Genomic DNA, 57,746 nt, shown 5'->3' on the forward strand with positions numbered 1-57,746 from the left:
GGGGAGGTGAGGATATAGAACTTTAAAGGGCTTTTTAGAATAGCATTGGTCGAGTATAAAAGTTAGGCTTTTATACAGCAGCATTCTAACAAGAAGCTAAATCTTTCTGCACGAACAGTTTGAAAAACGGATCAAAGGGTGAAAGTAAAAAGTTATCCTGGAAAAGCTTTTTCAACTCCCCTTAGGGCGGGAAAAAATTATTTTTCAACTAGCTTAAAGATCGAAATTTTACTTCGGTTTTACGTCCTAAAAAGCATGATCCTGGGTTTTAAACTAACTCGTAACTCTACGTTGCCTACAAAACATTCTGTCTACAAGCATCTTGAACCAGAAACAGAAAAACTTAAAAAGTCTACCATCAGAAGCATGCACCACGAGAAATTAGAAGCATGGGGTTTCGAAAACTTACCAAGAATAGTGATCGTGGAGGTGGAAGAAAGCTCTTCGGAGATAGAGGAGCTCACGGTCTGAGTCTTGGAAGCGCGAGAAAATGGTCTCCGGAGAAGTTTAAAGCTATGGTTTTTAGGGTTTTCTGCAAAGACAATGGCGTGCGTAAAAAGAAAGAAGAGGCTTCGACAGTCTTATATAAGTTTGTTTCTGATATTAAAAAAGTGTAATCATTTGTCTTCCTTTTTCGAAGTATGGGGAAACGGGATGGCCGTCGAAATTGTTTCTGGGGAACCAAAAAGACATGATTAGATAGGAGTGGTTTGCTTTTTTCAAGAACACACGAGGGATTCTGACACGTTAGGTGGGGTTACCGAAGAGTCGTTCGTCCAAAAGTTTATTTACTGTTCGTAGTAAATAAACTTTGGGGGGCAAATGTTATCCAATAAATTATCATTGGTGACGTGGGCAGTAATCTCTGGACACGTGGCTGACATCAGGAAGCGTCTGCTAGAGCATCGACCAGAAGACACCGTAGAAGCAGGGTAACCCCGTCTTACCCGCGATCAGTCTGGTCGATGGTTCCGTATACAAGGCAACATTTATGGTAAGATCTTTATGAATCCCGAATTTATCTCATACAATCTTCTGGGTATCCAGTTATTCAGGATAAAATATCTATAACAATCTTTTGTAACCCTCCTTGAGCCTATAAATAGCAAGAGATAGCTCAAAGGAAAGGACTTTTGGCTTTTGAATCATTCGAAACTATAGTAATTCTCCAAGTAAACTTGTATTGTACTTCAGAGATTAGTGAAACTCATTGAACCCTGGTTCTTTGATCACCCTTCTGATTTTTATATCAATATCAGTCTAAGTGGACGTAGGTCATTACCAAATCTTGGGGCCAAACCACTATAAATTGCTGTGTTTTCTTTACTTTTGTCATTACGTTCTTCTCTATACATTCGTTCATATCAATCACGTTTCGAATCCGTGTCAGTTGGCCAAATCTTGGGTCAACACATACTAATCTGATTGTATCCTGAGTAAGCATCCATGAAGAAGAGGATCTCATGTCCTGCAGTTGCATCGACCAGCTGGTTGATCATTGGGAGTGGGAAGCAATCCTTTGGGCATGCTTTATTGAGGTCTGTGAAATTCACATATGTTCGCCATTTGCCGTTAGGCTTGGGAACCAGTACTGGATTAGAGACCCACAATGGATATAACGCCACCCTGATGAACCCATTCGCCTTCAATCTTGCAACTTCTTCTTTTAAGGCTTTCGATCTATCCCTATCAAGCAGCCTTCTTTTCTGTTGCACGGGTGGAAATCTTTTGTCAATGTTCAGGACATGGCTGATAACTATAGGATCTATCCCAGTGCATGCTTCGCGGTTGGCTCTAAGTTTTTCCCGACCTTCACAACTCTGGTCGGGTCTTTTTTGTCAAGTTGGACCTCTTCCAGATCCTCGATGGGTCCAGCATTTTCCTCAAAATCCCCAAAGCGAGGATCTAAATCTTTATCCTCACTTTGGGCAACACCCTATTTGGTGACTTCATCACCGGATTGGGCTTGTGTATCAATAGCCATCTGGAATCTATCTGGGGGAGTGCTCTTTGACGTTCCCTTCTTCGCCTTTGTGACTGAGGCATTGTAGCACTCCCTGGCTTCCCTCTGATTTCCCAACACGCGTCCTACCCCTGCGTTTGTCAGGAATTTCATGGCTAAGTGCAATGCTGAGCTGACGGCTTGAAGATCAACCAGTATAGGCCTTCCAATGACAGCATTGTACGCCGAGGGACAATTGACTACTATGAAAGTAGCGAGTAATGTCTTGGTAGCAGGCACTGTACCTGCTGTCACTGGAAGTCTGATTGACCCCGCTGGGGCGAGTCCCTCACCAGAGAAGCCGTATATTGTTTGGTTGCAGGGCTCCAAGTCCTTAACGGACAACTTCATGCATTCTAGGGAAGATTTATACAGGATGTTCACTGAACTTCCTGTGTCAACTAGCACTCTTTTCACCATCATATTGGCCATTTGGATATCCATGACCAGCGGATCGGAATGTGGGAACCGGGCATGTTGAGCGTCGCTGTCAGAGAAGGTTATTTCACCCTCTTCTTACCGAGCCTTTTTTGGTGCGCGGTCCCCCACAGTCATCATCTCGATGTCCTGGTCGTGGCGTAGGGTCCGAGCATATCGTTCCCTCGCCTTTACACTGCTCGCCGCGAGGTGCGGGCCCCCACAGATGGTGAGTAAAGTGCCAGCAACGGGATCAGGCTGCAAAGGTGGCGAGCATTGGCATGTGGGCGCTTGCTCGTTGCCACCTGGAGCTTCTCATTGGGAACTTCCCGAGGCCCGTATATATCTTCTCAAGTGTCCTTGTCTAATAAGGAACTCGATCTCATCCTTCAGCTGGTTGCATTCATTGGTATCATGTCCGTAGTCGTTATGATAACGACAGAACTTGGTGGTGTCTCTTCTCGAAATATCCTTTCGAATGGGGGCAGGTTTCTTATAAGGCACACTAGAACTCATGGCCTGATAAACCTCTCCCCGAGACTGAATAAGGGCAGTATAGTTAGTGAACCAAGGTTCATAACGATTACCTTTGGCTCATTTATTGTCAGAGGTGGAAGGCTCAATGTGCGGCCGTTTCCACCCATTCTTGCCATTGCCATTGCCATTCCCGTTGCCTTTGCCGTTGCCGTTGGGTTTCGACCCATTGGCAGCTTTGGCGGGCTCGGCTGTCCCCTTGTCTTTGCCTAGGGGCTTTACTTCATTGGTGATGGCCTCCTCGAGCTTGATATATCGGTCAGCTCGATCCAAAAATTCCTGGGTAGTCCTAACCCCATGCTTTCTGAGGCTGTCTCAGAGAGGCGTGCGTCGCTTAACCCCTGCAATTATGGCCATCATCTTGCCTTCGTCTCCCATTGTTTTCGCCCCTACAGCTGCTAGCATAAAACGCTGGATGTAGTCCTTCAGTGGTTCTCCATCTTGCTGGCGTATTTCGACCAACTTATTTGGCTCAGTCGGTTGCACACGACCTGCATAGAACTGTCCGTAAAATTCCTTCACGAAAATTTGCCAGGAAACTATACTTGCAGGAGGGAATTTAAAAAACCACTCCTGAGCGGCATTTGAAAGTATTGCAGGGAAGATCCTGCACCGAGCGTCTTTGGACACTTTTTGAATGTCCATTTGTATCACAAACTTGTTGACGTGAGATATCGGGTCACCATACCCATCAAAGTTCGGAAGCGTAGGCATATTGAACTTGCTAGGAGTTTCTGCCATAGCTATCCTATGGAGGAAAGGAGTACCCTTTCTCCTATCATGGTCGATATAAGATGTTCTTACCTCGACCAGCTGCTACACTGCCTGGTTGAGGGCATCTATCTGGGCCTGCACGGCGCCAGGAATCGACGGGGCCTCTGGTGCTGGGGGAACGTACTCATCGTGCCGTTCCCATCGATCGTTGAGTACGTCTCTTAAATCCTCGTCTCCCCTCCGCTGCTCACTAGCTCCGAGCTGGTTAAAGATGTTATTTTGTCGGGGCTGCCCCCCAGCGTCCCGTCTTTCGGGTTGGTCATCCCTAGGTGGTAGGCTTCTGCCCCCACCTCTTTCTTTATTCCTCCGACTGGCGTTTCCTCTACCTGAGTCGGCCTCGTTATAACCATGGCCATCTCTGAATCTTGATTGGCTATGATGGGATCGACTGTTCCCTCGGTTGTCTTCCCGGGCTGGAACCTCCCGAGCGTTATTAAAAAATATGATTTAAATTGTTTCTTTTGTGTTTTATTTGATACTTTTCAAAATTAATAGAAACAAAAACACACCAGATTCTCAGCACCGGGAAGATTTCCTCATTTAGATAACTTAGATGCATGAGATCATCTACACCATCAAGGATATCAGGATTTGTTGGGACCAAAATTTCAGTTTGTACCTTTAAAACCTACAAAGTGAACATTAAAATAAATCAAACATCTAATGGAAAAAGACAATCAAATCTCAACTCAAGTTTCCATAGCTCTTGCTGCAAAAATAAAAGTTTCAATAGCTCTCTTACTTTCTCATCAGGCAATGCAATGACAGATTCAGTCCCTGAGATTGACAATATTTTTGCAAGCTCCCATTTACCATTTGGGCATTGAAACCAAGATTGAAGCTTCTGAAACAATAAACTTAAGAAGTAGGTAACAGAAATTAATAAAAACTAAATACTATGTTCACAAACTAAGCTCCAGGAATCATCAGTTACTTTATGAAACCAGTTTATAAAATTAAGGCTGAATTGCAACAAGTCTGTAACAAGACTAGAGTAAATTTGCTAAAAGTGAGACAACATTCGTAAAACACCAACCTACTAAACACGTGGCTAAGAGCGGTTACATGTTATTAATAAAGATACAATTGGAGGGAAAGAAGTCTATAGCAGAAAGACTCTGAGATTCACTAAACAGTGAAGTTAAATGCTTAGGCAACAACAAGTTGATATCATGTACTAAATTCTAAAATAAAATTGTCAAAATAAACAGTTAGAGTTATAATTTCACCACTAGAAGTCGGCTTAGGCACACCATGGCCATTATAATGAAATAGGACCCTCTCAGACTTGGCATATCGGCCACATGTATTACAAAGTTTCTTCACTTCATCCACAGTAGGATCAGGCCGGACCTTATATCGTGCCTGCTCAAAGATCTTCAAAGGTAAATGAAATTCAATCTAAGACAATATTATATGAACTCTGTACAAGCAAATAATATCCTCACCCTTGGTTGCCACCTTTCATACTGAGCACTCAAAATTTTCCCAATTGTTTTAAGAGCTTTCTACGGTGCCATTGAAAAAGGATCTGCAAGCAAAGGATCACAAAAACTAGTAGTTATTCTACTCACAATTTGGAAATGTTATATATCAACTGAATTTCAAATTGATGAAGGTACATCACAGAACCCCATTTCAACAAACAATTAAGAGAAATAAATGAAATTAGTTGAAAAGATAAGAGTAAACTCATCTTTAGGTCGCCATTTCGAGACTAACCCACTATCTGATGGACCGATGGGAAGACAAGCCTCAAAAGCCTCATGCCGAAATTCACACAAAACCACTGTTTGAGGCAAATAAGCCATACTCGTGCACTACTACAAAAATTGGATTTCATGACAGTTTTTAAATGTCGCTATTGAGCAACGATGACAGTCGACTAACTGTCGTATTTGCTTATGCCGGCATAAGGTAGCTACGCCGACAGTTATTAGAGGTCGCCGTTATTGGCTACGCCGACAGTTATTAGGTATCGCCGTTACTGGCAACGCCGACAGTTATTAGGTGTCGCCGTTGCTGGCTATGCCGACAGTTATTAGGTGTCGCCGTTGTTGGCTACGCCGACAGTTATTAGGTGTCACCGTTGCTGGCTACACCGATAGTTATTAGGTGTCGCCGTTGCTGGCAACGTCGACAGTTATTAGGTGTCGTCGCTGCTGACAACGCCGACAGTTATTAGGTGTCGTGATTGACTGTCTATGGTGACCGTTTTTAACTGTTTCAAAGTTTCCACACCAGAGGACATTGCAAATATGTTGTCAATGCCCCCTAGTTTCAAAATCAACGCAAAAATTGCAGTAAAAGAATACACATAAAAAATTAAATTAAATTAACATTTCTAGGATTAACTTTATATTTGATTAGTTCTAACACTTTCTAAATAAAAGAAATACATAGTTCCAAAAAAGTTTGTCATAAAATGAATCTTTTGCACAGTATGCACCTCAAAAAGCTAAATTAATTCAACGTATAATTTGTTAGATTGATTCTGTATTTGATTAGTTCTAACAATTTCTAATAAAAGAAATAGAAAGTTCAAAAAATGACTAAATCCCCTCACATAGGTACTAAGCATGCATGTCATCATTTAACGAGATGCGGCAGAATATATTTTGCCCACTCTTCTTGAACTTCATTAAGTTCAGCGTCAGTATATGGTAAATCTGAATTGAACTGCAAATAATTTAAATTATAAGTTACATGTCAAATATTTATGAAATTAAAATATAACATTATTAAAGTTAAAAGGCAAACACATTTAGTTATTACATTATTCGATAGATATGATCTGGTTCTTTGTTGTGAAATGAGATCCCTAGCATACTTAATGCAGTAGATACCGCACTCTGTGGTTTTTGGTTGTTGTCGGCACTGTTAACATGGACAAATGTAAAAGTATATTACATATACTTGTTAGTATACTTATAATGTAAATCTTATGTTTTATAAAGTTGAATGTTACTTACTTTTAGACTATAATACTTTAGACTCACAACTCTTTTTCCTTTTTCCGTATCATATAGCGTGAAAGCACTATACATAATAAAAGTATTTTAATTAGCAAACAAGTACTATTAAAAAGATAATATACTTTAAGGAATGAAACTTATATAAACTTACAGCCTAACTATATTTTTAATCTCAATGTGTAATTGATGGTTAATGGGATCCAAGAACGCCACTGAATGTGAGTGAGGTTGAAATAGCAATAACATCCAATGTTCACTAGAAAACAAGCAATCAAATATTTAGAAGATGACTATATGAACTAAACATTTCAAAACTCAATATAAACTTACTTGTTATTTCAAGGACAAATAAGGAACTGCTTCTCGCCCATTTGAATGAATCGATCTTTAAGTGCTTGGGCACGCTTATTCTCATGACCTACACTAACTTCACCTGGATGCTGAAATGTGTACAAATGATCCAACCCATTGGTATGTAGTATATCATCCAACAACCTATAAATTAATCATATTTAATTATAAAAGGCATGCATATAATTTAAACATTAAATTATAAAAGACATGAATATATACCTCAAATACAGTATCATTGGAGTTTGCCCAATCTTGCCCATGTTGCAAAATTGTGTCACATCATCCTCGAAAAGCGTAGCAATTGTGTTGTATCCAAAAACATGTGATGGGATATAGGATGCAATCGTTAGGACAAGCATGAATTTTTTCGTATTGCATGCCTAACGAACGCAATATCTTCTTTGCCTCATAAAACGACAATGACATTTCATTATTTTCGGGTAAGAACTCTCCTAGAAAGGAAAGTATATCCGTAAAGATCTTATCACTCAAGCCATGTTTAGCTTTTATATTATACAACCAAAGAAGTGTTGACAGTTTGGTGAACTTATTACAACCAGGGTAAATGGGTTTCTCAGCATCCTCTAACATAGATTGAAATTTCACTGGATCAAAATCTGATTCAAATTGTGCGTCACCTATCATTTCTGCAATGTCATCTCTCTCATCATCATTCACATAATCAAAATTACTCTTCTTAGATGGAGATTCTCTACTACATGTGATTTTTTCTCCATGCATAAACCACATCTTATAACTTTGATCTATTCCATACTTAAATAAGTGACCCTTTGTCTCAGTAATTTTCATTCTTTGAACATTACCACACTTAATACAAGGGCAACAAATTTTATTAGGATCTTTAGCATTTCTTGTGCAAAACTCCAAGAAATGCTCAACACCATCCTTATATTTCACTGATAATCTATCCGCTGACATCCATTCTTTATCGATTGCCATTATTTTGTCTAAAAATGTACACACAAAAAAAAATCTATTTTCATAATTATGTTCAATTAAATAATCTAAAAAAAATTCAAAATATAAGAAACTTATTTTCTTCCAAATAAAGAGATTCAAAAGTAAGTTCAACAATAAAAAATTTGAAAAGAAGAGCCACCATTAGTAAAATTCATGAATAATGTTTATGAAGGCCTCTTATTTGTTGTAATCCCTGAAATTGACATAAGCAATTAGTTCTGTCTCTTCAATGCCCATTTATTTTTGTGTTGAAAAATTGTACTTATGGGTCAGATGTACTGGTATTTATTTGTAGTTTAAAGTAGATATTTAGTTATTTGGAGTTTAAAGTAGATGTTTAGATAGTGGTTATGTAGTGAGATTTTAGATCTGAACGTTTCTGTAGGTAATTAAAAGTCTAGGCGGAGAGAAAATCTAAAGCTGCTTCATTGTTGTTGCTAAATAGAATAAATTTGCCTTAGTATGGTTTGTTGCTGCCATTTTTAATTTTAAGTTTTACAATTTAACTTGTTGCTATGCTTCATATTTTTCTTGTCTTAATTTGGAATTTTATATGTTCAGTTGTAAAATGGAGCTATGTAAAATGCTTGTGTCTACAAGGTGCTATATGATAGATGATAAAAAGGCCTGAGCTGGCTTAAGACCAATAGCAGGAATTATAAAAAATGTAGTACTTTGGTACTAGGGATTATTTTTAAAGACATTATTGTGCATTCTGATGAAAACTACCTTAGCCACTAAAAGCACTGAACAATCAGAAACTTCTCAAGGGAGAAAGCCTTAAATTAGCCTCGTTAAAGTCTAACTCAACCTCGTTGTGTATATTGTATGCGGCTACCATGCTAGCTGTAACCTTGAGATTCTGCTTCAGTTCTTGTTAAATCAATGAAAAATGTGTGTTTACGTCTCTGTTGAAGTAGTATCAAGACTGAAATGATGAAATGGAACTTCGGTAAACAACAAAAGCATATGTTAATTTTTTCAATACTTGAAATCTTAGTTGTATCTATTTTTTCTGTGTTTTGATTGTATTCATTCTGTCCATACATAAAGCTGATTGTTATGTTTCTTTTCTTTGTATCTCCTCTCTTTTTGAGACTTCCAGCAGAACCTATTTCTTGTTTATGTTTTTTTACTTATTTCTCATGCATTTAAATGTCTTTTCTATATCTTTTCCATACACATAAAATGTTTTCAAGATATTTAGGTCTTGTGGTGTCTCTGATCTCATTTGGTATTTATAATTATGTGGACAGTATTGTATGGCTGAGTACATGAGTTCTATTATGGTGACAGGGGTTTCGAAAGATTGACCCTGAGAAATGGGAATTTCATATTTCATATGTGAAACTTCCTATTGGCATTAAACTTCCCACAACTCAATTTTCTTGAAACAAAAAGAGTACTATAACCAAACTCCAAATGATCGATACAAACTTAATTAGGAAATAATTGGGAAACCGTCTAGCTACATTTAATCATATACGTGGATCCTCAACTAGTTTTCTCCAAGTCATATCAATTAAACCAGTTTATTATTAGTTATGTGTATATAAATAATATTATATATATGTACTTATAAACCTGAAATTATTGAATCAATATGTGTTTTTAAGATCTCAAATTGTGAAGGGCTGCTACATATATAATTATATTAATCAAGCTGGATCATCAAAACTTGAAGTCATCACGCTAATAATCTTGTTTTCTTCTATACGTACATATATATATATATATATATATCCCTTTTCTAGACATAAATAGAAATTGAGCCTATAAATAATTTAAATTGCATCATCAACTTCTGATCGTTATATTATGGCATTTGGAGACACGTTGTCTTAGCCCTGAGAACCAAATAAATACAATCCAAATAAATGTGTACTTAAGCCTACTCCCACCTTAATTATTTGGTGTTTTGGATTTAGATTCTCAACAAGAACTAACAAGTAACATAAAAACATGATATTTTGATACAGAATAATCGAACTAGTTCATGATTTTGAGTAATATTATATTAGTTATGAGTGGTACTTGATAATTGAAACATGCCCCCACACACTACTAATACTCAAAACTCTCTACTATTTCTTTTTCTTTTTTTTTTTAATTTTCCTTGAAGCTTCTTCTTCAGCTACTTTCTCACGAAAATCACCCAATACAAACAAAAAAAAAATCTGCAATTGAGAGATATATATCTCAGGCGGTTGGTGTAATTTCTCCATCTTTCTAGTCTTAGACTATAAAGTTTTTAATTTTTGAGTCTAAAACTATATTATATATACTCAATATATAGTAATTATATATTAAATATTTACTAAAAGAATAATAAAAAGTCTAAAATTGAAAGAAAAAACATTAAAAAAATGTATCCTCAAATAACCTATGAATTATTCTGAGTCAAAGTTCTTGGAGTACAAGACCCTAGTTGTAGTAATATTAGAGCATTTGATTGATGACTATAGTTAAATTATGCCAATTTGAAATAAATAGATAGTATTTGTTTCAGTTATTCAGACGAGGAGTAAGTATGAATTGAAAATGAGGGCGTCAAGTTTTTTAATCAATTGAAATTTTCTGTAAAGGTGATGAATTTGTATTCTTCTTATATAGGCTTTACTAGCATCAGAAATAGAGAAATATGAGGAGGTCATTCAGGTTTATGCTGCTGAGCAAACTTAGAATGAGGAATTGATTAGGACTACTTGAAAGCTTGAAGTAGTCAAAATATATGACTACTTGAGCTCTATTTGAATATAAATGAAAGTGAAACGTTAATATTTCATAATCTAAATCATTCATACTATTTTTTATGATTTAAAACGGACAGCACTTCCCCTATATTTGTAACATAACCATCTATCAATATCAATTCAAATAATTCAATCAATTCAAACAACAAACAATTTTTCTTCCTTATATCTCCACCAGCACGCAATTATATATATATATATATATATATCAGAGAACCTACTTCACTAAGACATGCAAGTTCTCAACCTTCCGTTATCACTGCAGCACACAATTATAATCCCAGAACCTACTTCACTATGAATGAATATTTAAGATATTCAAACTCCTCTAACATACACTTGTATAATTTTAAAAAGAATAAAAGAATATACCTCTAAATATGTTTAAACAATTAGAATCCAAATTAATAAGTTTTAACCATTAAAACATACCTGAGATGATTATTTGAACTTTAGATTGCTTTCTGAAGCAAAAATTTGAGCTCAAGAGTTTTATCCCGAAGAGCCTTTCAAAAACATGAAATAAAATAAATAAAAGAGGAATAAGTTTATGCTTAAATCCCTGTCAACATTTACTTTCTAAAATAATAATACTAATAACATAATTAATTTGTAAGAATTTAAAAAATAGACCCCAAGATATCAAACTCTAGTTTGGCCAAACTTTTGATGATGAATCATAACCATACACACACAACCACTAAAAATGATTGAATGTGAACTCTAGTGTCAAGCATCAGGGGAACCAGAAAATAAAAAATTGCAGAGAATGAATAATTAACACCAGTGCCCCCAACTTTAATTTTTGCAAAGTAAAAAAGAAAGAAAACCCACAAGGCTCCCACCCCCAAAAAAGAAATAAATAAAAAAGATTAAAGAGATTGATGGCTCACGGGTTGTGTTTTTCTACTTTTACCAATTTTTTTTAAGGGGTAAGTCTAGCTATTATAAGCTATATACTATTTTGCACACTCAAATATTTTCCATCATTCTTGAAAACTTTCTCAGCAATCAAACAGCAGCATGCCTTATTACATTTGTCTCAGTCTCTCTCTATGTATCATCATTTTTTTGTATTTGAAAACTCGCTTTCTTCTCCAGTTTCTTCTCTTAGTTGTGTTTGTTTTATGTAACAGTGCTGCTTTAGGGGACTGTTGCTAGATTTCCTAATTATATATATAATACACGTGAGTTTGGGCCAATTATCAAGGATATATATGTATATTTATATATAACAGAGCATTTAAAAAAGGTGTAAATGATCAAGAAACAAGAAGGAAATAGCATGTGTGCAACTCAAATAGGCAACACACTAAGTGTATTTTATCAAACACTTTGTGTGCAACACAAAAGCATAAACCAAAAGCCACGGTTACAATGCAATAGCCTAGATTCTTCTAACTTTTCTCTTGTTTAAAGAGCCATAGACAAAATACAAACCTGTGATAAAAAATCTCAGATAAGAAACAACATTTTATTACTAATAGTTAAGTGAATAAATGGGTACCTTGCAGAGGAGACGAGTGGCTGGTTGTTCAGTGTCGGCGGCGCCGGAGGTGGCTGGTGGTGCGGGTCACACGCGGCTGGCTGGTGGCTGAAGAAGAGGCTGAACGTTGGCTGGAATGTTGGCTGGAAGAAAGATGAGCGTTTGGCTGGAAGAAAGAAAGAGGAAGAGGGGAAAAGAAAGAGAGGGAAAAGAGGGAAAAAGAGATGTGTGGGGGGAAACTAAAATTTTTAGATGGAGAATTTTTTTTTAAGGGGCAATGCCAACACCTATAAGCTGTCGTTATTGCCTCCAATAGCGACATCTTATAGGTGTCGGCATTGCCCCTTAAAAAAAATCACTTTACCAAACGACACATTTTAACTGTCGGCATTGCTCCTATACGTTTTTATAAAAAAATTATTTAAACATATATATATTAATAAAAAAAATCATAACTAATAAATTTATACATTAATTTTTTTACAATATATTTTCAATTAATAAAACAACTCTTTTTTAACTAATACAAATTTTATAAATGTGTTAAAGAATAATATAGTTAATTTAATTTATAAATATGTTAAAGAATAATAAATTTAAATTTTGATATAAAAATTATTATAAATACAAAAGCTAATAATATAAAAAATTTATAAACAAAAAAAATCTAGTTTTAAAAGTTTTTAATAAATACATAAATTTTGTAAATATATATACATAATTTACTTTATTTTTAAAATTATACTTTTCATTAACTTTTTTACAATGTTTGTCCAATTAATAAAAAAATTCTTTTTAACTAATACAAATTTTATAAATGTGTTAAAGAATAATATAGTTAATTTTATAAATATGTTAAAGAATAATAAATTTAAATTTTGATATAAAAATTATTATAAATACAAAAGTTAATAATATGAAAAATTTAGAAAAAAAATATATAGTTTTAAAAGTTTCTAATAAATACATAATTTTTATAAATATATATTTACATAATTTACTTTATTTTTAAAATTATACTATTCATTAAATTTTTTACAATATTTTTCCAATTAATAAAACAACTATTTTTTAACTAATACAAATTTTATAAATGTGTTAAAGAATAATATAGTTAATTTTATAAATATGTTAAAGAATAATAAATTTAAAATTTGATATAAAACTTATTATAAATACAAAAGTTAATATGAAAAATTTAGAAACAAAAAAAAAATCTAGTTTTAAAAATTTCAAATAAATACATATATAATTTTTATAAATATATATTTACATAATGTACTTTATTTTTAAAATTATACTATTCATTAATTTTTTTCCATTTAATAAAACAACTCTATTTTAACTAATATAAATTTTATAAATATGTTAAAGAATAATATTGTTAATAATATAGTTAATTTTATAAATATGTTATAGAATAATAAATTTTATTTTTAATATAAAAATTATTATAAATACAAAAGTCAATAATATGAAAAATTTAGAAACAAAAAAAATATAGTTTTAAATTTTTTTAATAAATACATAATTTTTATAAATATATATTTACATAATTTAGTTTATTTTTAAAATTATACTATTAATTAATTATAATATTTTATTTGAATTTTGGTAACATTTTATGACTGTCGGCATTGAACTTTTATTAAGTGTCATCATTGGGGTCAATAGCGACATCGTTTACCTGTCGGCATTGTTCTTGAATTAACTATCGGCGTTGGGGTCAATAGCGACACATTTTAACTGTCGGCATTGGTCTCGAATTAACTGTTGGCGTTGGGGTCAATAGCGACACATTTTAACTGTCGGCATTGGTCTTGAATTAACTTTCGGTGTTGGGATCAATAGCGACAGTCAAAAGCAACGGTGACAGTTATTAGCTGTCGGCGTTGGTCTCTATGCCTACAGTTTTTAACTGTCGGCGTGAAGTCCCGCTAAGCAATTACGACAGTCAACAGAGTTGACTGTCGTGGTTGGGTGTCGGGAAAGCCTAGTTTTGTAGTAGTGGTGGTAGTGGCAGTAGTGCCATTGCCATAACTACTACTAGCAGTCTCCGAATCCATTCTCTGTGAACTTAAATCAACATCATCATGGCTCGAAACGTACTCTTCTTCCAACTGTTTCGAAACAACCGCCACCGAAGATTGCGAAACCCTGGAGGCCATCAAATCCCCCAATGACATTCAAATCGAAAAAGGCCTCAGTAAACAGAACCAACAGCTCAAGAAGAGATCAATCAACCCTTCCCTAATCGAGAAACCATAACTAAAAACAATTCAACCAATGAACACCAGAGCGCCAGAAAGATTCAAGAAGAAAAAAGAAATGGAATACAAGAACGATTTAGTTGTCAACGAAGCCGCTGAACCAGCGGTGCATGGATCCAGCTCGAGAAACCCTAGAAAACCCAACAGACTTCTCTGAAAATCCTAGGTCGGGAGGAAGAAGATTTGAGCAAAATAGGATTTTGTCAAAGAAGAGGAAACCAAAGAAAGAAAGACACAAAAAAAAGAAGAGAGAGATAGTGTATGCGGGGGATTGACTTCGGAGACGTAGCCGAAGAAGAAAACGGGGATTGAAGAAAACAGAGAAAATAATAAAACAATGTAATTAAAAAATAATTAGCTGTAAAAAAATATAATAGGCGGGCACCCAAAATATTTTACCGCCATTTTTTCCTTTTTTTCCTTTTACCACATATAAGTATACCATAATACTTTTTCAGTACTATTATACTTTTATGTTATGAAAAGGGGTATTTGGTGTAGTGGGCCTTGCCACCGTCACTGTAAGGAGTTCATGATGTTTTCCATGTCTCCATTTTGTGAAAGTATGTTTCAGATACTACGCATGTGCTGAGGTTTGAGGACTTAGAGTTACAGACAGATTTGCCCTATGAAGAGCGGCTAGTCCAGATTTTGGACCGAAAGGACAAAGTCTTACAGAATAAGACAATTCTGTTAGTGAAAGTGTTGTGGAGAAATAGTAAGGTCGAGGAAGCTATCTGGGAGTTAGAGTCAGCAATGCGGTTTCAGTATCCCGAGCTATTCAGGTAAATTTCGAGGACGAAATTCTCAGTAGGAGGGGATAGTTGTAACGACCCAAAATCACTCATATGGCTTAAGGGCCCTGATTAGTGTGCTGGGAAGGCATAATTGACTTATGAGTGAATTTATTGATTCAATGCATGCTTGTATGATTATTTGAATGTAAATGTGGTTAAATGTTATATCTATGGGAACCACATTATTATGTGGGTAGATTTCCAGTGAGCGACTTGAGGCGATCCTAGGGAGCTAGATAACGGGAAAAGTCACAACGGGGCTTAGTATTTGACTTTGGGTGAGTGAGGGGTATTTTAGGTATCGGGTAGTTATTTAGACTATCGTGTTATGGAAATAAATATATGGAGATATATTTGAGGATAGAAAGTTTAGGCGGGAATATTGGGGAAAATTACCGTTTTGCCCTCGGGGACGTTTCCGGTACCCCGAGCCTCGGGATTGACTTAACGGGCTAGGATTAGATTAAGTTAATGAAAAACAGGGGAACAGAATACAAACCGACCTCAGCTCTTCTTCTCTCTTCTCTTCTCTTCCTTCTCTCTTCTCTCTAAAGGAAAATATAGAAGCCCAAGGGGAAATCAGTTGGAATTTAGTGATTTGGGCTAGAACTTGTAGGTTAAATCTAGTGCTCAGTTAAGGGAACTCAACCAAGATTAAGGTAAGGGCTTAATCATGTCTCTGAGCATTTGAATTTTGAGTTTTGACTGGGTATTAAGGGAGTTTATGGTTTTGATGTTTAAGGGTTGAATTAAGCTGAGAAACTTGGATTTTAGCTCAGGAATTCGTCAAGAAGGTGGTTCAGCAAAAGAGGTAAGCTTCAATTCGTATTCAGAGGTTAAAATTTGAGTTTTGCATGATTGGTTTTGGTGTTTAGAGTTGCTGGGTTTTAGAGAATCAAAGTGGAGTTTTAGTAGGTTTCTAGGCTGAATTTCTGTTGGATTATGCTGTTAGAGTCATGATAAAAGTTTTGTGATTAATGGATTTTGAGTTAGGGTGCTTTGGAATGGTTTTGGATGGGGTTAGGATGCTAGAAATGGTGGTTTTTCTGGGCACGAAGGGGAGGGACGCGACTCTGTTCATGAGCGTTGCGGCCCTACGAAGCAAGAGAGCCAAGGAGGCTCGGCCAGGGGAGAGTGCCACGGCGCCCTTGGGCAGGGCCGCGACGCGTGTCTGCTTGTTGGCGGCCTTGGGCTCTGTCTTAGAGGTGGGTCGCGGCTAGGCTTCAAGGGCCGCATCACTTGGGTGCATTCTTGAACATTTGGGATTTTAGTGCTCGGGATCAATTTCCCCACCGTGCTTGGTGGAATTCGATGTCCCGGAAGCTAGTATTGTACCCGAAGACCTTTATTTGAATATTAATGGAATCCAATACCTTGGTTGTGACTAGGTGTTAAAGCTAGGGCTCGAGAACGGATCGTGCTTGAGGAGCGTCGCTCGTAATCAGTGAACGCAGAGACTAAAGGTAAGAAAACTGCACATGGTTGTTTATCTGTAATGAGACTAAGGGTTCCCTAATGTGTATGCTTGAAAGGATGGTATTATGCCATGTAAACAGTGAACCAACGACCTAAGAGTGCCAAGGGCTACACTAGCGCACAAGGCGGAGCTTGGCCACTGGTAGCCGAGGACAACTTATTATGCACTGAGCTCGGTTTAAGCGGGTCGGAGTCAGCGGGGTAAACAGAGGGTGCGGCGTAAGTTGTCGGCCCTGAATATTATGTGACCTGATTATTATGAGATTTGAGTGTCATTTGTGATTAGTTGCATCTTTTATTCTGAGTATGTGCTGAATGGTTAAAGTGGAATATTTTATAGCTAATCATGCTTAAAGAATTGACTTTATGTTATTATTGTTTGTGTTGCATATTATGTTTTCTTGCTAGGCCTTGGCTCACGGGTGCTACGTGGTACAGGTAAAGGCAAGGGCAAGCTTGATCAGCCCTGACTTGGAGAGCTCTGCGAGCTGAATGTACATGACCAACTGCTCAGCCGCCACGATTAGGGTTTAGGCAGGGACGCGAGAACCAGAAATGTCTATTTTGCCTTAGTATGGCTGATGGTTGTCTGTATTTTGGGAATTCAGTAAACCAACTTTTAAACTCTATTTCTTTTTGGGATCCCATGTATAACACTGTTTAATTATATGAAGTGAAACTTTTGAGACCAAAACCTTTTAACCCTAGCTCATACATGTTTAGTGACACGTTTTTAAATTAATGAATTGATTAGCAAGTCTTGCACCTTTATAAGTACACAGTGAAGCGGTCTTGGCTATCCAAGGTGTTACAGTTATTACATCTTCTCCATCATTCGGAGGGGGTCGCTCATCCTCCCGAGCTTGGGAGTTACTGTTCTAGGTAGGTGGTTCAGCTGCTACCCTTTGGCTGGTGGAAGCCTGTTTTGGGTTTCCAATCCTTACGTATTGTTAGAAATATCCCCTCGAGATCAAACCTTCAATCTCATCTTTTAACTGTCGACAATCATCGGTTGTATGTCCGATATCTCGGTGAAGTCTACAGTATTTACTAGAATCTCTTTTTGCTTTTTGGTTCCTCATAGGTCAGGTCGTTTGAATGGAACTTGGTTTTCATTAGCCAAGTAGATGTTCTCTCAAGACTCATTGAGCTCGGTATACACTTTGTATACAAAGAAGTATCTTTCCCATTTCTTCTTCTTTCCCCAATTTGCCTCGGGCTTATTCCATTCATTTTTCTTTCTCTTAGAAAGGTTGTCCCCGGAGGTTTCAAAGTTGAAGGGTCCGTCGAGGTCGAAGCAGAGTTCGTATTCGTCGTTGTAGTTACGGGCCAAGAGGTTATGTTCAACGCTGACCTCACCTCCTCTACATTGACAAACCTCTGGGCTCTTCGATTGAATTCGGTTAAAGACCTGATAGGTTTCCTTTGTAAGTCTTCCCAGAGGGGACTTCCTGACATTACGCTAGCTCGAACTGCCATTAAGTGACCACTATCGTCGACATCTCGAGCTCGAACCACTTCTAAGTTAAACCTTGTGAGGTAACCTTTTAGTGACTCGTTTGGTTGTTTTCGGACATTGGTCAAGGCTGAAGGCTCGGGCCTAATGCCGACCATAGCTGTAAATTGTTTTTTGAAGTCCCTAGAAAATTGATCCCAAGACATGATCAAATGCCTTTTGAACTTCTCAAACCATTTTTTTGCTTGTCTTGTGAGTGTGGCTGGGAACAGCATGCATCTGAACTCGTAGCCCACATTGCTGGCTTGCATGATAGTGTTGAACGTGCTCAGGGTACCATACAAATCTGAGTTTCCGTCAAATGGCGGGACATGAGGAATTCTAAATCCCTGAGGAAATGAGGTGTTGGAGATATGTCGGGCAAATGGCTCGAGTTCTTCATCGAACTCTTCATCCTTCTCCCGATTATGCTCATTCTGCAAGAGCCTGAATGCTCTCTCCAGTTGTTCAATCCTTTCTTAGACTAAATCTATAGGAGGCCTAGCTTGGACCTGAGGGGGCTAGTTATTGTTGATAACAACTCCAGCTCCCTGTCTCAGTGCACGATTGTAAACTAGCTGTTTATGGCCATTTAGATGGTCTCGTAGATCTGGGTTCGGGGCATTGTCACATCCCCAATTATGGTTTAAGTGTTCCCATAGAACAGGGTGGTCTCCTTAGTTCCTGGCATTCCTTGGTTTCGTGTTGTAAATGCTCACGGACCTAGTGTAATTTGAGCTTTCACTTACATATCTCATTGCTCAATTATTACGAGAAGGGTCCCCTTCTGGCCTCCTTGTCCCAACAGTTTGTGATCGTGAAATTTGGCTTCTCGTAGGGTGAGGAGCATTACGATATCGAGTAGCTTCTCTTTCATTTCCACGTCCTTGTCTCGTCCATCGACTCCTATCTTGATCTGCAGGTCGTGGAACTTCCTAGATTGGTGAGGGATGCCTTATTGGTGATGGTGGGTGTCTTATGGGAGACAGTGACTGTCTCCCATTGTTGGGCCTAGACAGTCCTGAATTTGCCAGGCCAGGCTCCGGGGCGTTCTGCGCAGCACTAGGATTTGGGGCCTGAGCCACTGAAGGGGCTCGGTTATTCCCCGTTCCTATTTGTGCTATTGCAATCGAGTTGGCAGTACCCTCAGCCCGGTTACTCCTCCGAGGCCTTGGCTAAACAGGCTAGGACGTTGGTGGTGGCGCCTGCTCCGCCCTCTTGGCGGTCGCGCTCTTACGAGGGCGTCCCCTAGGCCTTCGAGGAGGGGGCGTTAGGAGCTAGTTTGGCTAACTCTTCATTGTGTTTCGCTGCTTCTGCCAATTTTTTACGTAGTTGGCGATTTTCAAGTTCCACAATTGGAATATACCTTTCAGAATTGTAACACATATCATCATCGGGTCTGGGGGCAGGTGGTCCTCCTGAGTTTGATGAGTCGCTCCTTTCTTTGGGATCGAGATCCACCATAGGTTGCTTTCCAAGCCGTCGTGGGCAATCCTCATCATGAGGAACTTCCTCCTCAAGTATATTGGGGTTACTTGCAGCGACCATTGATGATCAGAGAGGCTCTCTAACTAAACAGGCTCATGTCTTGTTTAATAGCTCTCAATGAAAGCACAAAACTGTTGACGCCATTTTTCGTCAACTTAAAGAAGATGAACACTTAAACAAAAACATACCAGAGGAAATAAAAAAAATGTAGACAGGGTCTTTTATGTGGTTCAGCAGTTAAAATCTGTCTAGTCCACGAGTCTATATTATTAACTCTTTAGAATTCCCTGGAGGCATTCAGGAAGCAATTGTCCAGAGTTTTGTCTCCAAATCTCAATATTTCGGTCCCTTACAAATGAAAAATCCCTCTCTATTTATAGAGGGGTTTACTGAATTGCTTCCTACATATTTCGGCAAGATATTCTATAAATCAAATAAAATAATGCCATTAAATGCATTAGTTACTACGTACACGGTAACATCCCATAAAATGTGGGATTTAATAACAAATTACATCAGATCCCTTAAACATAGGGAATTTATAACAATAAATACATTCACACACAGCCAATGAGTTTAGACACTAGATCCATGCGCCTTCAAGACTGTTTTCCTATTAAGAACTCGCCATCTTAGTTCGCCTATGCTCTAACAAGTAACCATTGACGAAGAAATCCCCTTCGAGCTTACAGCTCTCGAACTCGGACCATCTTATCTGAGGGCAGGAAATGAATCAAGAAGTTTATACAAGTGTTGAACCCTTGCCATTGTGAGTTGCGAGCCTAACTTATAAGCTCAGAACACTTCGAGGCCACATAATGCTCAAGCTCGCGAGGTTGTCACTTACAGCGAAACTGTCGCTGACTTGTGGATCACATGATGCATGTGCTTATTTCGAGCTTATACTTTACAAGCCTGAGTTTCGAGATCAAGATTTCCATTCTCGAAATCTAGGTGTAACACCACAAAATTAGAGACACCATACTCACAAAATTTGCAAGAGATATTCCTTCAATTTCTACACAAACATAATATACATAATTACAAAAAAAAAAATTAAATAGATAAAAACTTAAAAATACATATACAAATATATATACACTTGGCACACACACATTACATATATATATATTTATAAAAAAAATAATATATATAAATATATATACAATCGGCACACACATTGTATACATTATTTATAAATATAAATATATACACACAATATGTATATACCTATAAAAAATATAAATAAAATATTTATTTATATATAAAAATATATATACACTGCACACACAATATATATATTTAAAGATAAATAAATAAAATATATATATAACGGGAATAGAAAAAAATTACCTTCTACGATCTCCTCCGGTGGTGGTGGTGGTCTGATTAGCTCCCTGTCCCCGTCGTCGTCGTGGTCCGACGAACCCAATGGTGGTGGTGGTGGTGGTGGTGGTGTGGTGGAGAGAGAGAGGTTTTGATTTGGGGAAAATGGTAGAGATTTGAATATAATAGGTTTAGATTTAGAGATTTGGGGAAAATGGGAGGGGATTAGAGATTTGGGGAAGAGAGTAGCTGCGTTTTTTTTTTTTTTTTCAATTTTAGGTGCGGATGGCGACGAGTTGCCCACGATAATTTTCACTAAAAAAATACACTGCCTATGTAATGCCCTGGATAGCCAAAACTGTTATATTGTGTATTTTAAACAGTGTTAGACTCTCTAAACGAGTCATTTGGTCATAAACGTGTAACCAAACGTGGTTAACAGTTTAAGGTTAAAATTTTTGGTCAAAAGGGATAACCGTTTCATTAAAATGTTTACGTTCATACATGGGATCCCAAAATAACATTTAAACGGCTAATTACATTTCAAAAGTTACAACCAGCCGACCTAAGCGGCAAAATAGGGTTTGACTAGGGTTTGACCCTAGTTCCTCTATGAAACTTCAACCGTGGTGGTCGAGCAGCTGCATATGTACACGTCGCCACTAAAGTTCTCCAACTCATTGCTGGTCCAGCTTCTTTTTCCCCTTACCTACACCACATAGCCCCCATGAGCCAAGACTTAGCAAAATTACTTAAACATGCTCATAAGCAGTTAATGACATATAACAAAATCATAAAAAACATGTCTAGCAGTAATAATTATACTCATGCATGCATTCTATTCAGATAAGTAACTACAACATCACTGGGGCACACTTCCCTATAAATAAATTATTATTAAGTCTAACTGTGTAGGACATGAAAGGGGTGTGGGAGGTAAAAGTCCCTAGAATAAAAAAAAAAAAAGGCATTCATGTCCCACATTACAAAAAAATTCCCACATCTTTTTGAAACAACACACTTCTCATCTCTTCCTTCTATAAACTCAACGCTCTATATTTCTAAACATAATTAATAACATATACATGTTTTATTATTTTATATAAATAATTATTTAATAATATTTATAAATCAATAGTTAATAATATTATTAAATAATTAATTATTAAATTAATAAATAAATAATTAATTACTAATATTAATAATTTTATTTATTAATTAAAATCAGTTATAATAAAAAATGTTTTATAAAATCTATGTGGGACGTGAAATGTTTTTCATGTCCCTTTTCGTAGGACATAAAAAGTGTGGGTGTTTTTCATAACCCCAAATATTATGACCCGTACTTGGAGGATGTGAAAATCCTTTCAGTTTTGTAGTAGTGAAAATTATATCACATCGAACAATTGACATATAATATCAAGTTATACTCAATGTTATACCCATCAAAATTATACAATCAATTATGATCTTCTTTCTCCAATCATTTTTAAATTCATCTCTCTATTACTTTATTCAAATTAAAAAAAAAATAACAAGTAACCCATAATCTTATAAATGTTAATATTCATATATGAGACAAGAATATGATGATTATAGTATACATCAACCATCATTTATGTATATTGGAAGAGCTTGTGAAACGTTCATACTCATAGAAACTTGTGTTGCTCAGGGCATGTTATAATATTTCACAGCAGAAATTATCTAGAGAGAAACATGAGTAAAGCCTCTAAGAATCTTGGCAAAGATTAAGATGCTTTTTATTACAACTTCATTAATATACTAATAAAAACTACATGATTATGATTAATAAACATTGCTGCAAACAATTGACAACGAACAACCAAAACAAACTTTAGTACAACAGTTGCTAGTAAACTTGTCAAAGCATGTTCACTGATACCTCTCCTGACTGAGATTCCTTAACTTTTTTCCTTCTCCTTCGAACCTGTCGCAACATTAGTTGTTGTAGAAAGCCAACTGCAAAAGGCTTCAAGCCCTCAGGCAGAGATGACCAGGAGGGGGAGAACTTGAACCAGCAATTGAAGAGTACATGTTCCAAGTCATTGGCCATAAGAGCAAGGGCTTCAACATTGGTGTGGGATTTAAGATTAGCTACCGAAATAGGAAACTCATCCATGGATGTTGACTTTAATCGCCATTCTATGAGTTCATTTCCATAGAAATCACCTTTTTGAAGTCGACTCATGGGAGTAGTATCATTTCCAAATGCCCACACAACACCTTGTGTGATGAAGAGAATCATATCAAGTGGCTCTCCTTTTCGAATGATATAACTTTTCTCTGAATATGTGACTGGTTTCAGATATTTGCATAATGTTTCGTAAACATGTTCATCCTTATTTTGAAATAATGGAACCTATAATTAATCATATAATCAACCAATCAAATAATAATACTATGTTATAGCTCAAATTAAAGATCAAACTTAATAATGACATATATATGTTGAAAACTAAGATGAATTTGGGAGATATCTTCAAAACTTTGTTGAAAATTAAGATTAATATGGGAGATAATATTATAATAGAAGATGTTATTTTATAGAACTCAATTTGTGTTTTTGGCTTAATACAAAATGGTGGGACTATATCTCTATTTGTGTTTTTCTAAATTCAAGAAAATTCTAGAAACTAACCATAATAAATCAAGTTCAATATTTCAACAATATATACTATAAAAGATAACTTACTTTTTTTAACATAGGGAAACACATGTGTTTCTTAAGTAGCATTGCCTGTGACAAAGGAAGAATATGCAAAATATGGTCGATGTCCACATCTTTTCCATCTTGCAATCTCATTCCAATGTATTTCTTAATAATTCGCTTTAGATCCTCAGGAATTTCATTTTTTGACAGCCACAAGTCTGCCTTTTTTTCACTTGTACTGTTCATCACTTTTTTTTTTTTCACGTCCAATATTTTGGTTACCGAAGCTGCAATTGTCTGATCCAAAATGAATAATAAGTAGTAAAATATGTGATTCATCCTTATTAAATCTAATAAACTGCCATATGTGTTATGAGTAATTAACTATAGCTAGTATTTTTTTTACTTACCTCAATGTGATGAGCATGCTCTCCAAGTAGAGAAAAGAGATGTTTGACATCAAAATCTTTGTCTTCTCTAATTGTTCGGGTTAGGTATCTCTCGATGGCTTTCTTTTTATCCTGTGGAAGGTCATGGTTTGATAGAAAATAATCTATTTCTGGTTGCTTGATACTTAACTTTCTTCTTGTCTCTTCTGATTTTGTGGTTTCCAACTGCATGTATGTCTGTAAATATATACACCACAAGAGTATTATATCATGAAAAATGGTAAAGAATAGCAGTACCTCTAACGCCTTAAACCATAAATAATATATATATATATATTTGTATGTATATAATGTACATGTAACATCAATATATATGTGTCCTATAGCAATATAATAATTATTTGGATGCATATGTGTTCATATATATACTTTCCAAATAGGCTAACATGAGATATTAACAATGAACAGTGGTAGTGTATGTATAAATATATACATATATTATGAAGAAAAAAAACGAGGTACATACCTGCACATTTCCAATAAGATATAAAAATAAAAGTAAACCCAAGGTAGAAATAGTAATGGCGAACATGTTTTCTTGTACATTGCTAGTTGTATCCAGGTTTTGACCAAAAGAACTACAAAAAAAAGGGCAAAGTATAAGATATGAAGATTAGAAGTTTCATATCTTTTTATTATTATTTTAAAAGATTATATAATATAAGTAGGCATATATTTATTTATATGTCCAAACCTCAAATTTCTTAAACCCCACCAAAAACTGCGAAAGAATTTTTTGGGAAAATCAGTTTTGCCGACTATACGAGACTCAATAGCTTCAGAAAATATTCCAAATTTGAAGATTTCTGGATTTGGCGGATCAACTGGGCAGTGCTGATTGAGTTTTGTCAAATTCTTAATGGGAAGAGTGCCAAGACTACAGTCGAAAGGACCAGGTATACATTCTTTTGGTCCATATTCTCTACAGGCATGGTGCCAGCAAGCTGTCTCACGAAAAATTGAATAGAAGTACCAAAAGGCTCCAAACACCTAATGATCGATGATACATGTATATATTAATATTGTATGAAAAGTAATAATTATTTATTTATATAATAAGTTGATACTTACATGACCAAAAATAATGTAGAGGGAAAAAAAGAAGGCGCCTCTGACCCATACACGTTGAGTCAGTGAGTCAAAAACTCTTCCTAACGCTTTGGCTGATAAATACACACGAAGAATTCGAGGCACGTATTGGAGAAGAAGTAGTAAGTTGATGAACTTTCTTGCTCTCAAAGAACTTGATCCTGTAATCTTGGAGAAGTACAATAAAACTACCACCTATATACGTACAATAACTCTTTTATTATTAGTTAATACACACAATAAGTCATCAATTTACACCTAAAAAATATGTTTAGTGTTACGTACCTGAGGGAGTGGAATAATGGCTAAAAGATCTATTAAAAGATAAGACCATGGAAACTTTGTGAAAATGGATTGACCAAGTGCCTTGGACATGGTTCGTGCAGACTGAAGCCGAAAAATCAAGTGTAAAACATAAGAGAAATCGGTAACAGATCGCAAAACAAGAGATATGATCTTTATATTGTGGTCTCTGTCGAGACATTTTCGGTCATCGTTCACAATTGGAATGTAGAGGAACAATGGATCGACGCAGACTCCGATTACACATGAAGCCAAGAATATTTTATTCCATCTTAGACGGTCTGTTACCCATGGATTCAGTATCTGGTTTAGTGAATGTTCTTGTCTTCCATGATCATGATAATCTTCAGAGTTGTTGGAATTATTATACTGCTTCGAATAATCACTCCTATAATTAAAAGTTTACAATAGAAACACATTCAAAAGATCCTTATTGACTTAACTGTGTTTTAATAATTAGCACACTTTGAAGAAAAAAAAAAAATATATATATATATATATATGCTTACCTCAATGCTACCAAAGCCTTGCCTTCAAAATTGTTCATAATTAGAACTCAATATATAAACTGCAATAATAATGGTAAAATTTACGAAAAGAAGAATTTATAAAATTGTATATATTTAAATATAATATAGCGAGAGAATTATCTTGAAGAACACTCACTTCTGTGCCGGTGTGGATCTGAAATATATGCACTCATTTAGGAATCTATAGCTTATATATATAAACGATATACCTTTATTTTTTTTTCTTTCCTTCTTTTTAATTAACTCTCTTTCACTAGCTTAATTATTGGAAGAGAGATAGAATAAAAATAGAAGACTCAAACGCAATAATTAGCGTCCTCTATAATAAGACCCTACAAATTAATGTACGATTATCTGGTTTGGAAGATTTCCACCACAGGCACCATTATTACATAATATTTAGTGACGTAACTCAAAATATGCTTAGTGACGTCACTCTTACTTTTTGTTTGGTAGAAAAAATAATTGATAGATGATCAAGGAGTGAGAAAACTCTTTCTTTGGTAGGAAAGATAAATTTAGAGAGAGAGACAAAGAGAGGAGAAGTAGGGATGATCAATGTTTTTAGACCTATCCGATCCGATCCAATTATCTATTCCATATTAAATTTTTACAACCGATCTAATCCAATTAACTTGTGTCAACTGATCCGATCCAATTATCCATTGGATGTTGAATATTTACAACCGATCCAATCCAATTAATTTGTCTCAACCGATCCGATCTGATCTAATTATCTATTGGATTAGATCGGTTTTATCCATTGGATGCGTCCCCTTGGTTATGTATTTGATGAGATTAGATCCATCTAATAATTTTGAACATTTATTTAGCTTAATTTGTTTAAATAATTCATAATATTATAAATAGAAAGACTAATTTATTCAAAATGATACAACACCATACAAATACAACATAAATTATGAGCATAATCCTAAATAAATAAATAATTATATTTTAAAATACATATATACAATTAGATCGGTTCAGTTTTATTAGATTTTTGCATGAATTATCCAACAACCGATCCGATCCAATTTAGATCTTCAGAATCTGATCTGATCCGATCTGATCCAATCATAATTGGATATCTAATTTTTGGCACTCTGTTGTAATTGGATCGGTCGGTTCTAATTGGATTGGATAATTTTTACACACTCCTAAATAGAAGAGGAAGGAATTTTTAATTTACTAAAAAAAAAGAATATTTAACCTTTTGAATTTCATATATAATTTTTGAAATTTTCCGTGGTGCGGCCGTACGAAAAGCCCACACCTATGAGGCTGTTTTCTCTATAATCAAATTGGCCCAAGATGGTAGGTACATAATATATATACTAGGAATGCATGTATGTTATATTTGTCCTCAAGTGTGCTATTAACTCTTTTGTAAAACACTAGTCTAATTTTTTTTTTCAGATTATATATTTCTCTCAATTTATAGGCATCTTTTATAATTTTTATTTTCGAACAAAACTTGTATACATTTTTTTTATATTTTTGGTACAACGCTTTATATATAGTTTTAAATATTTATATTATTTTTATAGGGTTATTTATAATTTGATTGTATATTTATTTTGTATTTAAAATTAATAATTTATATTTATATATGATAAACTTAATTAATAAATTATTTAACCATATAACTTTTTTTTTTAAAAAAGTTCTAAAAATTATATATATATATATACAAGGGATTGACTTATACATATAAAATCAAATATATTTTTATTTCTTAAATAATATATATACTTAGGCAATATAAACATGTCTTATGTTGTCTTTATAATAATAAAGAATAATATCAGTTTGGCCCCTGTGTTTTGTCTGAATACTCGATCGGCTTCTATGTTTTGTTAAATGGTATTTCAGATCTTGTATTTTATAAAATAGATCAAAGTAGTAACTTTGACAAGATTTTGGCCAAATATTTGTTCAATATGACTAAAATACCATTGGTTTTGTAAATTATTTAATTTAAAATATATAAAATAAAATATTATTCAATTAAAAATACAAAATAAGTAAAATTGGTTTGATAATTAAAAACAAATAAAACTTAAATCTAAAACCCTATCTTCAGCCAACCCTTCTATCCATCTTCAATGCTATCATTAATTTTTCTAGATTTTTACTGTATCAATTTTTTATCATTATTTTATATGAACAATATGAGAAACTATTTATTTCTTACTTTCTTTCATCTTATGCAATTAGCAATATTAAAATAAATAATACAAAAAGAAAAGCTAACATTATAGGTCTTTATTTTCTTGATTATTTTGAACTCAATATTTGATTAGAACTTCTATGTCTTTTTTCTTTCCAAGCAGCTCCAACGAACTTAATATCACCCATACCACAAAATATCAGAAGAAAAAAAACAAACATGTAAATATATTGCTAATATATACAATTTATATTTTTCCCGACTCTCTACCAGCAAACACAAAAAATCAATTAAATAAAACCTCAAAAAATAAGGCTGAAGTGGAAATAAGTGACAAATAGATTTGAGAAACTGAATAATTATAAATAAAACAAGAGAAATTATAGTGAGTCGACCTCGACTATTGGTAGTGACCTAAATCTATTTAACACTTTTGTTGAATAAGTAAATTCAAACTCAAGATAAGATAAACTTGATTCAACTAAGTTTATTAAGTCTAAGAAATGTTTACAAGATTAAAGAGATTTACTATGTATAAAAGTGTCCCTAAATTTAAGCAAGTCCTTTTATAGAAATATTTACATTTAACACATTTTTTTATCTTAATTCCAAATATGTCTTGACCCATCTTGATTAAAAAATATATGGGTTTGAATACTTTTTAGTTTTTTACATTTAGGATTTTGTACAGTGTACCTATTTGAGTTTGATTTTGTGTGATCATAGCATGGATCTAGATTAATTTTTTTGTGATGTGATTTTGAAAGTTTGGGAAGAAATGATTTGCATTTTATCTGGTTTGAATAGATGTAAATGAAGAGAATAAAGTGTCGTGAGGGTATTATAGTAATTTCAATGATGTTAAATACCTATATGGTTCGTCTCATTAAGTTGAGTGAGGAGTTTGCTTTGCCGTGCAAAAGATAAGTGAGTTGTATTTTTATTTTTAGTAATGCTAACAATTCTATTTTAAATTCTTAGTCAATTTTTGTTCTAAAAAATATAAGCCACAGTATTATTTTTCTAATATTTTTATGCTGGTGTTTGTTATATTTACGACATAAAAAATTTAAAAATTCTGAATAGTTTACAGTACCGAAAACACTCAAAAAAAAATTGCGTCAAAAATATTTTTCGAGCAAAAACTAAGAAAAATGGTGCACTGGTTCGCCTTTTTTGAGGGATGCACGGGAGAAATATCCTATAAATATATATAAGGGAATTCTTCTATAGGGGAAAATTTCGAATAGTTTACAGTATCGAAAACTAAGTTCAAACATGTTGTTGCACGCGTGACTAATTTTTTTTATGCGCGTGGAAACAACATGTTTGAATCTAGTTTTTGAAACTGTAAACTATTCGAAATTTTTTGAAAATTTGCAGAATATTCTAAATAGCTACAATATACACGATTATAAAAAAAATTGCGCCGAAAACTGCTCACGGGTCGAGAAACATTGAGAGCCCCACCAATAGGGCTTAAAGTGAAACTCCTATAAAAAAAAATTATCCTTTTGCATATTATTTTGCATGTGTACGTATAGTAAATTAATAATTTTGGGACCCTTAGCCAACGCCCATCACTGCGGAAAAAAATCTGCTGTCCCCAATTTCCTATCTTCTCCATGTCCCACCAATTATTGTAAGACACATCATCTATTTATAGTATTAATATAATTGGAAAAAGAGAAAGTTGTAAATAATTTAAATATATATTAAATAAATAAATGAGGTGTCTTAAACTAATTTGTGGGACATAGAGGAGATAAGAAATTGGGACAGCAGATTTTTTTCCCTCACTGCACCCTTCCGACGCCATATGATGATCTCATGCCGAAGGTTTGTTGTCCTCGTGTTTCACACAACCAACTACCATATTTAAAGTGTGCAATAAATAAGAACAGCTGCACTCCAATTTCTGTATATTAAATTAAGGTTGATTTATTTAATGTTTTTAGATTTTAGAATTTGTTGATTGGTCATGTACGTATGGCTTGATATAAGCTATAGTATTTTATTTATTTGTTAGCTTTTTTCTTGAATATTTTTTGTTAATATTGATTAGAGAAAATTACATCAAATATAAGATTTATTCTTAAAATTTGAAAAATATAATAGTTTTTTCTTCTTAATTTTTTTATGGCATATTTTTTTTGTTTACATTTTTATGAGTTTTTTTCCTATATATTTGTAAAATTTTATTTATATACCATATTTTATATTTTATGACCTTCATCACCATACTTTTTATTCTCATTTCTTCTTATTTTCTTACATTTTTATGTTCTTCAATCAACATTTTATTTATAGTAACTAGTTATTACCACTATCAAAATAATTTTGATTTTTTTTGTGATAGTAATCTTGTACCACTATCAATTTTTTTAGTGATGTGTGGTAACTGGTTATAACTACAAAAATCAATTTATTTTTTTAAGTAGTTTTGTAGTAATTATAAAAATAATTTTGATTTTTTTAGTAATGTACCATTATCAAAATATCAATTGAATTGTAGTTGGTTACTTAGTGAGATTTGAAAAGAAAAAAAAAACTGATATGAAAAGAATCAATTAAATTGATCGTGAAGATAACTGGTTACAACTAGGTCTGAAAAACAAAATAGAAATGAAAAAAATAATAATTGCGATGGTAACCGATTACTTTGAAAGTCTTGGAAACAAATAGATTCACAAAAAAAAAAATTAAACTGATTATAATCGTAACTGGTTACAGATTCATATCTAAAATAAAAAAAGAACCATTCACCATGATACCTAGTTATTTAGTTAGGTGTGAAAAAAATCAGATCTAAACACACAAATCTAAATTAATTGTTATTGTAACTGGTTACAACTAGAAGAAGAAACAACAACAACAACAATAACAACAGCAAGAAACAACAACAAGAAGAACCAGAGGGGCAGAGCTACGTCGTCGTCAGGGTAGGGGCGGAGGTGCGTCATCGTCGTCAGGGGCGGGGCAGGGCAGAGGTAGCATCGCCAGCGAATGACTGAGATGGGAGAACCAAATGGGGGAGGAGAGAGGAAGAAAGAAGAAAATAGAGAGAGATATCGTGAGGAAGAGAATGAGTGAGAGTTTTGTGTATTTATGATTATGGTAATCTATATTTTATATTCTATACAATTACCATAATTTAAACCTTTTTTTTTCAAAACTTACCATAATTTGTATAATTATTTTTTTTCGATTAGAAACTATGTTTATTTTTAGGGATTATACTTTTTTGGACACTGTGTTTTGTCAATTACCTATTCGGACCCTGTGTTTTGACAAATTATTTTTTAGACCCTATATTTTATAAAATTGTTAAAATAGAACCATAAACTCAATTTTGATGAAGAAAAAATTGAATATAACAATACAGTTTTTAAACAGAATGATTTTATTTTTGTTCTGAATTATTAGTTTGGTAAATTATTTGTGATTTTAGTTGAGAAAACATTGACCAAAATCAAGTTTAGAGTTCTATTTTAACCATTTTAAAAACATAGGGTCCAAAAAGTAATTTGTCAAAACATAAGGTTCAAACAGGTAATGAGACAAAACACAAGATCCAAAAATGTATAAACCCTTATTTTTTTGTGTTAGAGAAAATATCCCACATGGAAAGTGTATGGGTATATTCAACAATTTATAAAAGTAAGAGTTACTCCACTCATCACCAATTGATTTTGAAATAGAACCGCATACTTTTTACTATGCACAATTTTCGACGTTCTAACGTTATGATATTTATGTAAACTTGTATATTGATGATAGGATTTACCCAACTCATACCATAGCCAAATTTCACGTGTTACGACAGTTATTAGGTGTATATTTAATGAGCTCAACGCTCTTCATAAAGTTCAATGGGCCCATTTATAAAGCTTTTCTTTTACCCATCAATGTTAGCACAGCCTTTCTCTTTCTCTATAAATTTATATTTTCTTATTGACGTAATAGTACAAATTTGTGATATTCAAATATAAACTATCTGAAGAGAAATATTCATTTAATTAAAATTTTATTAAATATTTAAAATATTCTGTTAAAACTAAAAATTTCAAAAGTGAGATCTATTTATATAAACTAGATACAAGCAACGTGTAATATGTATGTTTGCTTAGTTTTATTTATAGAATTTATCAATTATTTTTATTAAATTTATATTAATGTCATATAAATTTCAAATAAATATCATATTTTAATTAAATAATTTTTTTTTTTAAGTTTATGTTTGTTCTAGTTTTTTGAATTTTGGAGTGACAATTATATATTATATGTTTAATGTAATATTAAATGTTGACGCCGTTTTTCGTCAACTTAAATCGCAGAGCAATTAAACAATATAAACTACGGTGCGAACGAATAGTAAAGAGGAACAAGAAGATTTTTACGTGGTTCAACAGTTAAATCTGCCTAGTCCACGAGTCTGTATTATTAAGACTTAGAGTTTTCTAGAAATTCTTTAAGGATGAATTACCCAGAGTTTTCTCTCAAGATCTCAAAAAAATTGGTCCCTTACAAGTGGTCATTCCTTCTCTATTTATAGGGAAGGTTACAGGATTCGTTCCCACATATTTCGGGAAGATATTATGTATATCAATTTAAATACTGGCATTAAATGTTATATCTTCTATATATAAGGAAACGTCCCATGAAGACCCGAGAATGAATAATAAACTAAATAATATCCCTTTAATATTGGGATTTTACAACAATAAATATGTTCACACATACAACGGGTTATCTCAGGTGACTCATCAGATCTTCAAGGTCAGCGATCGGCATCGTGACTGTCAAGAATTACGGACTTGTTACGAACTTGCCATTGTACTCCAAGACCTGCTCGAAGAAGATAAATATTGTCGAGGCTATCGTACTCGAGCTTGCACTTCCTAAGCTCAGGCTGCTCAATCTGAAGGCACTCAATAACGGATGTATCCCGATGTCATGTCATTTCGAGCCTAGAAAGAATCCTGAGGCTACACGTCTTCGAGATTGCCATTTTACTTCGGAGGTTTTATGACAGGACCATAAAATGTATTTCATATATTTCGAGCTTATACTAGACGAGTCCCGTTTTCGAGGTCATAATTTATGGTCTCGAAATCTGGGTGTAACAGTTTGCCCCCTCAAAAGTATTTGTTCGAATCCTATTAGAAGGAAACTTTTGAACTACTCCCATTGGGAACTGTACTATCAAATACACTCGAGTGTGGTCATGGGTCAGTCGGGTATTAGCCAATCAAAGTACTTGAGTGCCTTGGAACCCAGCCTACGTTCGTTTGTCTGCCAACTTTATGGTAATATCATTTCATTTTTCCCTGGCCGTCGGATCTGATACGGAATCTGGCCAATGGCCTAGATTAGTTCGACTTTTAACATTCCCATGGGTCTATAAATATATCCCCATTCATCTTCTCCATTTTATTTTCACGTTCAAGTTTTCAGAGAGAAAAAACCAGAACTCCTTCGCCTAGATTTTGCAAGTTCTCCAAGCCGAGAAGACAAAGCAACGTTGGCCTCTTTGATTCCGTGAGATCGTCTTTGCAACCTCTTATTCGGTCATCAACCTCTCTGTTTTCGCCGACTGCACGGTGTAAGTCTTTGTTCATAGCTTCGTATGCCCGTGTATATGCATTGTTTTCATGCACATTTATATTGTTGCAATGTTGGTTCACTCACTAATTTCGCACACTAGAATGTTTCTGCTGATAAATATTAGACTTAAGTTCCAACATCATGGGTTCCAGACCCAAATCATGTGTAAAAGACCCAAATATGGTCCTTCACTGAATTTTTGAATTTCAGACGACATATCTTGTACACCAAGATATTAGGTACAAAATTAGGGTTTTGTAAAATGCACGTTTCCCAAAAATATCACATTTTGAGTAACCGCCAACTTTTTTCCCTGAAATATCGGGATCTCTAATAGCAAGCCCGCCTTTCCTTCCTTTCGGTGGAATACACGCTCTGAAACTGGCCTCGTCCTTTGGATCATGTTTTCCTTGTAGCCTCGATCATTCGAGCTTAGGTCCTTTAGTTTTTTCATTATTTCTTGTCCGCTTGGCCCTCACCCTTTTGCATTCTTGTTAGATGTCGCAGAACTCGGGAAAGTGGTGGGGGTCAAAGCTTGCAATTCCTTATTCACCAGTAGCTCTGAGCCCGGAGTCTCCTTTCACTCGAAACCAGCGCTTGATTCGGAAGCACGACCTGAGGTGTGAGCAAGAGGACATTCGAGATCACTTTCGACGTCAAATAGACGAGGTCGAAGAAAAAAAAAAGGAAAAAACTAAGGGTTACCATCTACCCAGATCCGGACCCCGAGCCTAGACCGATCCCCTTCGACTCTACGCTTAAAGTGACACTACTACAAAATACCCTTTACGGGTTACTTTTTTGGACACACACATAAATGCAAGTCCTTAAAAATATTTATGGAGTTTTTAGGACACTCATTGAGAGTCCTAAAAAAACACAATTTAGGACTCGCAATGAGTGTCCTAAAAAAAATGCGAGTCCTAAAAAAATCTGGGCTAAAAAATTAATGTTTTACTTAACAATTTTAAGGACTTGCTTTGGGAGTCTTTAATACTCTTTAAGGACTCGCAAAACACCTGGGCTGGAAAATTAGGAATGATGACTTTTAAAGACTCGCTTTGTGAGTCCTAAAATAGTATTAAAGAACTCTCAAAACAAGTCCTTAAAATTGTTAAGTAAAAGAGCATAAAAACACTCATTATTTTGAGAATATAGGGTCAAAATACACATTTGAGGATTTATTTCAGTCACACACAAGATGTTTTTTATTTAAATAAAAAAAAAAATTGTGTTAACTAAAAAATAATTTATATATTAGATATTAGATTTTTTTAATTAAATAAATAATAAAATTTTTGGATAAAAAAAATCTGAAACATAACTCTTTCCCTCTTTTCCCTCTATCTTCCCCGAAGCCCTCTTTCTCTCTCTCTCACTACTGTGTTGCTTCTGCCAGGCCCGAACGGCCATCGTCGGAGCCGTACACACGCCAGCCCAATCGAACCGTCGGCCCTCGAAACGTCGACCCCAGCGAGTTCACCACTGTACGCACTACCCAGGGCTGTCAACCAATGATCCGAAGTCTTCCGCCTCTTGCACTTTCCGGCGAGATTCCGACTACCCTGAGCCTCTTGTTTGATCAAGGGTACGGGGAAGAGGTGCAAAAATGTATCATTGTGAAAACCATAAATCATGTGCCACTCGTTCCTTGTTTGCAGTCAATATAGGTATGTATGCTCTCCTTAACTCTAAGTACAACTAACGTATGAAGTTACGGCATATTTTGTTTTGCATATAACTGTTATTATTTCTAATATTTGAATGTCTGGAACTAGAACTAGTTCTGTAATTGACATACAGAGAAAAGACACTAGTGAATGTTGACAAAGAAAATATATTTTAGTTGATTCATTAATATACTGAAAGAAAGAATTGGGCAGTTGTATTCATTATTATTTTTGTGTTAATTTATGACACTGATCTATAAAATAGTAAAATCTCATGTAGTTGGGATAACAGTCTTTGAGTTTGAAATGGATTTTAATTTTTACATCTTGGTTAGCTCGAATATGATCGTTTATCAGTGTTTCAACACTCATGCTAGATCATGTTTTGTTGGGCTTTTTACCTTGGAAGCTGTGTAATGGACTTGAAGATTGTTACTTGAAGGTTGATCTACCAATAAGTTACTATGTGGTGAACTAGTTGCATTCTTTGCATTCTCACTGCTTGGTTGGCTCGGCCCCTTCTTTATGCAGCAGTTTATTTGTGTTTGCTTTTCTTGAGCTCTAAAATAAAGCATTAGAGGAGGTGTGCATGTTTCTTCTGCAACTTTATTTGTGTTATATTTCCCTGATTGACTCTTGTTATAATTAACCATTGCATTAATAAGGATTCTGTCTTTGTACCAGGTAAACGCTATGAAAGAGGTCAAGAACATGTTGATTTTTCCACTTTTGCAACGAAGGTCTGGGCTCGTGGTCTTCCTCACTTCAGATGCGGGCTCAATGGCGGAGATGGGGATCTACGGACGTTGTGGGGGCTTTGGGAACAGCTGGGTTTGATCTCTCTCTCTCTCTCCTTCTTACACTCACGGTAACTCACATCTCTCCCATGGTATCTCTCTGTTGTTATATGTAAATATGATATATATATATATATATTGCTGGTGAAAGTGATATAGTTGATAGCACATTGAAACAACTTTGGGCAATGGGAATTTAAAGGAAGTCATAAGGCTTCCTCCTGGTGAAGATTGTAATGAATGGCTAGCTGTGAACAGTAAGATTTTATTCCTGTTTAGTAGAATAAGATTAAAAGAACTATTCGTGTGTTGGTTTTTTCAACTTAGTCCGTTTGTTGTTTATACTGTAGTTGTGGACTTTTTTAACCAAGTGAACATCCTCTATGGTACTCTCACTGAATTCTGCACTCCAACTAGTTGTCCAGTCATGAATGCTAGACCAGTGTGAGTACTCAACCAAGTAGATTCTTTTGGTTGTATTGTGTTTAGAACTCGAATAGATCATTATTCCTTGTCTGTTTTCATTCTTGGCAGATACTCGTATAAGTGGGCTAATGGGGTTACCACAAAAGAACCAATAAAGGTCTCTGCTCCAAAATATGTTGAGTACTTAATGGATTGGATTGAAGTTCGCTAGATGATGAGTCAATATTCCCTCAAAGATTGGGTTAGTAAAGTATCTAGTTGAAAGCTTGAAACTCTTTTTTTTTTCTTCTTCTTCATAATCTTAACTCAGGTTTTTCTTTCCATGTGCTCCTTTTCCACCCAATTTCCCAGATGTGGTGAAGACGATCTTTAAGAGGTTGTTTCGTGTGTATGATTTTTTAATTTAAATGCTCATATGTTTTTTTTGTTTAATTGTATTATATTTAAGTAGTAAGAATCAGTGATGAGTTAGTGGAGTAGGACAAAGCATCACCCAAAAATTAAATATATATATATAATATATGTTAAAAATTACTTTTATATAATCTTTTTGAAAAATAAAAAAATGGTTCCCTAACTTTTTGCTTTTCACTACCTATACAGGTACTACTAAAGTGGCTTAATAAAGACTCACATTCATAACCTTCTTTTGTTTTTTTAGTAGTATAATAAAATGTAATATATAATTACTTTGCTAGTTGTTTAATGTTTGCTGCTCTAGATTATATAGTAGTAGCAAGACTAAGATATATTCAAGTAGATTATGTATATATGTGTAAGTATTAAAAATTGTGTAGCTAATGAATTAGTATGTATCTCGATCACTACTGAGACTGACCATAGTATAACTGCTTAGTTCATATATATAGATTGACTTGTCATTTTATTTATTTCCAAACGAATTTTTTCCTTCTATTAATTAAGAAAACAATGATGACAGAGAAATTGAGAGAACTCTTAGTAGCATTATAGTGAATGAGTTTTATTTGAGAATGTATGTTAGAAATCTTATTATTTTCTTGATATTGCAAATAACTTAAATGTATACAATTTCATTGGTAGATATGATTTTTATAATATGATTTAGTGGCCTATTTAACAAGCTTTCTAGCATGTGGATTTTCATGGAATTTTTTCCTATAATCTTAACATTTGACCGTCTAATTAATAATTAAGTTGATTATAGAATTTTAAATAACATGACTTGGGGTAATAACATGATATGGAACATACATCTAACTTTTTTATTTTTTACAATGTTAATAATAATATTTAGGTTAATATTTTGATTGGTCTTAAAGCATTGGATCGGTTGTTAATTGCAACAGGTATGTTGTATTTGATTTTTTTTTTAATTTTCAATATTTTACAATTTTGAATGATAATTGTATTACATTAGTGGAGTTTGAATATCTTATATATTCATCCGTAGTAAAGCAGGTTCTGAGAATTCTGTGTGCTGCGGTGATAACGGAAGATTGAGAACTTGCATGTCTTAGTGAAGTAGGTTTTGAGAATTTTGTGTGCTGCGGTGATATATGGATAAAAACCTGTGTGCTGTTTGATTTGTTTGACATGTTGGTGTTGAATGTGACAGCTAGCTAGGCTAGTAAATTATGGGATATGCTGTCCGATTTTCTATAGATGGTGACATGTTTCTTTTTCTTCTATTTTCAGTGAAAGATGTGTATTTTACTATGTTTTAATTTTCATGTAATATGTTTTTTTTTGTAACCTATTTTTTTGTTAAATTTTCATGTAGTATATTTCTGTTAATTGATGTTGTGCTTTGCTCAGTCTGATTATGTTGTATGATTATATCATTATAGCAATTTATTCATGTTCTACAATTTTCTTGCATAGCACATGTTTGATGAAAGTCCCAAGTTTTATCCTATAATCTTAATATTAGAACCATGCACATTTCTTTTAGTCTTTAGTGCATGCTTTTTGAAAAATATATCGATTGCTTGTTGGATCTATAATGGAGGCAAAAGCTTCTTCAGGAAAGTGGGAAAGTGTTTGCAGGGTTTTCTTTTATCATATATGTTTGGTTGTTACATATTTATTCTTTTGAATGTAATATAATATATAGCAGTTTCTTTATGTAACACTGAAAACTTAGTAATCATAACTTTTGTCCTTATAATCCTTTAAAAAGATTCTAAAATCTATGAAGTTTGCTTGGAGTTATTGTTGGATTCACGATTCTATTAAAAAGAGTCTATTTTATGTGACTAAAATATAGTCCCTCACCATCTCATATTTATGGTATTAAGCTTTGAGCTATTTTATAAGTAGTTTAGAGGAGAAACAATTTCTATATGATTTTAACATGCCCTTGGAGTGCCATTGGTATATTTGTGCAAAACAATTATGTGTTCTATACAGTACAACTTATCATATGATGTTGTGTGTGTATATTGTAATAAGCATCATGATGTAATTGATCACCATCAAATACAATGAAACTCATTGCACAAAATCTGAGTTTCTTAAAGCACTTACATAAATAGGTAACTGGTTTTTTTTCTTTTTATTCATTTATAAATTAAGATTGTCTCTTTCTAGAGTTTTTTTTTATTACTGTTTGTACGCCCTGATTTTCCCACGGGCTGATTAGCGAGCTGAGCTGCAGCCTAATCATGCTTATCGCGTGGACAGACCAAGGATGTTAATCTCCTGAGCTGGGAGGAATTTCAGACCTTGTTTAATGAAAAGTATTATAATGACGCCATTAGAGCGGCGAAAGCTGATGAATTTATGAGGCTACTTCAAGGAAGCTTATCAGTAACCGAGTATGCCTTAATGTTTGACCGTTTGGCAAAGTTTGCCAAGGAGTTGGTACCCACTGATGGGACCAGGAGAGAACATTTCTTACAGGGGCTACAGCCTAGGTTAGCCCGAGATGTACGCATCACCACTGTGGCAGGAGTGACTACTTATGCACAGGTGGTGGAGAAGGCACTTACAGCTGAAACTGCAAAGATTAAGATCTGGCGTGACAATGGAGCTAGAAGGGATTTCAGGAGGCCAGGTCCTCCATTTGTGGGTTCTGGTAGGGGTGTTGGCCCCAGTGATCAGAAGAGGAAGGTTCCTGATACCTTCCCAGTTCCAGGTCCTGATAGACGGCCCCGTGGTATTTCTGTGGGTCGTCCAGGTGGTAATGATGCCTGGAAGTCTTATCCCGACACTACTACAAATATAGCCTTTCTCTGCGGTTTTTTTTAAACAATAAATAAAAAGCGCAGTGAAAAGGTTTGAAAGAGTCAAAAAATGTATATTTAATGTCCGCGCCCTGTTTTATTGCGGTTTTTAAAAAAACGCAGTGAAAGGTTTGAACGGGACACTTTTCTCCGCGGTTTTGGGTATAAAACCGCAGAGAAAAGTGGACATTTCTCTGCGGTTTTGGGTATAAAACCGCGGAGAAAGGTGGTCTCCACCCACTAAACCCCAAAAACCTATTTTTCCCACTCATTTTTCCCATCTTCTTCTTTGTTGAAGGTCACGGCCGAGAGCTCACTCCCCACGCCGAATCCAACCACGGTACCCACATTGGCTATTTATTTTTGTTTTTTTTCCATTTCTTTGCATATTAATGCTTGAAATCATGTATATATAGTTAATCTTGAGTTATTTTGAAGTTTTAGGGTAAAAATGAAGAAATATTGTGTGGGTTTAATGGTGGTTTCTATGTATGATCATATGGTTATTTTTTGTAATATTTTTGAAATTTTATATAGGATTGGAGGACATTTTTATTGTTTAAAACGTGTATTGATCACTAAAACTTGATTTCTTTAATGTATATTTCGGTTTAGGGTATTTTTGTATTATTTTATTAGAATAATGTTGTTTACATAATTTTTTATATTAAAAATTAGTGCTCTTGCATAATTTTGTATATTATTTAGGTAATGATTTTTTTAAAGTATATTTTTGTTGATTATATTATTTTAGGATAAATTCAATTACCATATATTTACTAATGCTTAACTTTTTATTGTAGGAAATATTTGTTTGAGTGTGAGCTCCCACTCAAGGTTGAAATATTTGTTCGAGGTTGAAATTGGTGAATATTAATTTTTAAGGTAAGTAGTAATTACTACTTAATTTTTTTTTTTTTTTTTATATTTACAAACTATTGTTAGAGGAGTTTGAATATATTAGATATTCATCCATAGTGAAGTAGGTTCTGAGATAAAATTGTGTGCTGCGGAGATAACAGAAGGTTAAGAACATGTGTGCCTTAGTGAAGTAGGATCTGTGAATTTTCTGTGTGCTGCGGTGACTTATGGTTGAGAACATGCATGTTGTTTGTTATATGTTTTGTTTGATGTGAATTTATAGGTAGATAACTTGGGAGATGCTATAAATACAGAGGAAACTCTGCCCAATTTTTTTTTTGATGATATTAGTTGAACATGTTTTATAAGTTACTATATATAATAATAATGTTTTTATTTTTGTTGAAATTTTAAATACATATGAATTTTGGATATGTCATAGAAATAAATGAAACTCTGTCCATTTCATTTTATAATTTAATAATTGAACATAATTTTAGAGTATTACTATACTAATTTTCTTTTCATTATCAACTTAGGAATTAGGTAGATATTATCATTATGGATAAGTCATGGATTCTTGAGAATAGAGAAACACAACAATTTCAAGACGGATTCAACCAATTTTTAGAATTTTGCCAAACAAATTGTAGTGATCCGGAAAGAATTCATTGTCCATGTATAGATTGTGGTAATGGAACAAAAGGAAATATTACCATGATAAAAAATCATGTATTTTGTCGGGGATTTGATACAAGTTATCGTACATGGTATTGGCATGGGGAATCTTTGAAAAATAATAATCCATATCCATTCGGGAGGCGAGGGGTTGATGATTTGGGTTATAGTGATTTTGACGATCATCCTATGGAATTGCTCGATGAAGCACAAGAAGAGTTTGTTGATGATCCTTCAAAATTTGATAAATTGGTTAGAGATGCAGATAAACCATTATTCAATGGTTGTCTGAAACAAAGATTACCAACGATGGTAAAATTTTACAACATAAAAGCAGAAAATGGAGTTAGTGATAAATGTTTTAGTCAATTTTTAGCTGCTTTTAAAGAGATTTTGCCGTTAGATAATTGCTTCCCTGAGTCTACGTATGAAGTGAAGAAAACTTTAAATTGCATAGGCTTGAAGTATGAGAAGATCCATGCATGTCCGAATGATTGTGTGTTATATCGTAAAGAGTATGCAGACATGGACACTTGCCCAGAATGTGATTCACCCCGCTACAAACCTAACAAGAGTAAGGAGATCAGGAAACTTATTCCTCAAAAAGTGATGTGGTACTAGCCCTTAATTCCGCGGCTAAAGCGATTATATCGAAGTGCAGAATACTCTGAAAACTTAATATGGCATGAGACTAGGCGAGTGAAAGATGGTAAACTTCGACATCCTGCAGATTCGCAGGCTTGGAAAAAAGTTAATAACTTAAATCCAGAATTTAAAACTGAAGCAAGACATCTTCGTCTAGGTCTAGCTGCCGATGGTGTAAATCCACATAAATCTCTAAGTAGTAGGCATAGTTCGTGGCCTGTCTTCCTTGTTATGTACAATCTTCCTCCGTGGTTAGTGATGAGAAGAAAGTTTTTGATGCTCACGTTAATGATTTCAGGCCCAAAACAACCGGGACACGATATAGATGTTTATTTGGCACCATTAATTGATGATTTGAAAGATTTGTATGAAAATGGTGTTGAGGCATATGACGGTTTTAAGAAAGAAGTCTATCGACCTGCCCCCAACGCAGATGATCATTTTCATCAAACCGAAGACTATCCTTTTGATGAAGATGATGGATCATCAATTTATGAGTCTCCGCCACCACCGACCTATGAAGTTTATTTGTGTTCTGATAATATTGACAATGTGGTGGCTAAAGGTGTACTCATTGTACCAAACATGGGTAGCCAAATTACCGTCCATGGAAATGTACTTGATGATTCAGTTGCGAGGGTTTGGCTTATAGATGTCTTACAAGAAGAAGCTGAGATCCCTATTCCCTTTGGTAACGTACGATATGTTGGGGACGCACGAGACACATTCTTGCCTTGGCCTAAAAATTTAATTGTGGCTTGTCAGGTATAAAATTATTTGCTTAGATATTTAAATTTTATTTTTAAATGGGTACACTATACTGATATGTTTAATGCTATTATGTAGGGTCCATCTTCATCTAATCACAAATCCCTATCTCGAAGCCCACATTTATCATCAGTTGGATCTCACGTAGTCATCCCCGCTGAAATAACTCAACCAGAACCTTCAAATTGGTTAACAGATAACCAATGCGACAAAATTGATATGAGTCTAAAATTCATAGTGAAGGAGTATTATTCCAATAAAGGAATAGATGGGGTTGTACAAGTTCCCGTTGACCCGGAGTTTATAGGAGAACGCGAGGCTATCTTCATCACTTCGGAAGACGTTTATCAAGCAGCCTCCATGGATAATATTGGATCCTCAGCTATGCTGTTTGGTATGAGGTATGTATCAATCCGTTATGTCATTACAAACTATTAGAGGAGTTTGAATATATTAGATATTCATCCGTAGTGAAGTAAGTTCTGAGATGAAATTGTGTGCTGCGGAGATAACAGAAGGTTGAGAACATGTGTGTCTTAGTGAAGTAGGTTCTGCGAATTTTGTGTGCTGCGGTGGCTTATGGTTGAGAACATGCATGTTGTTTGTTGTATGCTTTGTCTGAATTGAATTTATAGGTTCTAATAATTTTGGATATGCTATAGAAACAGAGGAAACTCTGCCCAATTTTTTTTTGACGATATTAATTTATTAATTGAAAATGTAATATGAATGATTGATTCTCTACAGATGCATTTGGGAAAGCATGCACCCAAATTCACGACAATTATATAAATTTTTTGACACCGAACATCTTTCTATTGGCAATGATGAAAGTAAAAACTATACGGTGGATCTTATAGCCAAATGGATGATGACTATGGATAGACGAGGCCAAATATATTTCATTCCTTGGATTGTTGAGTAAGAACGAACTACTTAAACATTATCACTACTATGGTTGAATTTTAATTTTATAATAATCATATTTTATTATTATTTTAGTCGACATTGGATGTTGGTGCTCGTGATGATGCGGGGGATGACCATAATTTTGGACCCTTTAAAAAATCATAAATCTCCACCAATAATTACGGAGGTTATGGAAAAGTAAGTTCTTCATTTGTAATGTATGCATTATTAATTTTTAAAAGTTGAGAGCATAATATGTATTTAATTAATTTTAATTTTTGTAGAGCATACGCACAATGTTTGGAAAATGAATACATCGGCACATTTACAAAATTGGTGAGAGGTTCTTGTCCAAAACAACCTGAAAGTCATGAATGTGGTTATTATGTACTAAGATACATTTATGATCTTGTAAATGCACCGAATCCAGCAGAAGTTATCAAGAAGAAAGTATGTTATATTTTAAACTCTTTTTTGCGTAAGAAAAAATAGATATTGTATTTAATTATCTAATCTATATTAACTTTTCAATTTTGCAGTGGTTTGACAAAAAGCAATTCAATGTCAAAGAGGATCTACTACCACTACAAAGTGATTGGTTAGCTAGATTAATGCCATTTGTTTATGAAAACTAAATTTTTGTATGTATGTAAGATTAAAGTGCTAACTTATATTGGTTAGAATGATTAAAGTCTTTAATTCATTACTAGCCATTTATTTTGTATTAGATATGAAATGTATATATAATAATTTAACAAATTAGTTATACTATTGAAAATAATTATTTATTAAAATTGAAAATTAATTTTTTTTTATTAAAAATGCTCGGTTATCAACCGAAATTAAATATTTTTTTTTTATTGAGAAAGCCCTTTTCTCTGCGGTTGTAGAAAGCCAACCGCGGAGAAAAGAGAGCTTTCTCTGCGGTTCTAGTAAGAAAACCGCAGAGAAAGCTCTCTTTTCTCCGCGGTTTGCTTACTAGAACCGCAGAGAAAGCTCTCTTTTCTCCGCGGTTGGCTTTCTACAACCGCAGAGAAAAGTGTAGCTTTTCTCCGCGGTTTGCGTATCACTTTTCTCTGCGGTCGAATACACTGCGCTTTTCAATACTCTCGAAAACCGCAGTGTATTGAGTAAAAAAACCGCAGAGAAAGGCCTTTTTTGTAGTAGTGCGAGTGTCCTAGATGCAAGAGGCATCACTTGGGAGAGTGTAAGGCAAGGGCCTGCTTCTCTTGTGGAGCAGTGGGTCATCTAAAAAAGGATTGCCCTAAGGCAAGAAAGGAAGAGCCCAGGAAGGCAGACAGCTCGGCCCCAGCGCGAGTGTTTGCATTGACTCAGGCAGAAGCTGAGGCTTCCCCCTCAGTTGTTACTGGTCAGCTTCTTAGTGCAGGAACTGCTTATAATGTGTTGATTAATTCTGGTGCTACAAACTCCTTTGTTGCTAGTAGTGTTATTGATAGGTTGTGTAGACCTTGTGATTTCTATGCTGTGGGGTTTGGTACTCTGTTACCCACTGGGGAATTGGTTGTATCCAGGAGGTGGGTCAGGTCTTTGCCAGTGATTGTGGAGGGCAGAGAGTTGTCAGTGGATCTTATAGAGTTGGTTATGACTGACTTCGATATGATACTGGGTATGGACCGGTTGGCCAAGTATGGGGCAACCATTGACTGCAGAAGGAAGATGGTCACCTTTGAGCCTGAAGGTGAAGATCCTTTTGTATTTGTTGGTGCAATGCATGGACCCCGTACTCCTATGATTTCTGCATTGAGGGCTAGGGATTTATTGCAAGGAGGTTGCATTGGATTCTTAGCCAGTGTGGTTGATATCACCCAGGTCGTGCCAGTGAGACCAGAGGATACTAGACTTGTGTGTGAATTTCTGGATGTGTTTCCAGAGGATTTGCCAGGGTTGCCACCACACAGAGAGATTGAGTTCGTTATAGAACTGGCCCCAGGGATGGAGCCAGTGTCTAGAGCACCATACAGAATGGCCCCAGCTGGGTTGAAAGAATTAAAGGTACAGTTGTAAGAACTGTTGGATTTGGCTTTTATCAGACCTAGCTTTTCGCCTTGGGGTGCGCCAGTTCTGTTTGTGAAAAAGAAAGATGGTTCTCTGAGGATGTGTATAGATTACAGAGAACTGAATAAGTTGACAATTAAGAACCGGTATCCTTTGCCAAGGATAGATGATCTGTTTGATCAATTGCAGGGTAAGACGGTATTCTCTAAGATCGACCTTCGTTCTGGTTATCATCAGTTGAGGGTTAAGGAGGGAGACATACCGAAGACCGCTTTTCGCACCAGGTATGGGCATTATGAGTTTTTAGTTATGTCATTTGGGTTGACTAATGCCCCTGCTGCTTTCATGGATATGATGAACAGAGTGTTCAAGGATTATTTGGACCAATTTGTGATCGTCTTCATCGATGATATTCTGGTATATTCTCAGGTTGAATTAGAGCATGAGCAGCATCTGAGGTTGGTTCTGCAGAGATTGAGAGAACACAGATTGTTTGCAAAGTTCAAGAAGTGTGAATTCTGGTTGTCTCAGGTGTCCTTTCTTGAGCATATAGTCAGTAAGGAGGGGATTAAAGTAGATCCATCAAAGATTGAAGCGGTTAGAGATTGGCCAAGGCCAAAGAATGCTTTTGAGGTTAGAAGTTTCCTTGGATTGGCAGGGTATTACATGCGTTTTGTGGAAGGGTTCTCAAATATTACTACCTCGTTGACTGAGCTGACACTCAAAGGTCAGAAGTTTGTGTGGTCAGATAGGTGTGAGAACAGCTTCCAGGAGTTGAAACAGAGGTTGATTACAGCTCCAGTTCTGAGTCTTCCAACAGACCAGGAGAAGTTTGTGATATACTGTGATGCTTCTCATCAGGGTTTGGGCTGTGTTTTATGCTTCTCGTCAGCTGAAGGAGTACGAGAAGAGGTATCCTACTCATGACTTAGAGTTGGCAGCGGTGGTTTTTGCTTTAAAGATATGGAGGCACTATCTCTATGGAGATAAGTGTGAGATTTATACAGACCACAAGAGCCTGAAGTACTTCTTCACTCAGAAGGATTTGAATATGAGGCAAAGGCGTTGGCTGGAATTAGTAAAAGATTATGATTGTGAGATTCTGTATCACCCAGGGAAAGCCAACGTGGTAGCTGATGCTTTAAGCCAGAAGGGTCCGGGACAGATTCATGGTATTAGGCTAATAGCCAAAGAGTTAGCTGATGACATGACCAGAGCTGGTATAGAGTTACTGGTGGGCCAGTTGGCCAATATTACGCTGCAGTCTACGCTGCTAGAGAGGATCAAAGAGGGTCAGTTGAGTGATCCACAGCTGATCAAGATTAGAGAGGATGTCTTGGCTGGAGCATCCAGGGATTATACAGTGTCTGATTTGGGGTTGTTGAGATATAAGGGACGGATATGTGTTCCGTTAGACACTGCATTGAGGCGGTAGATTCTGGATGAATCTCATACTACACCTTACTCTTTGCATCCAGGCACCACGAAGATGTATCAGGATGTGAGATCATTGTACTGGTGGCCAGGGATGAAGAGAGATGTAGTAGAGTATGTGGCTAAGTGCTTGACATGTCAGCAGGTCAAGGCTGAGCATCAGAGGCCGGCAGGGTTATTTCAGCCTCTGGATATCCCAGAGTGGAAGTGGGAAGACATCACAATGGACTTTGTGGTGGGCTTGCCCATGACAATTGGTCAGCATGATTCCATTTGGGTGATAGTGGATCGCTATACCAAGTCAGCTCACTTTCTACCAGTGAGGACTACTTATACTGTTGACCAGTATGCAGATATCCATGTGAGAGAGATAGTGCGCCTCCATGGGGCTCCTAGGTTGATCGTGTCAGATCAGGACCCTACATTCACTTCCAAGTTCTGGAAGAGTTTACAAACATCCATGGGCACACGACTAAATTTCAGTACAACTTATCATCCTCAGACAGATGGGCAATCTGAGAGGACGATCCAGATATTAGAAGACATGCTGCGGGCATGTGTACTGGACTTTGGTGGATCATGGAGTAAGTATCTGCCTTTGATAGAATTCTCCTATAATAACAGTTATCAGTCTACCATTGGTGTTGCACCTTATGAGATGTTGTATGGTAGGAAGTGTAGATCTCCCATCCATTGGGATGAGACAGGTGAAAGGAGATACTTAGGTCCTGAGGCAGTTCAGAGGACCAGTGAGGCTATTGACAAGATTAGAACTCGGATGCTTACTTCTCAAAGTAGACAGAAGAGCTATGCAGATCCCAAACGCAGGAACGTGGAGTTCCAGGTAGGAGACTATATCTTCCTCAGAGTCTCGCCATGGGAAGGGGTGAGAAGGTTTGGGAAGAAAGGCAAGCTGAGTCCCAGGTTTGTAGGTCCATTTGAGACCCTGGAGATGATTGGTCAAGTGGCTTACAGGCTAGCTTTGCCTCCGGCGTTGTCAGCCGTACATAATGTATTTCATGTTTCCGCTCTTCGGAGGTATGTATCTGATGAGAGTCATGTTTTGAGTTATGAGGATCTGGAGCTTGAGCCAGATCTCTCCTTTGAGGAACAGCCTGTTCAGATACTTAACAAGAAAGATAAAGTCCTTAGGAACAAGACAATACCTTTGGTTAAGGTGTTGTGGAGGAACAACAAGGTCGAGGAGGCGACCTGGGAGCTGGAGTCAGATATGCGGAGTCAGTATCCCGAGCTGTTTAGGTAAATTTCGAGGACGAAATTTCTGTAAGGAGGGGATAGTTGTAATGCCCCGGATTCCCTATTATGGTTAATGGCTGGATTAGTAGGCCGGGAGGGCCATAATTGTTTAATTATGCCATTATTTGTGTTTATGAGAATTATATTATAATATAATGTTAATTGTATGCATGTCGATGATATGTGTTGAGACCACATTATGATGTGGGTATGTTCGAGCTAGTCGACATGAGACGATCTTAGAATATTGATTAGCGGTTTAGTCACAACAGGTTTAAGTTTCGGGACTTGGGTTGAGTCTCGGGGTGATTTTGATGATTAGAGCGTTACCGGGAGATATAGGGTAACAGGATGTGAATTATTGGTATTTGAGAACATTGAGAATAGAGGGAATTGGAGAGCGTTAATTATGATTAACGAGGTAGGAGGGTGGTACCAAATATGCCCTTGGGAGTCTTTAGAACTATTAGTTGACCTAGGGGTAAAATGGACATTTCATCCCTAGGATAGATATAACCTTTGACAGCTGAAGAAGAAAGTGGAAAAACAGAGTATGCAAAAGAGTTCTCCCGTACCTTCTTCTCTTCACCTTTCTTTGTGGTTTTTGAACCAATTTTGAGGATTCAAGCTTGGGAAGCAATCCTTGGGAGTTTGGGAGTGTGTTCCACTGTAACGCCCTGGTTACCCCAGAACAGTTACGGTGAACGGTGGACCGGAAATTTGACTCGCTACCCGAGTCCTTTGGTCAAAAATGTGCTCTACGTGTAATTAACAGGTTAAGGTATAAAACCAGTAAAAAGGAAATGGAGATTTTCATTACAAACTGCTCTGCAGAGCTAAATAAAACATTTACAAGTTGTTCTCAGTACAAAATGGTCACTACTGTTTAAAATTTACAATCCCGCCGACCTAAGCGGCAAAAATAGGGTAAACCCCCTAGTTCCTCTGAGAACTCCTTGGCCGTGGTGGTCAAGCGGCCGCATATGTACACATCACCACATCAGCTCTCCACTCAAGGCTAGGTGAGCTTCTCTTTCCCTTTACCTGCACCACATAGCACCCATGAGCCATAGCCCAGCAAGAAAACATAACACTTTGCATAAACATTATCAAATGATTATCATTATAATCACACTGAGCATAAAGCTTTCAAACAAATGAGTGAACATCACATGAGGTTCCGATAAACCATACTGAGTGATTGTCTAGCATGTCACTAATTCAAGTGGAAGAGTGGCTGTTGGGTAAGCCTCTAGCCTTCAACAGGTTCTGGTAAACCATACTGAGTGATTGTCAAGCATGTCACTATTTCAAATGGGAGAGTGGCTGCTAGGTAAGCCACTAGCCTCCAAGCGCTTATTTCATTCATCGACCCTCGGGGTCGGTCTGGCATTAATGCTCTTTGAGCCATTCAATGCTAATAGTTGATTAGATCCAATCTTTGTTGGCTTGCGTTACACTCTAAGGCCGTCCTGACTAATGAGTCAGCGCAGTGTGACCAGTGCCCAATACTACTGCTGAACCTGACTAATAAGTCACAGCTTCACAGTTGATACTAGCACCTTTGCCAAATCTGACTAATGAGCCAGTACCATGCGTAAGTGAGCAACATATGCTAAACATTCTTTATTCAATCCAAGTCCATATTAACACAACCAACATGCCTCATGAATCTCCATGCATGTCACACTTGGGGTGCATTTTTCTTACCTCTGGTTCAAGCTAGAATGAGTAAAAGAACGACCCTTGAGAACGATCAACCTTTAGATTCCTTAGCGGTTACCTAATCATAACCAATTATAATCCATTAATAAAATAAATTAATAAATGGTTCACAATCTAAAATCACACTCCCGGGATCAATCCCCCACTCTTGGGATGCTTAAAATACTCAAGCGGGGCAAAGGAACCAAACCCCGAACCTTAAGGATCATTCCGAGCCCTTAAATGTGCTTGCTGAAAAATGGACTAGCGATGCAGCCCCATCAGAAGGGGCTGCAGCCCTGTGAGTGGCGCTGCAGCCCTAATAAATGGCGCTGCAGCCCTATTTCCAAGTCAGAGAGCCCATCTCTGAGCCCTGAATAGCGCTGCTGCACCCCAAGTGGCGCTGCTGCGCCCAGAACAGACCAGAAACTTTCTGGTTCATCTTCTTTGCGATTTTTCTTGAAACCAAACCCTCCAAACCAATCCAAAACCTCACCAAACACCCAATTCAACCCCTAAACCTCATCTACATCACACCCTCATCAAAACCCAATCAATCTTACACAAAAACTCCCATTGATTCCAACTATCCACACCAAAACTATAAGTTGAAAACTATAAAGTAAAACAGAGTATGGCTTGTTTTTCATGGATGAATCCTTACCTCAAATGGAATTAAAGTCCTTTTCAATGGGTGAACCGAGTCTACAACTCCCAAGCTTTGATTTCCTAGCTTGTATCTTCAAGTTGGGACCAAAAACTTCAAAGAATGATAGAGAGGAAATGATGTACGGGAAGGTGATGAAGTTGCTCTGTTTTTCTGTTCTATTTCTACAGCCATCCAAAGCCATATAAATCCAAACCCAAATGACTAAAATACCCCTAGGTCTTTAAAAGCTTCTAAAGCCTTCCCAAGGGCAAAGTTGGTACTTCCGAACCTATATCGTTAATCATAATTAACGCTTCCCAATTCCTACTATTCTCAAAATTCCCAAACACCAATAATTCATGTCCCGTTACCCTTTTTCTCCCGGCGACGTTCTAATCATTAAAACATCTCGAGACTCACCCCGAGCCTCGAACTTATTCCCGTTATGACTAAACCGCTACTTTAACACTCAAAGATCGTCTCATGTCAAATAGCTCGAACAAATCCACATTATAATGTGGCCTTAAAACATATCACCAACATGCATCCAAACAAACAATTTACCCTCAACGGGCCAAATTACCATCACACCCCTGTAATTAAAAATATGGACTCACATGCGTGCATTTCACATCATATTATAATATAATCAACATATACATGCATTTTATCAATTAATAACATAATTAAGCAAGTATGGCCCTCCCGGCCTACTATTCACACCGTTAAACACATCGGAGAATTTGGGGCATTACATCCACCATTGAAGACCATCATAAGTCGAGCTTTGGGTAAGTTTCTAACCATGGTTTTCTCTGGTTTTCCTTGTTTTGGTTTCTGTTTTGCAGCTGAGATGTTTAGGGTGAATTCATGGTTTCGTTGGGAGTTTTGGCTAGGGTTCCCATGTTTGTGATGTTTGGGGTGTGTTAGAATGGTTTTTGGGATCATTTGGCATCAAGAATAGGATTTGGAAGCTTGGGAATCGAGTTAGAATCGAAGGAGTTGAAGAAGGTCGGTTCAGGGGAGATTGGGTCTGGAGGTAGCGCTACAGCGCCCACCTTAGGGCGCTATAGCGCTCCTCAGGAGGCTTTCTGGCGCTTGAGTGGTTCTGAGTGTAGCGCTGGGGTGCTAGGGGTTGAGCGCTGTAGCGCTACCCTGTTCCCTCTAAGTCCCGTTTTGAGTGTTTTTAAGAGTTTTTGACTTGGGGTTTCAATCCTTAAGGCCCGGGATCGAATCTACTCACCGTGTGGGCATGTTTCAAGGTCCCGAGGGTGGTGCTTAGGTTAAGACCCTGTTATTGTGGATTCTCATTAATGGAGGTTATCATGGGTGCTATGTGGTGCAGGTAAAGGGAAGGAAAATCTTAACCAACCCTGAGTGGAGAGCTTGGGCGATGTTGTGTACATACAGGGCCGCTTGACCGCCACGATCAAGGAGTTCTCAGAGGGACTAAGGGTTTACCCTATTTTTGCCGCTTAGGCCGGTGGGGATTGTAAATTTGGAACTGTAGCGACTCTTTTGTATTACGAACTACTTGTAAACATTTTAAAAGGCTCATGAGCAGTTTATTTACTTAATGAAATGTACCCTTTCCTTTTTACTGGTTTTCCACCTTAACCTGATAATAGCACTTAGATCACGTTTTTAACCAAAGGACTCGGGTAGCGAGTCAAATTTTCGGTTCACTGTTCACCGTAACTGTTCTGGGGTAACCAGGGCGTTACAATAGAGGTTGGATGCTCTATTGTAAAAAATACCCTGTAATCAAATATCCAGTATATAGTAATAATACTGACTAGTGGAGTAGAAGGATTTTAACCTTTGAACCACTCAAAAATGTATTTTATGTCACCAACTCATTTCTAAGATCATTCATCTATTTCGGTTCAACATAAGCACTAATCCGTTTCTCTTCTTTTCTTAATTTCCTGTCGGCGAAGAACCGTGTCAACACTGTTAATCATTGTCTTTGGTTTCATTATTTTAATATATATTTATATATATGTGTGAATGTTTCTATACTGTTGTGTTGGTATAGTTGTATCTGAGTTGTGCCTTATTTTTGGGTGAAGTTTATGAGAATTTGGTTGTAACGACCCAAATTCACTAATAAGGCTTAAGGGCCTTGATTGGTGTGCCGGGAGGGCATAACTGGGATTAGAATGAATGTTATTGATTTAAATGCGTAAATGTATGATTAATAGTGTGTTTATGATAATTAGTGATATTATATGATGATGTGATATATATGTTTGAGATATATGTGAGAACCACATTATGATGTGGATAATTCTGCAGCCGACGACTCGAGGCGATCCTAGGGCTAGATAGCAGGAAAAGTCACAGCGGGGCATTATAATTCATTTTGGACAAGTCAGGGGTATTTTAGGTATCGGGTAGTGATTTAGACTATCGGGTGATGAAAATACATAATTGGAGATATATTTGTGGTTAGGATGTCTAGGCAGGATTATTGGGGAATTTTACCGTTTTGGCCTCGGGGACGTTTCCGGCACCCCGAGCTTTGGGATTAGTCTAATAATCTAAGGGTATACTTGGAAGACTTAGGAAAATACTAGACATAAAAGTGTAAACCGACCCTATCTCTATTTCTCTTTCTTCTCTCTCTTAGCAAAGGAAAACTACTGGAATTTGAGAGGAAATAGCTGGAATTGAGCTGTGTCTTTGGGAATTGAAGGGAATAATTAGGAGGATTAGCTCATGAACTGATCAAGGTCTGAGCTAGTGCTAAGGTAAGTTTTGAATTTTCATTTTTGGGTTTAGGAACTTAAAGAAATGGCTGAGTTTTAAATGGTTATGGTTTTGACATTCAAGGTGGAAATTGAGGCTTGGGACTTTGAAGATAGGTCAGGGGACTCTTGGAGAAACGATTCTACAGCTGAGGTAAGGTTTAATTTAAAGTTTGATGGTTGAATTTGAGAGTTTTCATGGCTGGTTTTGAGTTCTGTGGGTTTGAAATTTCAAAAATTAGAATTGGGATTTTAGTGAGTCTTAGGCTGGATTTTTGGTTGGATTACGTTGTTTTAATCATTCTAATGTTGTTATTATTAATTGGTTTTGAGTTAGGGGCTTTGGGATGGTTTAAGGTGAGGTTTAGAGATTGAAAATGGTGGTTTTTTCTGGGTTCGAAGGGTCGAGCCGCGGCATGGTTCTTGGTGAGCCGCGGCCCTTCGAAGTTGTTGCATGCTGAAGAAGAAGGGCGGGCCACAGCATGGCCCAAGCAATGCCGCAGCCCTTACCTGTTTTTGTGCCGTTGGAGGTTCTGTTTGGGGGCCATGCCGCGGCATGGGTGGCCTATGCCGCGGTGCTTAAGGGATTTTGGGATTTTAAGATTTTAGGCTTGGAAATTTAACCTAGGGTGCTCAGGGTTGAGTCTTTTACCATATTTGGTGAAGTTCAATGTTCCGAGTACTAGAACTTGGCTTGGAAACTCATTTAAGGTTGTTAATGGTGTCTTTCCTCATGGTTGTGACTAGGTGTCTAGCTAGGACTCGAGGATCGGATCGCGCTCAAGGAGTATCGCCTGTAACTAATTCATCTGAAAGCTAAAGGTAAGAAAACTGCACCCGGTTGTATGATTGTGATGGGACTAAGTGCTCCCGAGAATTGTATCGTGTCAATGATGGTATTACGCCATGGGACATGTAAAAGCGGCCTAAGAGTGCCGTACATGATATTAGCGCACAGGGCGCAGATTGGCCACTGGTAGCCAAGGACAACGGGATAACATAGGGGGCAGCCTGGGGCGCCAGCCCTAGTTATCATTTGTGAACTGCAAATGACATGAATTGATATGCTTATTATCTGAAATACCTGATTATACCGATTGATGACATGGTTGAGATTATGTAATTCGATGTGAGATATTGACTTGTTGCTAATTGCTTATGCTTTGTTGTTGTTGTGTTTTCTTGCTGGGTCTTGGCTCACGGGTGCTACGTGGTGCAGGTAAAGGCAAGGGCAAGCTGGACCAAGCCTGAGGTGGAGAGCTCCGAGGTGAAATGTACATAGCCAGCGGTTCGACCGCCACGGTCGAGGAGTGGACCAGGACAGGGATCACCTAACTGCTTGTTTTGCCTTAGTATGGCCGGTTGTTGTACATAAACCTTGTGTCTTTTGTAAACGGTCTTTGAACTTAATATTTTTGGGATCCCATGTAACAGATAATACTTCTTAATGAAAATGTGGTTTTTGAAACCAAAACACTTTTTAACCCTAGTTCCTTTATAGTTTTAATGACACGATTTTATTTAAATGACTTGATTAGCAAGTCTGGCACTTTACAAACACACAGTGTAGCAGTCTTGGCTATCCAGGGCGTTACATTGGTAGTTGCAAACTTCAAGTTTTGACATCCTTCATTTATTGGACCGATACGTGTATATATATTTTGAAGTGACTAGATATTTAACTCTAGTATATAACAGATTTATTATTCATACACACAAGGATAATGGCAATTATGTATGTATAATGATAATAGAGTATTTTTTTTGGTTAGTTTGTTGGTATTAAAGATTTATGTATAACATAGGGCTTGTGTAAACCCAAAGGCTCTATTCATTTTACCTCTACCTTTTCGTTGTCTACTTTTGCTAACTAGTTGTCTATTTATGTGTAACATAATTTATTAAATTGTTTGTCTACTTATTTGTAAGTTTGAATTATAATATATTTATAATTAAAGAATTTTTTTATAATGTGCAGGTCTATATTGAGATGCATTTCTTTGGCGCAATACTAGACAACATTGACAGTTGAAGATTTTAGAATAAAAAATATATTTCACTAACATAGGATACATTTCTTGTTTAATATTTGGTGATGATAAATTCTGATTGTAGTATATAAACTATCATGTAATATGATTTTGTAAGCCGAGTAGACTAAATACTAAAATTATATTTTTGAGTAATTAATAAAAAATTATTTTGTTGTATTTTCTTTTGAAATTTTAGAAATCTAACATATATAATACATTTTGGACACTCAAAGAGATATATTTTTTCTAAATCAAAATGAAAATTGTAGCTGCATTTTTTTTTTTAAAAAATTACTTTTAAGTGCATGCAAAGGGAGTCCTAAAAAATTACTTAAAGGCACTCAACCAGATTTTTAGGACTCGCAACGTGAGTCCTAAAAACATTCTTTTAGGACTAGAAATGCGAGTCCTAAAAAACCTCAGTTTTTAAGGCTCTCAAATAGAGGACTCGCGCCCTACGAGTCCTAAAAAAATTTTTAGGACTCGCAATGCTAGTCCTAAAAATTCATTTTTGTAGTAGTGTGACCATCGCTTTCAAGCCAAGTGATCTTCAATTCTCGCTGATGGGGGAACCTTCTACCTCGTAGCCAACCTCCGTGCCTACCCTGAGAAGGGAATTTTTTGAGGCTGAGCATTTTTGGAACTCGATCTCATCATTAGGACAGATTACTGGCATACTGGCCGTACACAACATAAGACTGTCGAGCTCGCTGAGGTGTCGAGCTCCGGCCTCCCACGAGCGAAGCTGCTGCGCCCCAAGAGATGGGAATCTTGACAGCAGGCTGAGGTATGTAGCTTGGAGTTAGGAGCACATGAAGGCGGGGGTTGTACTGCCTTTGAAGTCCTTTTTAAAGGCTTCTTGGATTTCGTTGGGATGGCTTCCTTCTAGCTCAACACCAATTCTTACAGGGTTCTATCTGCCTTGATGTCGCTTTACCACGAGATTAAGTGGGAAGGACCTTCGCCTGAAGAGATCTTATATCTCTTTTGTCTAAAAAGCAATCCCTCCCAAGCTCGGGGAGGAGATGACTTTTATTTCCTCTCGAGCTATCCCAAGGAGAAGAAGATCTTCAAGGATCTTCCCAACCACCCTCCGGACTTCAAGAAGGCCTTCTTCTGGACAGATGGCCTACACCATCTCGATACTATTCGTTCAAGCGAATTAGTAAGTATCTAAAAAATTCTTTCTTTTTTTTGTGCTCGATTTTTTGTTTAAGCTCGCGCTTAGTTATAATATGTTTAATCTTCCAGCCAATTTCTGCCGTTCAACTCCCACCAAGGAGATGAAAGAGCACAAGGAGGCTCTACTCCAACTCCCCTATGGCAGGAGGTCCCTTTCCTATCTCCTACACGAAGAAAAACTCCGAGCCTGGGGCCTCTTGAAGAAGGATCAGTCCACATTTGACTGGTCCAATAAAAAGTATGCCCAGTGGGAGCTTGTGCCTCTCCTAACCGGCAACCTCCCCCCGAGGCGAAATGCTAAGCCTCCATCTCTAGTTCGGCGTCGTGGGAGCCCGCCATCAGGGAACGAGGCCAACGATAAAGCCTCGAGCACGAGCTCGAGTGACAGAGGTACAGTCATCCTTATCTCGGATTTGTGGTCTCCCTCACTACTAAAGCATAAACCCGATAGATTAGTATTGTGCAAGGACGATAGGAACCATTTCTATGTATGGACTTGGGTAGATGATAGGGTACATAGGTTTGATAGTTGGCTAGGGAAGTATGACACTATGTATAGTATGAACGAGGTATGAGACGGAATAGCCGTTCAGTACGGAACGAATGACTATAGAGACCTTTCGAGGTTAACTTCCACTTATAGGGAAGGTACTCCCCCCGCCTCCTCTGAAGATGGGGGAATTACGTGGTCACCGAGCAAGAGCTCGGATGAGAGTTCCAGTTAGGTTTCTCTCCACTCGTCTTTTCATTTTTTGCCTGTCTGCATCATGCTAACTTATTTTGTTTTGGAATATCTCATAATACGATC

The 57,746-nt window shown here is 36.2% G+C and overlaps 2 protein-coding genes, 2 long non-coding RNA genes and 1 pseudogene across 6 annotated transcripts; 2 read left to right on the forward strand and 3 right to left on the reverse strand.

The window, feature by feature from the left end:
• Window positions 1-4,533: 4,533 nt before the first annotated feature.
• LOC133780224 (uncharacterized) lies at window positions 4,534-5,215 on the reverse strand. Its single transcript, XR_009869169.1, has 2 exons — window positions 4,957-5,215; window positions 4,534-4,571 (listed from the first exon to the last, which is right to left on the reverse strand). It is a non-coding gene; the product is annotated as an uncharacterized LOC133780224 (long non-coding RNA).
• Window positions 5,216-6,347: 1,132 nt separating this feature from the next.
• Window positions 6,348-12,494, reverse strand: LOC133780225 (uncharacterized). Its single transcript, XR_009869170.1, has 3 exons — window positions 12,298-12,494; window positions 6,700-6,766; window positions 6,348-6,604 (listed from the first exon to the last, which is right to left on the reverse strand). It is a non-coding gene; the product is annotated as an uncharacterized LOC133780225 (long non-coding RNA).
• A 10,269-nt stretch (window positions 12,495-22,763) lies between these two features.
• LOC133834302 (cyclic nucleotide-gated ion channel 1-like) lies at window positions 22,764-26,426 on the reverse strand. Of its 3 annotated transcripts, XM_062263873.1 has the most exons (9): window positions 26,310-26,426; window positions 26,153-26,211; window positions 25,626-26,031; window positions 25,323-25,535; window positions 24,946-25,241; window positions 24,718-24,829; window positions 24,213-24,428; window positions 23,845-24,099; window positions 22,764-23,511 (listed from the first exon to the last, which is right to left on the reverse strand). In XM_062263873.1, the coding sequence occupies exons 2-9, from the start codon at window positions 26,188-26,190 to the stop codon at window positions 23,014-23,016; spliced, it is 2,034 nt and encodes a 677-aa protein (XP_062119857.1). In that variant the 5' UTR covers window positions 26,191-26,211; window positions 26,310-26,426; the 3' UTR covers window positions 22,764-23,013. The 3 variants fall into 3 exon arrangements, with proteins under 3 accessions (XP_062119857.1, XP_062119856.1, XP_062119858.1); XM_062263872.1 differs by having other exon boundaries at window positions 26,153-26,340; XM_062263874.1 differs by having other exon boundaries at window positions 23,132-23,435; window positions 26,153-26,341.
• A 9,041-nt stretch (window positions 26,427-35,467) lies between these two features.
• Window positions 35,468-37,278, forward strand: LOC133778768 (MOB kinase activator-like 1A; annotated as a pseudogene).
• Window positions 37,279-42,467: 5,189 nt separating this feature from the next.
• Window positions 42,468-44,616, forward strand: LOC133834303 (uncharacterized). The gene is made up of 6 exons (XM_062263875.1): window positions 42,468-43,001; window positions 43,083-43,405; window positions 43,752-43,925; window positions 44,007-44,111; window positions 44,198-44,363; window positions 44,453-44,616. The coding sequence occupies exons 1-6, from the start codon at window positions 42,468-42,470 to the stop codon at window positions 44,546-44,548; spliced, it is 1,398 nt and encodes a 465-aa protein (XP_062119859.1). The 3' UTR covers window positions 44,549-44,616.
• Window positions 44,617-57,746: the final 13,130 nt, after the last annotated feature.

This window comes from Humulus lupulus, chromosome 5 (assembly GCF_963169125.1).
Source record: "Humulus lupulus chromosome 5, drHumLupu1.1, whole genome shotgun sequence".
Taxonomy (NCBI): domain Eukaryota; kingdom Viridiplantae; phylum Streptophyta; class Magnoliopsida; order Rosales; family Cannabaceae; genus Humulus; species Humulus lupulus.

What these genes read in the sequence shown, in the direction of transcription:
- LOC133834303 (XM_062263875.1), top strand. Translation starts at nt 42,468, where the DNA reads ATGTACAATCTTCCTCCGTGGTTAGTGATGAGAAGAAAGTTTTTGATG. An exon ending in ATTTAATTGTGGCTTGTCAG is followed by an intron (nt 43,002 to 43,082) that starts GTATAAAATTAT and finishes GCTATTATGTAG; the next exon opens with GGTCCATCTTCATCTAATCA. An exon ending in CAGAAGTTATCAAGAAGAAA is followed by an intron (nt 44,364 to 44,452) that starts GTATGTTATATT and finishes TCAATTTTGCAG; the next exon opens with TGGTTTGACAAAAAGCAATT.
- LOC133834302 (XM_062263873.1), bottom strand. Translation starts at nt 26,190, where the DNA reads ATGAACAATTTTGAAGGCAAGGCTTTGGTAGCATTGAG. An exon ending in AAGGCTTTGGTAGCATTGAG is followed by an intron (nt 26,032 to 26,152) that starts GTAAGCATATAT and finishes TTTTAATTATAG; the next exon opens with GAGTGATTATTCGAAGCAGT. An exon ending in AGCATGCTCATCACATTGAG is followed by an intron (nt 24,100 to 24,212) that starts GTAAGTAAAAAA and finishes ATTTTGGATCAG; the next exon opens with ACAATTGCAGCTTCGGTAAC.